The 72,089-nt window shown below is 32.2% G+C and overlaps 3 protein-coding genes, 3 non-coding genes and 1 pseudogene across 7 annotated transcripts in view; 1 reads left to right on the top strand and 6 right to left on the bottom strand.

The window, feature by feature from the left end:
* LOC115971923 overlaps positions 1-1,434 on the bottom strand; it is a 5,744-nt pseudogene extending 4,310 nt beyond the window's left edge. The window contains exons 1-2 of the transcript XR_004087367.1: positions 1,253-1,434; positions 1-818 (exon numbers count right to left, since the gene is read on the bottom strand). The exon at positions 1-818 is cut by the window's left edge and continues 882 nt beyond it. The product of XR_004087367.1 is annotated as an SNW/SKI-interacting protein-like (transcript). The remainder of the gene's footprint in view (positions 819-1,252) is intronic.
* A 1,617-nt stretch (positions 1,435-3,051) lies between these two features.
* Positions 3,052-8,252, bottom strand: LOC115969974. The gene is made up of 5 exons (XM_031089616.1): positions 7,921-8,252; positions 6,995-7,056; positions 4,669-4,759; positions 3,962-4,064; positions 3,052-3,880 (listed from the first exon to the last, which is right to left on the bottom strand). Exons 1-5 carry the CDS (start codon positions 8,082-8,084, stop codon positions 3,179-3,181), a joined length of 1,122 nt encoding a protein of 373 aa, XP_030945476.1. The 5' UTR covers positions 8,085-8,252; the 3' UTR covers positions 3,052-3,178.
* A 14,573-nt stretch (positions 8,253-22,825) lies between these two features.
* On the top strand, positions 22,826-40,054 carry LOC115970843 (lon protease homolog 2, peroxisomal). The gene is made up of 17 exons (XM_031090462.1): positions 22,826-23,113; positions 23,785-23,900; positions 24,040-24,148; positions 24,286-24,455; positions 24,926-25,017; positions 26,555-26,734; positions 26,842-26,925; positions 28,160-28,287; positions 29,616-29,817; positions 29,913-30,119; positions 31,738-31,868; positions 32,293-32,506; positions 32,708-33,016; positions 34,185-34,379; positions 35,307-35,552; positions 38,619-38,720; positions 39,384-40,054. Exons 1-17 carry the CDS (start codon positions 23,007-23,009, stop codon positions 39,465-39,467), a joined length of 2,676 nt encoding a protein of 891 aa, XP_030946322.1. The 5' UTR covers positions 22,826-23,006; the 3' UTR covers positions 39,468-40,054.
* A 3,381-nt stretch (positions 40,055-43,435) lies between these two features.
* Positions 43,436-48,417, bottom strand: LOC115972442 (ATP synthase subunit delta', mitochondrial-like). Its single transcript, XM_031092731.1, has 2 exons — positions 47,979-48,417; positions 43,436-44,122 (listed from the first exon to the last, which is right to left on the bottom strand). The coding sequence occupies exons 1-2, from the start codon at positions 48,249-48,251 to the stop codon at positions 43,778-43,780; spliced, it is 618 nt and encodes a 205-aa protein (XP_030948591.1). The 5' UTR covers positions 48,252-48,417; the 3' UTR covers positions 43,436-43,777.
* A 4,540-nt stretch (positions 48,418-52,957) lies between these two features.
* TRNAM-CAU lies at positions 52,958-53,029 on the bottom strand. The gene has a single exon. It is a non-coding gene; the product is annotated as a tRNA-Met (tRNA).
* A 4,895-nt stretch (positions 53,030-57,924) lies between these two features.
* On the bottom strand, positions 57,925-57,995 carry TRNAM-CAU. The gene has a single exon. It is a non-coding gene; the product is annotated as a tRNA-Met (tRNA).
* Positions 57,996-63,109: 5,114 nt separating this feature from the next.
* On the bottom strand, positions 63,110-63,181 carry TRNAM-CAU. Its single transcript has one exon. It is a non-coding gene; the product is annotated as a tRNA-Met (tRNA).
* Positions 63,182-72,089: the final 8,908 nt, after the last annotated feature.

Here is a 72,089-nt window from a genome sequence, read left to right as displayed (position 1 = left end):
TAACCTTTTGGGTTCTTCCAATTTGAAATGCAAGGTAGGACCTTCCAATCTTGTTGGTCCTTCACAGTCATGGGCCGAGGAGGAGAACGCATCACTGGTACAGGTGGGGACCCAGAAGCCTTTGGAACATGCTTATGCTTGAACTTAGGAGGCTCAAGCAGATCCACAGGCATCTCCATCATCCTGATTATCCTCTCTTTAGCCCCCGAGTTGAACGCAGCTGATTGTTGTGACGGTTTATACTTGATAAAGTTTGAGTCAGAAGACTGTTTTGGCACATTTTTTGGTTGTGCCGCACTCAACCTCACATTCACAATCTTTTCAAGTGCAGCTTTTGTTTCTAGTGTTGTCTTCTCAATCTCTTACTCTTCTCAATCTCTTTCTTCAGCTCTTCATCATCACATTTCTCTTCACAGTCATATTTCATAACCTTAGGTTCAAGATCTTTATGCTGTGAGTAAAGAATCTTGTTTGAATTCTCATTCTGCCTCACAATCGCATCATAGGCAATACTGCCATGGGTATCAATAATAACAGGAACAATCTTTGATCCAGGCTTCAACAATCTGTCCCTACCCATGTCAAGAGGGTATTGCTCAATGTGAATTTCAGGAAACGCACCCCCATCCCCAAAATCCTCTGCCTTTCGAGGAACAAAACCCACACACTTCAAATAAGGAAAAGGATCAAGATAGACAACAGCTGATTTTTCAGTCTCATTTGAATGATCATAATATGAAGCAGGGGTTGATTTCATTGGCGGAAGAACAAGCACCATGATAAAACAAAGTCCAGTTACTACTAACCCAAATTCAGACCTGCAAAAAAAAAAGCCCAAAAACAATGAAAAATCAATTAGTGCACTGATGCAATTACATTTTAAAACAACCACCAATAATCAATCAATCTTTATCAAACTCATTGTCTTATTTTGAGCAAAATATCGAACTATAATCTAGTTTTCCTACAAGATTAGAAACGCCTTATATAATTAAGGACACTCCACTCCATTGACGAGAACTCATTAATCATACACAAAAACATACATAAACATATCAAAACAATGAACAAAAACTCTTCATCTAAGTATTATATTGAAGTCATAGGTTTGAAAAAATCAGACAACCGGATCATAATATCTCAAGCAAAGCAAAGCAGAACTCTAGATCACTAATAACATGGGATAAACACATAGTACTAACAAAAAAAAAAAACCTAAGATTTTTCGATTATGCTTTAGAAGAAACCGTACCTGAGATTCGATTCTACAAGTGGTGGCTGAAGAGGTTTTTTGTTTTGTTTTGAAACGATAGGTACTTATATATAGGGTATTATTACTTGTTGAGCACGAAACCGTCACCGACTTGGAGAGGCGGGAGGTTTGTCTCTCCGACTCTCCTATGATTTCGTTGCATCCTAAATCCTAATAGTAACTGTCACCAGTTTGTTGAGAGATTCAGAATAATATGGGCCATAATTGGGCTCAAAAGTTCTTTTTTTTTTTATAGGAAATATTTGGGCTCAGAAGTGGTTGGTCATGTTAAGTCTAATTGGATGGATAAATTTTGATTAGAAGAATTGTCCTCTTATTTTTTGTGGAGATATGTACTCCAAATTCGATTATTTTAATCAAAATTTCTAACATTTTCTATTAAAAATTTAATTTAAAATACTATTCGAGCTAAAATTCAATTATTAAAAATTTCAAGAAATTTAACATTTATATTAATCTATTTAATCACCTATCATAATTTTGTATTTAAATATTGTAAAACTTACGCACTACACATGGTTCTTTTACCAAATGTCTCACGGTTTTGATAATATTTGTATTTCATTCATTTATTAACAGGATCTTATGTTGTAAATGGGGCATTTGTCCTAGTGTGTTATGCAAGGTCTTGATCTGCCTGTGATAGGTAGTTAGGTTATTTTGTTTTTTTGTGTAATTAGAGCATTTACACCAGTAAATGCAAAATAAATAAATAAAATGCTCAATTTTATACATCCAAGCCCCAAATTCATCCACGTTAATCAAGTTAAAACTATGTAAATTTGCAAAATTGCTACGAACTGAGCATTCACATCAGTCCGTGTATAGTAGAAAAATATGTAACATTTACACAGTTACTATAGTAACTTGTAAATTTACACTAACACTATTCATTTTGTATTTAATTGTTTATTCTTTCTTTATGTATCTCGAGGATGAAAAAAGAGAATGAATGGTGGTTGTTGTGTGCAAAAAAAGATAAAACAATTTAAAAAATAAAAAAATTCATATTTTAATGAAATGTAGTGTAAAATAAATAATCTGATATGGAGTGTTTTGAAAAGTAAGTATGTAAAATAAAAATAAAAAAGGCTCTTAAGCTAAAATAGACAGGAATTTTTGCACGAATTGATGCAAATGCTTACAGTGTAAATTTACACTCATTATTCATTTGCATATAATTTTTTATCATTTCTTTATGTATCCCAATGACGAAGGAAAAATAGTGGATGTGGTTGTATGTGAAAAAAAAAAATTAAATAAAATAATATTTTAATGAAATAAAATGTAAAATAGATAATTTAATGTTAGTGATTTTGAAAAGTAATTATGTAAAATAAAAAAAGGTAGACTTTTATTCTAAAATAAATATAAATTTTTGCGCGAGATGACGTGAATGCTGGATAGTATATTTCTGTAGCTTGTCGGTAGGCTGATGGATTACCTTTGTTGTATAGGCACTATTATGCTTGGATTCCATATTGCAGAGGAGTCCTCCATTACTATTGTGCCCTTTGGGCTGTGTAATCTGTTTGTTGTTTCAATAAAATTTTACCAATTCGTCAAAAAAAAAAAAAAAAAAAAAAAAAAAAAAAAAAAAAAAAAACATAGAATGTTATGAGTTAGTAGTTAATATATACATCTAGCCCCCCCCGAGACCTGTCTCATTTTGCTTCATGTGCCTCTCATCGCACCACATTGCATCAAGTATCCACCACAGATTTGGAACAAGAACGTGAATCAAAACTGAAATTTGAACATAATGAAATTTGCATCAAATGGGCAACGGAGGATTAAAATTAGGAAAAAGTCGCTATATTACATCATAGTACAGTATTTAATAATCAGCTCTCATAAGTAAAGCTAATCTTAAGTCTATTTCCAATTGGAAATTTCCTCCACAAATCATAAATCTTCTATCTGCTCAAGGGTAGAGAAATGCGCATCAATCTTATTAAGAGTTTCTTGATCAAGTTCTGTTGTGCTAATAATTTTTTTTGAAGAAAACGACGATTCTTTTCTGGGTTCCAGATCAGTTTTAGGATTCTGATCCTTTGGTGCTGCATCTTCAATTTCTGTTTGATTGGATGTTGTGTTCCGATTAAAGATCTGCAATTTCATATCAATGCAAGATTTCAAATCCTCCTCGGTCCGGGCTTTATTCAACTTATCAATGAGATCACTCACAGCCAAAGCCCTTTCTGGCTTCAAACTTTTTGCCCTTTTTGGTCCATGAGATTCATCTTGGCCACTTTGGTCATTATTGCCATCATCCAGGGCACGCTTCTGAAGCTTTTTTAATCCCCGATCAACAATTTGTTGTACCCTCCTTCTGAAGCTATCAGTTCTTATTGAGTTTGATCTTAGCTGCAACTTCAACCCTGATACCATCAATTCAGTGTTGTCCTCCGTAGAAGTAGGGTTAGGGTTTGATATAGTGGGCTCATCCCCATTGGACCTTTCAAGAATAGATTTCATGGAAAACACTTCTTCAAGTAAACTAATATTCTGCATGTATCGGTCAAAAGCTTCATTCTCCACCTCAAAGTTTTTGTCCTTGAATTCCTTTATCTTGGAAAATCTCCATTCATTTATCACTGCAGCATCCTGAAATAACTTCCCAAATCAGGACAAGTAATTCTTAAAACAACAATATCACAAATATGAATATTGATCTTTTCCATGCACCTTTCTAGTCAACGGCTTTCTTGAACGGCTTGGTATATGCACATTATTAAACTGTGAAAAAGTGTTGGAAAGTTGCCGAAATGATGCAACTCTATGCACAGACCTGAAATAAAGCCCAAAAAACAAAACAAAATGTTAAAAACTAAAACTTGAAAAGCTGGTGATACAATTGACATAATTCATAACAAGAATGTTAAAGTTGCTGAAAACAGATAATTATTAGAAACATATGGGAACCTCAGGAAACAAAGCATTAAGAGGGGAAAAAAAGAAAACTTCACAGATGGGGGAACGTGAATTTAGAAGACTATAAAACAGAGAAGTGAACCAACAGAATTCTTAACCCAATTGCATCCCAAAGGAAGACTTAAAAGTTGAAACATTGAAGAGGGCGAGTTTTGAAACCTCAGCTCAATTCTGGTTTGGCAAATGGGAAGACACTTTAAACGCAGGCAACAATGCAAATGGGAAGAGACACTTTAAAATCAGGCAACAATGCAAATGGGAAGAGACACTTTAAACTCAGGCAAAAATGCACACAACCATAGACATTCAGAAACTGACCATAAAGTCAAGAACGGAAGAGCACAAAGCACTTTAAAAATTAAAAAATTTGTAGGTTGTTGTCCTAAACACTAGAAACGTAGATAAAAATGATATGAGATGGAATTAGATGCAAATCTGGGTTATTGATGCTCATTACATACCCTGAGGGAGATGCCTCAGTCCCCTGATGGTCAAACATAGAAGTGCTTGAATTGGGTGCCTTGTCCGGAATAGTTGCATTTGCTTTCAAAACTGCATTCACAGAAAAGAAAATAGGAAATGAGGTCATGCTTATAATATGACAAACTGAAACCAAAAAAATATATGAAAAAATCACATAGATATCCTTATCAGCGTCACAACAAGAGTAGAATCAAGCTTTACTAGGCACAGTCCTCGGTCAAAAGTTCATATACTTCATTCAACCAATAAAATTGAAACTCAAACCCCCTATGAATCGTCTGATGTATAGCTTGGTCCTCTAGGTTTTAGTAAAAAAAAATTTGGATCCAGAAAGTCAATCACATCTATATTAGTAAATTTCAAGTGTTTATTATACTGCTTGATAATGTCTTCAGCTTATCGCAATTATTAGAAAAAAACTAATTTTCTCGCAGCAACAAACTTAGAGTCTCTAATTTGTCATGCATGTTTAAGGCATATAATTTAATATATTATAAGGTACCCTTCTCCTAAAGAAAAATTGTAGTGTTTATTCATTACACATTGTTGTTGGGCGGTTAAAAAGTATCATGTTTATAAAATGAATGTAATTGAAATAAGAATGTTAATATGGACAAGTGAAAATACAAGGAAAAATACAATTTAAAATGAGGAAATTCACTTCAAGATGGGGGTGGTCCCTAGTGATGAAAAAAAGAGTGGGAATTCAATTGAGATAGTTTGGTCATGTGTAGAGAGATCAATGCCCCAGCGAGAAAAGGTGAGTTAATTCAAATCTAGGGAACGAAGAGAGGTAGAGGAAGAGCTAAATTGACATGAGTAGAAGTTGTAAAAAATGACATGTCAATTAAGGAGGAAACAGTGAGTATGACCTCAAATAGAATAGAGTGGTGAAAAACAATACACTGACTAGATTCTTATAAAAATTAAAATTAAAAATAATAAACTGACTAGATTGTAGAGGACCCATAGCTGACACCCAAATTTTGGGACTAAGGCTTGGTTGTTGTTATTGTATTCATTAGACATTGATCATGACTTCCAACCTTCTCATTTCTTGTTTCAATTAGCATTTTCGTTACAATGACAAAATCAAGGTTAGAAAAGACAAGTTCCAAAACAGAAAAAACAAAATTCATGCATATATGGATATATCATAATCACAAACTGACCTCCTAAAGTCACTAATGTTCAACTATTATTATTTATTGTTTTGGATGACAACACCCAAGCTCTAAAATACTCCCTTCTGCAATCTCCTCGTACCAGAAAATTATTCAGGCATAAAAAGTGTATTGAGTCCTGAGTAGATTCCAAGTTCTGCTTGTGAACGTATGGCTCAAAATGAATGGTACAAACCACCATCTTCTTGCTCAGCTAACATAGCCTTTCTAACTTGTACAAAGGAAGAATTACTAGGATTATGAAAGTTTAAGGTATCTTCCTATTAATCCGTAATAGAATTTTCAATCTATGAAAGAATATTCCTAGGCGACGACCATTTCCTTTCCTAGTAATTTAACGAATAAATTAACTTGCACTATTCTATTAATGAACTGTGTGCATGAATTTGAGAGAACTCCCAAATGAATAAATAAAGTATAATGCATCCAACAAGACCTTTTATTGATGTAACACTAAGTGTTTCAGAATGCCAATAGCACAAGGCAACCCCAATGCATATGATAGAGGTTGGTTTGGACTTTCAAACTAAAGCCTGGGCTCCACAAATGCCTGGCGTTACAAGCTTAGATGGGTTGCACCTTTGACACCATGATTAACTAATCACTATGACACAAGTGCACTTGCTATATCATTAGAATCTACCTTCTTCACCTTATTTTTCATACCACTTGTATTCAAGTCTCATGTACATTAAAATTTTTAATAATCTGGTGACTCGACAAGTTAAGAATAGTTGAATACAAAACCTCAAATCCTACGCAAACAAATATGCAGGAACCACCAACCCAAACCATATATCCATCACGGTTTTTTGAGTCTGAAGCTTGTTCCACAAGTAAAAAATATTAACAAGCACAAGGTCAAAAAGTTTTCTCTTAGAGGAAACTTTAAGTCCATCCCTGACTAGCCAAAAAGAAAGCAGCATATAAAACTGCTTCTAACTGTCTTCATATTAGAATTGCAGGCAGCAAAGGAGCTTTCTCATGTTCAGAATAGGAATCTAAAATGACATCAATGTGAGCATGTTGGATATAACTTTCCTATTATATGCCACTAAAACTTCAAATATTCAACAACTCAGTCATCTAACAATGACCGACATACTTCAAGTTAGCATACCGTGAATAGGACAAGGATTTTGATCTCTTGAACAGCAACTCTTGCACGACTTGAATGGACACCTGCATGGTTAATTTTTATCAGAAAATATATATTTAGTATAAAATATAAAATAAAAATTATTCTATCCACCCCCCCCCCATGGTCCTAAAATGTCGTAGGAGCCACCACTTGACAACTCAAGTAAGTAGCACAATCTTCCAAATGTTTGCCGTAGACATACTGGTCCATATTATGGTCCATACTCCGTGTTATTTGTTCTTTAATATTTCAAGAGGCTCAAGGCAAAGCAATGCAATTTACCCAATTCTTCTTAATCTCGATACAATGTTGTATAGCTCAAGGCCCTATTCTTGTGCCTAAAGAAAGACCTTCCTTAGTATTTCAAAGTACACCACACCACCAGTCAATATCCTAAAACCCACACCGCAACTTCATGCTTCATGAATTTAACTTTAATTCAACAAGTCTTGCGACGCAACAATTTTCACAGACTTGCTGTGATTAGGTGCATAATAAAAGTGGATTCATGTGACAAAGAATCATGCTACAATTTTCACAACAATTGAGTTGGCAAATTCTAATTGGTTATCATCTACCATTGTCAACTTGCCATGCACTTGTGAAATATTACAAATTTGTGACTAATTAATCCGCTAAAACCATAGCAAGAAGTGAAAATAAAAATTGTATCTGCTCTAATTTTATTCCAAAAAAAAATAAAAGAAAGAAAAGAAAAGCTTGAAGCAAAGAAAAACCAGTTTCCAGAAACCAATTAAACATGCCAAACAACGAACAACAAAGGCAGAAGCGAATTAGAGTCCAGTCGAGCCTAAGCCCCAAGAAACAACAACGATAACACAAAATTCTAGGGTTTTGAAAGCAAAGCAAGGAGGGGAACGAATTGAGAGAAGAAGAGAATTGACCTGGAGCGAGCGACATTGCCGCAAATCTGACACTTGGGCTTGTTGAGTCCACGAAGGGTCTTGGGCGGCGTGTCCGTACGGTGCGCCATGTTGGTGGCCGTGGTGGTGGTGGTGTTGTTGTTGTTGTTGTTGTTGTTCGTTAGGGCTGGCGATGTGGCCGCCATTTTTTATGAGCTTGCCTCTTCTTCTTCTTGTTTCTTCTCCTTCGAAGCTTTCAGAGGGACACAATATTCAAATTAAAAGACTAAATAAACTTTTTGGATTTGTATTTGTTCGCTTTGGCGCTCCGACTCGTTATGGTTGAGGGCACTCGATAGAAAATAAGTACTCTCTTTTTTTTTCTTTTTTCTTTTTTTTTTCTTTTTTTATTTTTTAAAGGGACGACAGCATCGCGGTAGTAAAGGGTTCTTATTTTGTGGGCTAGGGTTAATTATGGGCCGGGTCGGTTTATGAGCCTCTTCCTCAAACTAGGGTATTAATTAATGAGATTAAATTATAAAACTTATGTTTTACCCCCTTCAATTTTAACATATCATATCATTTTATCACATATTTTAAGAATAAACACAATTACACTCAATTAATTCTAATACCCATATATAAATTCAACCAATTTGAAAATTTATTGAGATGTTATTAAGTGTGGTAGAATGTATTGAATTTTAAGTAAAATGCTGATGTGACAATCACTTATTAAATAATGTAAAACATGGATTTTATACCACATCCTTATAGAATTTAATCTTTTAATTAATATAGAAATTTGAACTTTCCTTCTTCTTTTTTCTCTATTAAATTATGTCTGGTCCTTTCTAAAAATAATTATAATTTGATTCTCAAAAATATATATATTTTACAAATTTTCTGATTTAAATTTTTATTTCTCAATAAAATATTGAATATAAGATATTTATATATATATATATATATGGTAAATTAGCTACTAGTTTAATTATAAGATTTTACTTACTTAATAATAAAAAATAAATAAAAAGAAAGACCAAAGGTAAAAGACTCTTTTTTTTTTCATAATTCAAGCTTTCACCTTTTTATTTGACAATCCTTTTGAATTATAAGTTACCAAAATTTAGAGATTTTTTTTTTTACCAAGTGTATTATATTGATTTAATTAAATCCATGAAATAAGAAGCCACAAGATATATATATATATATATATATTAAGATTAAATTGTAAATTACACTTTTAAATTTTTGGGTAATTTTAATTTTACATTCTAAAGTTTCAAAAATTTTATCAACTTCCAAAGGTAGGTATCATTTGGATTTTCTTCCTTCTATATATATTCATTAATGAGTTGGTTAGTAAAGTGCCACGTCATCACAAAATGATATAATTTTTAATAATTACGCAATTTTTTTTCACATCATAAAGAAGTTGAAAACTTTTTTTTTCCTTTTTCCATCCACATCATAAAAAAAAATTAAAAATATAAAATAAAGAAGCAAAACCAAAAGCTAAAATTCGGTCCTAAAAGTATTTTTTTTCTTTTTTGTTTGTTAAACAAAGTACGTAGATTCTAAAGTAAGAGAATCATCAATCCAAATAACATTATTTGGAATGTGCCTAGCATAGCATGCTAACAAGTGGACTACATAATTTGCCTCACGACATTGTATGAAGTATTGAAAACTAATTGAAACTTGTCCGGGATGGCCCAACAAACTTTGAGGCCTAAAACGATATATTTAAATGAAGCATTTCTATTATTAATTAAATAATATTTAACTAGTTTTGAATATCATAAATTTTTTATAACAAAAATTCATTCTTTTTATTTTGTAATATAGTTTTTTTTTTTTTTTACTACAAAAAACTTACAAACGATGTAATAATGAATGTGATTAATGACACTTCAAGAAGATATTAAACAAGTATTTGAATGAATGATGTTAGAAATATTATAAATTTTACAAAGTAAATCAAAAAAAGTAATTCAAAAATGCATTTAATAGGTTGTTGACGTCCATAAATCATATTAATTATCACATCAATTTGTAAAGGCTTTGAAGTAAAATTTATAATATTTATAGCATTTTCCTATTTGAATTATTTATTGTGAATAGTGACACATATTTGTAAACCCTATGTATTTAAAATTGTATTATTTCTAGCATTACTCAATTCTTTGAAACTTCTTAAAAGTAGAGGAAAAATGTATACTAATTTTTTTTCCTATATCTCAAAAAAAATATATCAATTTTTGCCCCAAATCTTGAAGCCTTTCTCTAGGAGGGGCCCTAGGCGATGGCCTAGGTGGCCTAGACCTAAGGCCAGCCCTGAAACTTGCAAGGAGAACCTGGATATCCAAAAGGACATGACCATGCCAAGAAAAAAGATTCCCATAAGCCATAATAGATCGCATGACATAATCATTGTCACCTTCGATAACAAGGTCTATAAACCCCGCTTCAATAGAAAATTCAATTACTCTTTAACAAGCAAAAAGCTCAACTTCATCACTATCAGTTGAAAGTAACCCTTTTGCTGATAACAAACTAGGGATGGTAATGGGACGGGGTGGGGTCAAAGGATGAGGTTTTCACCCCCGTCCCGCATGATTTTGTCTTACTCCATTCTCACCTCGTCTTTCACGACGAGAAAAAATTTATTGTCCTTTGGGGCCCCACAAAACCCCACTCCACCCCTTAAAACACTACTTCTTGTTAATTTGCCCCACAACTAATACAATTTTTTTAATAAAATATTTTTCATTAATAAAAAATATAATTGAAATTACAATTAACTTTATCTCATCAAATCAAACTAATTTTTAGCAAAAACTGAATAATACAAAAAATCTCATAGTATAACACATGGCAAAATAGAGGCTAAGAATTACTTTGGGTAAAATAAAAGAAGTTAATATTGATATGTTTGTTTCAATATTAGAGCTTTCGAGTATGAAAATTTTACAATTATAATTCTTATTAATGCAGGGTGAGGTGGGGACTGAGCAGGGTGGGTCTAAAATGTCTAAACTCATCTCCGTCTTGTTTCATGGTGCAGAACTAAAATCTTGCCTTACCACCTTTGTGAGATTGAGAAAACCCACGCGGGGTAAAGTGGGGAGGAGTGAAGAAAAATTGTCATCCCTATATAATAGATGTTTGTTTAGCTAAAAATATAGTTATTTTCTCTTTTTGTCTAAGCTTAAAAAAAAATAAAAATAAAAACTATTTTTTTTTTAATAAATAAACTAAATTTTAACTTTTTGTCACACATTTAACATATAAGCTAGCAAAAATACTATACAAATAAGCTATTGGAAACTAGAAGAGTTCCAAAGACACGCTTAATTCATAGATTTTGGCTTTGTTTGGTTAAGAACATAGAAAATATTTAATTTTTCATTATATGTGTTTGGTTAAAATGATGAAAAAATAAAGGGTTAGAAAACTCCTTTGTTTCCAACTCTTTGTTTGGTTAAAGAGATAAGTCAGATGGTAAAAAAGGTAATTTATATAAATTTCATCTTATTCCATTATTACATATGTATAATATGTAAGATGTCAATTGTGGTAGATATAGTTGCAAGGTACAGTGAGGATAGAAAAATAATTGAATCAGCTGAAAGTTTTTTCTCTCATGCTTTGCATTTTGGTGGTCCTGAGGGGGAAAATACAACCAGCTTTCTTCCCTCTTTAATTTCTCCTCTCATCGATCAACCAGACAAACAAAAACACAATTTTTTTCAAAACTTTTCTCTCTCCTGTTTTCCATCGCAGCCCCCAATAATCATCCCAATCAATCAAACGCAATAAAGGCTAGCAAGTTGGAACTCAGATTCCTAACTACTCCCTACTGCTGTGACTGATTTATGGACCGATTTTTCATTTGAAGTTTTGGCACCTTGCGCTGGTCATTGTTTACGAACAAATATTGCAGGCCTCACAAACTTCATGTGCGGTTGAGATTTGTGATTGGAGGTTGGAAATCAGCAATAAACGCTGGGAAAATAGACAAACACAAAGGCAAATTGATCCACGCTTCTTGTTGACTCTTGAGTCAATGCGATTTATTTTAATGTATAAACAAGGACCATCATATCATCCTTGTCTATTCAATGTCCTTTCATCGAATGGACCACTACTGGAAGCAACATGTGACTACCGTAACGAGTTTATCATAACCTGCTTTCTGCTTTAAACTGACCAACATCCAGTAAAAAAGACTCCTTCGGGTGTCCTAAAAAGTGACACAACAGTTGCCATAATTAGTTCATATGGTTGGTAGAAGGATGATGATATATCCATGTGAGGACATTTCTTCACCAACCACAATTTGTCTTATAGGTGAGTTGTGATATTTGTTATGCCACTTTATGCTGTAGAAGACTCATTCAATAAGAAATGCACAGCTTGCCCCACACGTTTTCATATTTTAAGTGATGCAATCGTTTACTGATGCGGTTGTCAATACTTTTATGATAGAAAAAAAAAAACGCTAGTGCCTCCCAAAAAAAAAAAATCTGCATGTTTGCACCATTTACGCGGCATTTACACGGCATGCAAATAGACGCAAATATTTCTCATATATATATATATATATATATATATATATTTAAGAGCATTGGAATTCAAATTAGATACTATCTCTTAATATTTTTCAAAATAAAATAGGTTTAAATCTCCCTCAACTATGTAACTATTGAATTATCAATTTTTTTTTTTTTTTGGAGACAAACAAAATATAGAACATTAATATCCCGATAAGCTTGATACAATCTCAAACAGAAGATAGAGAAAAATGTTGTCCATAACAAATTTTAGATAATTAGTTGTTATTGGATAGTTATTGGTGGGGAAAAAATAATTTTAATGATGAGCTCATATAATCATATTAAAACCAAAAATAGCTTGCCATATAGGATTTATTGTGATATTATTGTAAAAATATTATGGACGCGTAACATTACTTAAAGATAAAAGTGACCAAATGAGGGAGATTCGGAGGTGGTTATTTCAGCCTTAAGAAGGGACGAGGAGCCTCTCTTATCTTTTGGTCGTCTGATTTCTTCTATAAAGCACTATTTAGTTTCTTGTAATTGCGTTTCTTTCTCTCACACCCGTAGGTTAGGGAACTCAATTACTCATTTTTTAGCAAAACACGCGAAAACTATTGATGGTGTTTCTGTGTAGATGGAGGATGTTCCACCACAAGTTGCTGATGTACTTTTAATTAGCCGATTTTGGCTAATTTCAGTTTTATACAATTTGGAGCCGGATTCTAAAAAAAAAATAAAAAATAAAGATAAAAAGTGGTGTTTACACTACTTTAGAGTAAAAAAGTATGTGTGTAGACCTATTGAAAATAAATAAATAAATAAGTCTTGCTAGAAGAGAGAGAATAACGTTTCTGTTCACATGGCATGCATTCAATTAGACAGAAAAGAGAACATAAATTAATGGGGGATTGGGATTAGGAAATCAAATTTGTTATTGTCTTTTGATATCATACTAATTAATTGATCCCTTGAAATTTTTATTTGGCGAATTAAATACTACTTTTTTTTTTTTTTTGCTTGGTAAGTGCGGGGGATTGAACCCCCGAGCAACAGGTCACTAGTAGAACCAAAGTATCAACTCGCCTAGATGGGCGGTGGTAATTAAATACTACTTATGGAGCATCATCGATTGTTGTTATCCTAACTCCTAACCTTACTCGTTTGCAAACTAAGAAGAGGTTAATACTTAGGAATCAGGATAACAACATCCGATAAAAAACAAAAAAGAGGTTGACATGATGAAACTCTGATAGCAATACGAAAAGAATACTTTAGGAATTATTTGCCATCATCTAATTAATTAGGAAATCAAATTTGTTATTGTTTTTTGATATCATACTAATTATTAATTGACCGCTTGAATTTTTTATTTGGCTAAATACTACTTATGGAGCATCTTCGATTGTCGTATTCTAATTCCTAAGTCACGTTTTCAAACTAAAGAGTAAGAAGAGGCTGAATTGTGTACGACACTCTGATAGCAAAACGAAAACAATATATATATATTTTTTTGAAAATAAAACGAAAACAATATTTTAGACATTATTTATTATTGTTTTCCTTTTTACTTAGTTTTGATTCAAATCTATTATAGTATTTTTGTTTGGACTTTAAAGTATCTGCTATCATGGTAATGGGGTGCTACCATGCTATTTCAACAACCCCAAAATTGTTTTTTTATTGGTTCATAGGTTTGATTAACAAGTGTCTGTAGATAATAATTAAGGTTGAATTTTTTACCATACTCAATTAGTTTATCAAGCGTAACCGCACTTCAATCGGTCAAAGAAATATTTGTTTATTTGTTACCGTTACTTCACAATAAAGCAAAACTTAATAAATTCCTCCTTAACAAAATCCCAAGGACAGTTGTTAACAAAATCCTTAATATTATATATTAATTCTTCTCTAATTTAGTAGTTGGTGTAATGATTGGTGCAATGTTTCAACACCACAATGTATTTTTTCTTTGTCACTCACTCATATAATGGTAAACTCAAGTGCTAAAGTGACAATAGTGGAAACTAATTATAAACTAGAAATGAATCCTAACTCGTCGATTAACCCTTCTCACCAAACCAATGTATTAGAAAAAATTAAATAAAGCACATTTTGTTGTTAACAAAATCCTTAATATTATATATTAATTCTTCTCTAATTAATATTATATATAAATTCCTCCTTAACGAAATCCCAAGGACAGTTGTTAACAAAATCCTTAATATTATATATTAATTCTTCTCTAATTTAGTAGTTGGTGTAATGATTGGTGCAATATTTCAACACCACAATGTATTTTTTCTTCTGTCACTCACTCATATAATGGTAAACTCAAGTGCTAAAGTGACAATAGTGGAAACTAATTATAAACTAGAAATGAATCCTAACTCGTCGATTAACCCTTCTCACCAAACCAATGTATTAGAAAAAATTAAATAAAGCACATTTTGTTGTGGTGGACAATGTATTAGAAAAAATTAAATAAAGCATATTTTGTTGTGGTGGACAAAAAACCCATCAAAGATGTGAAATCTGGGAAGTTATCGAGTTTGTATGGTCATCAATCATCATATAAAGAATCTCAAAAAGTACACACCGAATGGATATCCATGGAATTGTCTTTCGTGGCCTCCATTCCTACATACTAATCTGTCACGTGTAGCATTAAGCTCAGAGGCCTCTTTCAGCCGACGGGATAAGTTCATAGAAAATTATTGTGTACTCGCAGAGTACTATAACTATATACTTTCTCTTCTTACATAATTGATGGTTTCACTAATTAAATTTATGGTGAAATCTATCATTAATGTGAAAGGAAAAAAATACACGAGTGAACCTAATAATTTTCCCGTGCCCACGTACTCAACCTGACGTATACGTTGTTGACGCAATTGTCCACTAATTGACGTTGACGCGTATTGCCCACCTTATCCGGAGGGTTTCGACTTCACAGTAATAAAACTGGAGAGAAAAGACACCGACAATTGGTATTACTGACAGTGACATGTAGTGTGCTACTGCTTTAATCGACCTACATGTGGTGCCATACTGCCATTATTTGATTGCTTGCTGCTGCTTCTTTACTTTTCAATTTTTTCCCTTATGATGTTATAAATTTTGCGGAGAACCCAATTCCTTTTGGGATATTACACTTCTGCCATGTAAACTAAAATACTAAAAATGAGATCATGAAGTTGTAATGCAAATGAGTATCGTGTTGACATGACACCTTGGAGAGAGATGGTGATGTCGCACTATTGTCTAATACAGCTATTAGCTCGGCTTGATGAGGTGGCACTTGGAGAGAGATGATGATGTGGCACTTTGGTCTAATGCAAATATCCGCTTGACTCGATGAGGTGAAAGTTCGACCATCCTCAGCAAGGAGTAAGGTTAGCCAAGTCCGACCTCACTCAGGTGAAAAAATGACATAACCCTAAGAATTATATACGTGGAACGACATTTAAATCCCAAACAATTACTAAAGTTCTTAGGTTCGAATCATTACATTTGTGGGTGGTTAGCCATTAAATTACAAAAAAATGTTTGTTAGAGTGAAAATTCATCTTCAATTGGGTAGTTAATCTAAAGATGCCGATGGAATATCTTTTCAAAGATATGGCGATGGAAGTTTTGACGACTGTGAAAAAAAATAGAGGTCTAACTGGAGGAGGTGTCGGTGTGGCACCGGCCTAAGGGTCTTTGATTTTAAATCAGGACCCTAAATAGCTAATATAGTAACTTAGAGAATTAAAATCAGTTTATGTGTCTCATGGAGCACGTTACTTTATCTATGAAGATGTGTGTTCTTGTATAGTCGTATTTTCTAATTATTGGCCGTTTGCCAATTAATGTTGTGCATTTATATGATCGGCATTATGTCTAGGCCATTTAAATGGCTATTCATTTGTTGGTTGGTGTTGAATGCCGGTTCTAGACGATATTTTTCACATTTATCAATTGTTGTATTTACTGAAATGTCTTCTAATTGAATGGGCATGTAGTTGTTGAATAACTGTTGTCCATTACGTTATTAAGGGTTCGTTTGGATACCGTTGAAAACTGAAAACTGAAAAAGATTGTAGTAAAATAATTTTTAAATGTGTGAATAGTACCGTGAGACCCATTTTTAATGAAAAAGTTGCTGAAAAATGAAATTTGTGGGTCCGTAAACAGTACATGATGTGCACTGATTGGCTGAAAAAAGTTTGAAAAGTCAAAATTTGCGGTTACTGTTCATTGAACAGTACATGAACAGTAACCGCAAATCTAAAAAACGCGTGAAAAAAAAAAAAAAAAAAAACTGAAAAACACAAATGCGCTGGTTTTCAGCGCAATCCAAACGCAGGCTAAATACCCTGATCACTTTCGATTTCATTCATTGTTGGACAGTTGGTGGTGGAAGATGGTCTTCTTGTATTGAAGACCTTCTAAGTAAGATCGTCATTCTACATGGAAGATGTTTATGGTCGTCTACTTGAATGTAAAACTTTCCTAATCTTTTCTGTAATAACAATGTCAATATTCTAATTTCCAAACACATAATGGAATTGAGGAATAAATTTCGTTTCACATAAGAATAAATGAAAAATAATCAACAATGGAATGTATGACAATAACTTAGCCTAACTTACAAAGTGAGTCTAAATCTTTTGTCCCACTTTTCCTGCTCCACTCTATACTCCACTAATAAAAGCTTGTCACATGTTAACATAATTAATTAAATAATATCATTAATTAATAATGGTAATATTAATAAGTCAATAATGATAGTATTTAATTAATTATGTTAACACATGGCAAGTTTTTATTGGTGGAGTATAGAGTGGAGTAGGAAAAGTAGGACAAAATATTTGGATTTTTACAAAGTATACTTAGTATTCTCATAAAACTTTTGAGAAATCTAATCGACTTTCAGCTCGTTTGGGAGGAGAAAAAAGGATGAAATGGAAATAAATGAAAAATAATAATTTTAGAATATTCACTCTATTTTCTTATTTGAGAGTTTAAATAAAAAAAAAAAAAAAAAAAAAAAAAAAAAAAAAACCCATTCACCTCTATTCCCTCAAAATCTTAAATTTTCATTCCCCTATAATTTTGGAGGAATTTGATGGAATGAAATTAGATATAATGAAGTTTTTACTAAAACTCTCAAATATATTATGTCATTTATTTTAAAACATGAGTCTAATAGTAATACTATCATAAAATAATTCCATTATTTTCCCTCTATGTTATTCCTAAATAAGATTATTTATCTTCCATTCATTTATTTTAAAATATCCAAACAATATTACTTAAATACATTCTATTCCTGTGGGTTCCAACTAGCTCAACTGGTAAAATCTTTGATGGTTGAATAAGAGATTTGAGGTTCAATCCCCGTTTACACCAAAAACTGATTGGTGTCTTAGTTTGATGATAAAGAGCTATCATCAAGAGCGGACGACATAGGTTGAAAATTTCTCTCTCCAAAAAAAAAAAAAAAAAAAAATTCTATTCCATTTTTTTTGTGAACTCCCAAATGAATTGTTAAGCATAGAAGGGTCCCTTACTGACTTTTCAGGTATTTTCCATTTTCTTGGCAGGTGTTCGCGGATCAAGATCACTCTTGTGATCAATTGCATCATTAAATTCTTTTATCAATATTTGTTTTTAAAATACTAGCCTTTCGGCACAAATCCAGTCTTATTTCCTTCATGTGTATAAAATTTAGATAAAGAATTTTGAGATAGAATTTGACTCAAAGTTGGAATTTATGAATTATCAATGTTTTTTTTTTTTTTTTTTTTTTTTTTGGCTTTAAAAAAATAACTTTGAATTTTCAAGCACCAAATCCAAAATTTAAATTCCATAAAATTAAACTTTAAAACTAAAAACTTTGCTATTATCAATTTATCATACCATTTGACATTACTACTTTTCAAATTATTATGCCACTATTACTGGAACATCATCTTCACCACATCGCCACTTGTCCTTGTCAGGGCCGGCTCAAGGCCTAGGCAAGTTAGGCCTAGGCCTAAGGCCCCACCCAAAAAAAAAAAATTCTTAGGAAAAAAAGGCTCCACTTTTCATAGTTAAAGGCCCAAATTTTTATACAATCATATCTATTTTCTAAAGGTTGTACATTTTTTTATTAGTAATATACAAATTTTACTATTGGTTTACAAATTGCCATGTTATTAATCACAAAAAGTGATATAAACATTCATTAGTTAAATTGATAAAGTTTATCAATGAGAGACAATATCACATTATATTTTGAACATTTTATAGTGTTTTTAATTAGCGCATTTTTCTTTTTCATTTCTATTAAGACTTTCAAAATACGAGACCAATAGAACCTTAACTCAATTGAAACCCTAAAATATTTCAAAAAGATGTTGTAAATGTGTTAAATCATCAATTATAGATTAATCTCCCCTAAGAGTTTGAGACTTTGATTTTTGTAAATTAATATCCTACAAAACCATACACCAAATAATATCTATCTCTCTCTCTCTCTTAAAATCAAAATTAAAAATTAAAAATTAGATTACAACTTTATTTAACTATGCATCGTCTTATATCCAAAATAAAGTATCTTTTTCAATAATAATATATTTTTATTTCTTTTTATTAATATTTATAATTCAACTATGATATTCAATTCTCTATATGAAATTAACATTAGTCTAGTTGGTATTATTTATGTATTTAATGTATCAAATTAACCTTAATTTGATTAGTATTAAATAATTTTGATTAGTATTAAAATAATTTTGTTTAATTAATATTTACATATTAAAGGCCCTGTATAAATTTTTCGCCTTAGGCCCCAAATTATGTTGGGCCGCCCTTGGTCCTTGTCATCACCATGACCATTACCATAATTGTCTTTGCCAACACCATTGTCACCACCATCACTCGATGTTGTCACCATTGCCACCTTCCTCAGTTGTTAGCACTGTCCATATTGCCACCACTATCGTTACTACCACTACTATTACCTGCATGCACACCTTACCACCTCCATCATTAAGTTATTGTAACTACCATTATAGTAATTACCTCATTCACACATTGTACACATGGTTAATTAAAGATTTTTATTTTTTATTTTTCATTTTAAAGATTTCATTGTATAATATTCTTTCTATTCAAAGTAGATGATTTTTTTTTTATTTTTTTTTATAAATATATTGTATAATATTTTTGGAAAATTATTAGGTGATGTAGTGCTCATTCCTCTTATATTCATGGTAACACGTAAGGCTTTGGCGCTACTATAACGCTTTACTAACTTGAGGCACCTTGCTATGAGAATCTAGCGAGGAGCTCAATTTCATCCTATTAATTGGAAAAATTTTGGAAAATTTTAAATCTTCATTCAATTACAAAGTTATAGATAAATAGAAAGAAAAGTTGGATGAGAAATGAGAAGATAGAAAACTGAAAAGGTAGAGAGAAGTGTGAAAATAATTAGTAAAAAAAGTGATAAAGCGTATGGTTAACAAAATGCTAATATGAATGCCTTAAAATGCTAATATCAATTTATAATGAAACTTTTTCTCAAAAAAATTTCCAATGAAACTATCTATTTAAATATTATCCTTAAATGAATGCTTTTGTTGGACAATGGTTAACATCATGATGTTTTGGGAATTTTTGTGTGTGTAAACAATGGTGATTGAAAACTATCTACTACTTTCATTGCATAAGTATCTATTTGAGAACAACTTATTTAGTTGAAACTGAAAACTTTTTACTGAAAGTACTGTAGATAAAGGCAAAAGTTAGCTGAATAGTATAGTGAGATAAGACTCATGAATAATAGCAAAAATAAGGTAAAATTGCAAATAAGTTGAAACTTTCAATTTGTCCAAAACTAAATATAACTTTCGAATAGACAACACATTATCATAGTCAAGAAACTATTTAATTGAATATTATCCTAAAATTAATGGTTTTGTTGGACAATGATTAACAAAAATGATTTTTTGGGAATTTTCCTTGTAAATAGTTGTGAACTGGTGATGACTCTCAAAAAAAAAAAAAAAGTGGTGAACTGGTGATTGAAAACTAACCACTGCCCTTTTGCTTACTTAAGCAGAGTGAATATAACTTTTAAATAGGTCACACATCATCAATCCATTATAGACAAGACATTGTCATCATTTATTTAGGAAAATAAAATTTGATATATATATTTGCTTAGTTAAGCAGTGTGAATATAACTTTTAAATTGGCAACACATCATCAATGCATTATAGTCAAGACATTGTCATCATTTATTTAGGAAAATAAATTTTGCTATATATATATATATATATATATACACACACTCTACTACCAGAACCCCTCCCAATCCTCCCTTCTCAAGTCTCAACCCCTAGGTACTAATACCCACGGTGGCAAAACCAATTGGGTTATTGGCAAAGTATTCATAATGTTAATCTTGAACAATATACTAATTCGAAGAAATTTTTTAATGACACCACAGATTAAAGGGAAAAAAAACTGAGTCACTTATTTTTGAGAAACAAAAACTCGAGACATTTGATTACTTTCTTTTTTAAAGAGAATTTTAACTTATGACGCCTGTTCTTAATGATAGTTTTTTATCATTAGTCCAAGACACCAATTGGTTTTTTAGTGTAAGTAGGGATTGAACCCAAATTTTTAATTCAATCATTAAAGACTTTATTAGTTAAGATAACTGAAACCCACGAGACATTTGACTACTTCAGTACTAATGTTTAGCTTTGCCAAGGTCACTAGCGGTGAGATATTCTACAACATATTCATCAGTGAAAAAAGTAAAGTAAAAGAGTAGAACGTTAATGAAAAACCAGTAATATCTCAATTTAAAATGGGAAGAATGCTTCCAAAAATAAATCATAAGCATTGCAATTGACTCTATATCCCTTTGCTTTTTGAAGCTTTGATGGTACCCCTAAAAAAAAGAGAGAGAGAGAGAGAGAGAGAGAGAGAGAGAGAGAGAGAGAGAGAGAGAGAGAAAAGAAGATCACAATAATTTTTCCTTTAGTCTATGTGCTTTCCTTTAATAATGGTGATGTCAGTTACTCTTAAAATTTAATAATCATTAGAGTAAATTCATGATATCTTTTATAGAACAGAATTTTACTCTCCGATAGTTGTTTGGGAACCATTTAATTCCCACGCGTTCATTTTCTATTATAATGTCATACATATTGCTAAGATTATCATGTAGAACGATGAACTTCACTCGAAAGCACTTTGAAATGTATACAGCTCTTGTCAAAGATGACATTCCTTGAGGAAAAATTCTAAAATTATATATATATATATATATATATATATATATACAGCTTATCATGTAGAATGATGAACTTCACTCGAAAGTACATTGAAAATGTGTGTACAGCTCTTGTCAAAGATGACATTTCTTGAGGAAAAATTCTAAAATGATATATATATATATATATATATATATATATATTATTTTTAAAAACGGATTTATTTTTTACGATTCAATTTTTGCAACAAATGAGATAGTGGTGATTCAAACCCTAATTTTCCTTACAAAAAAGACTAAATAATGCTACTGAACTACAAAATGTGAGTCCTACACAACTATGAAATCCACGTGGAATCTACTAACCCAACAAACCTTGTTTGACATACTCCCAACCTGATGCATTGAGTTGGTTTTACATTGGTTGATGTGTTAGATTGGGTTATGTTCTTATTATTTTTTTTCAAGCTTAGGTATGGTTTGGGATGACAAAATTTTCAACCCAAGTAACCCAACCCAATCCACACTATTAATAGTTTATAAAATATATGTATTTTAAATTTGTTATTTTGATATATTTCAGGTTTCAAGACTTAGTTTAAATTTGTTAGTTTGATTTATTTTAGTATTTTGAGAGTTAATTTTTATAAAATTTGAATATTAGGCCTAATTGTTTAACTTGTAATAATTTATTTTTTGAATAATAAGTTTAAATAGTTCAATGAAAAGATCGACAAAATGGCTTAAAACCAAATGACATAAAAAAAAAACCTCAAACCCAACCCAACCCTTGCATAGAAAATCTTAGCTGTTAAAAGAATTCAACACCCATTTTAAGTAAATGGAGAAGTTCCTATTCTTCCATGCACATCTCTACAGTCCACACATACTATGAAAGGCATGATTGCATGGATAAGATGTATTATTAGTCAATTATTATTTATCGGAGATAAAAATCCAAAATTAAGAAACTCCCGAGGATCGAGGGCTAATTCGAAATACCAAAAAACCACAAGGGGTTTAAAAAAAAAAAAAAATTACAAAGCATGGTTTAAATACGTGAAAGACGCAAAACCCGGATTGAGCTAATTTAACCGTGAGTCAGACTCTCAGACCAACCCACACGCAGACGCATACGCGGACATATAAAATAGTGTGTTCATTTTCATTTCATTCTCACCTTCATTTCTTGCTCAGTTGCCCACAAACCTAACCTCCACCTCACTACCTTCCCTCCTTTCTCTCTTCCCTTTAAAGAAAAACAAAAAAAAGAGAGCTCTCTCTACTGAGTTGTAAACATGGCTGAATCGGTTGAGCTACCGGGTCGACTCGGCATCCTTCCCTTCCGTAACAAGGTCCTTTTACCTGGCGCCATCATTCGTATTCGATGCACTTCACCTAGCAGGTACTCTCTCTCTCTTTCTCTCTCTTATTGTTCAAAATTCAATACATATTTTCCCGGAAGTTCAGAATTTCTCTCTGTTGAAAATTCAATATTTAGCGGTTATGGTTATAGTTTCGTTTGGTTGCTGAGAAAATTTCTTAGATGATAAACATTGCAGGTTTTCTTTTTAAGTGTTAATCGGGAACTAGAGGAACACAGGAGTAATTTTAATCATTATTTGTAAAAAAAGAAAAATTAGGAATTAGAGGAGCAGAGACCTCCAGCTGCACCGAGCTAACTGCTAATCGGCTTAACGTGTTTTTTTTTTTTTTTTTTTTTTTAAGTTTTCTAGTTCGTTCTCTTTTTCTTTGGTTTTCTTGGAAACCAATCGGAAATTGTACTCTTCCTTTTTAGTTTTGGTGGTCGATAATTCGATCTACTTTATTTAAAACGGTGTCGTTGAGTTCGAGGTAATTCTGCGTTTGGTTGCTCGGAAGTGGTAGGAATTGAAAAGAAAACCTGAAAATTTCACAAGATTCTTATAATTTCAACGTCTCAGTATATAATTTGCCAAGTTTTTCTTATATAGTATATACTCTCTCTTTTGCTCTGCAATTAAGGGGAGAATTTTTTTTTTTTTTTTTTTTAAATTTAAAAATGTAATTCAAAAAAATGGTTTGGTGTTAATGTAGTGTAAAATTGGTGGAGCAAGAGCTGTGGCAGCGGGAAGAGAAGGGATTGATTGGCATTCTTCCGGTTCGTGATGCTGCTGAGACAGCAGCAGCAGTTGTCCCCATGGTATCTCAAGGTGATCTTTTGACTTATTCACTCTTTTGGTTTCTATGAGTGACGAGTTTGTTTCCATTGCCTCTGTATGTGTGTGCGTGCGCCTGTGTTTTGATGGCATGGGAAATTATTATTATTTTTTGTGTTGTTGGAATTTATAGGCGTGGGAAGTGATTCCGGAGAGAGAAGCACAAGAGTTCAAGTTGGTACATCTGATTCTCAAAGGCTTGATGTCAAAAATCAACAGGAAAATATTCAATGGCATCCCAGGTATGCTTCATTGCTTCACTGCAGCATCTATAGTATTCTGCACTGGAAATTTTTGGCTAACATTTTTATTGTTGGATGCTTTAACAAGCTAGAATGTGAACTGTAAGCTTGTTATGACTTGGTATCTTATTTCGCAGAGGAGTCGCAGCTCGTGCTTTACATTTGTCAAGAGGAGTGGAGAAACCAAGTGGGAGGGTCACATACACGGTCATCCTTGAAGGTTTGTGCCGATTCAGTGTTCAGGAACTTAGCACCAGAGGAACGTATTATACAGCACGGATATCTCCTCTTGAAATGACAAAGACTGGTTAGTTGTTGTTTACATTCTTCCTTGCATATGTATGTTGGTGAAATATTTACAGGGAGATATATTATGGTTTATTGTTTGATTCACTTTCTCACTGTATGATACTATTCTGTTGTGACTCTAACCCAATAATGCCTGCCCCAAACCTGACTGACTGTTTCTGACTCTATAATCAGTGGTCCTAATATGAAATCTAGATATCAAAGGGGTTTCAAATGCTTAATATACATAAAGAGTATGGAGTGATGGGAAAATAACTAATAAACAAAGAAAGATATGATTCTTTACTCATGGTTTTATGCTTAAGCGCTAAACAGGAGTTATTGCTTTGGATGTGTGTGCATTAAATCCTTGCTGCTTTGTATGTTGTTTCTAGATTCTATCAACTTCTTTAAGCATATCATGAGATCACTACTGTTGCCTTGTCTGCTGACAAGATAATTACTTCTTAATTCTGAAATCTTGACCAGAGATGGAGCAAGTGGAGCAAGATCCAGATTTCATAACATTGTCTCGTCAATTTAAAGCAACTGCCATGGAATTGATATCTGTTCTTGAGCAGGTAAAACTTTTGGTTAGAATCTATTCCAATTCTTTGGAAACCTTTTTGGGAATGAGTATTTTTCTTTTGGTTGTGTTATATAATAGGAAAAGCATGCTCAAGGGCATCTGACTCTGGAAGCAGTTTTATACATAAATTGCAATTTTTCATTCTAAAGTTTCTTGTGCTCGTTTGAAAAGATTTAAGATATTTGTGTTATCATTAGTAACTTATTTTTGTGCTGAAAAATTTTTCTTGTAATTTTTTTTTAATTGCAATCTTAACTTATAATTGTTTAAGAACCACGCCTAATAACCGGAGGTCACTAGTTTGAATCTTCCCTTCTCCCTCTCCTTGGGCCAAAACTTATAAACAAAAAAGTTTTTGATTACCAATAAATTGCCATTACTCCCAACAGTAACAAATGAAAATTTTTAAAAACTTAAATAAGAGGTAGAGTGGAGACAAGTTTTGAATTTAGGACCACTTGCTCTGATACCATGATAAATTACCACTAGTCCTAATAGCTTAAGATGGTAAGAAATAGTGAATCTACTTATTTTAACATATCTTTTATGTGGCTCCCTTTCTTCTTGGTGAATCATGCTTATATATATATTTTATATATATATATATATATATATATTTGATAAGGAAAATGAAATGTGCTTATATTGTTATTAACACTTCATGGATGAGATGTAAATAATGTTTGATCTGGAATCTTTTCATCATTAGCTGATATTTTATTTTATAGATTAATTATCTTTGCTTTTCAAATAATTTTTTTGGTCACATTTGTTTAGTGTGAAAAGATGCTATATTAGCATGAGAACAAGCACACACTGGTGAGGACACCAAATTGGTTCTATTTAACGATGATTGATTTTTTTTTTTTTTTAATGATCAATCCTAATTTATTATTTTGGTCTTGTACTTGTGATTTGGAAATGTTCAACTATTATTTTAGGAGATTTGACTTAATTTGTGACTCATAGTATTATTTTTATTATTATTTATTTTTAGGAAGCCACATACAAGTGATGGGTAATATGTTTGACATTGTTTTTTGTAAACTTTAGGATAAATTGGGAAGAATAAATATTTCTTCCTAGGAATAAACCAAATTTGGGACTCTCACATTTTGGGAATCTTCAGATTCATAATCAAATCAAATGTGACACACCAAGAGCCTTGTAGCTCAACTAGTTGGGACCTCCTGATGTATCCAATGAAGATATATATATATATATATATATATATATTTGAAAATATTTTAAGAGTTGACAATACGACATTTATCTTAAAAAGTAGGTCTAGCATACCAAAACTCAAAAAAAAGGGGGCAAATAATTCATGGTGAAGGGGGATATATTTTTGTCTAGGGAATTGGTGGGAATTTTCCCTACTCCACCCCTTGCTCTCCCATTGCTGAGATATATCCCATAAGATTGATTTATTTATAGGTTGGGGAACTGTCATCTTTTTGTTTACTGCATGCATATTTATGTCGTTATCCTTCTATCAAAAACTCACACATTCTTAAATGTACTCATAGAAACAAAAAACAGGAGGAAGGACAAAAGTTCTTTTGGAGACAGTTCCTGTTCACAAATTGGCGGATATCTTTGTTGCTAGTTTCGAAATAAGTTTTGAAGAGCAATTGTCTATGTTGGATTCAGTTGATTTGAAAGTAAGGCTTTCAAAAGCTACTGAAATAGTTGACCGCCATTTACAGGTAACTTCTAGATGTTGTTTGTGGTTGACATCTGGTGCATTTGCATCCTGGTATTTTGAGGATTCTTTTGGCTTATATGGAGTCATGTTAATGGTTACTTGTGACAGTCAATACGTGTAGCAGAGAAGATTACACAGAAGGTTGAGGGACAGTTATCGAAATCACAGAAAGAATTTCTTTTGCGTCAGCAGGTTAGCTTTCTAACAATATATATACAGTTATTTTTTTTTTTTTTTTATATATATATATATAGATATATTGGAGTGAAAAGAGTTAGATATATTCACAAATTGTTCCCTTCACCCCTCCTTTCCTTGGTGCAAATGTTTCTTAATGGGGCCTTGGTCCCAATGGCCCTAGTGCCCATCATCGTAAAGGTGGATCGATGAATTTTTCATTTCAACTTCGTTGGTTACTTGTTACTAATGTCTTAAGACATGTGAAGGGCTTGTCCCTTCAAGAACTTTACAGGAAATTGGTCTTGTTTTAGAGTCTTCATATCTCTTGAGGTACAAACCTTGAATTATAAGATGCATCACCATGCTTATTGCGAAGGATTCACCTTATATATTAAAGGAAAAAAACGGTTTATTTATCAAAATAAACCTTTCAAGTCAATTTCTGTTCCAATTTTTCATAAGTTGCATGTGAACTAATATCTTACACCATAGATTCCTCTGTAAGGGGCCAGGAGATTAGGCCTAATTTCCTGAAGAGTAGGCATGATCTCATTGAGCACTTCCTCACTTCTTTAGAATCTCAGCTTCCCCTTTCCTTGGTCCAAACTTATCCAAAAAAGAAAAAGAACCTCACTTCTCTTTTCTGTTGATTGCCATTCTTTTTATCTGGATTCTACATACTAATCAGAAAATGGTGACTTAAATTATCCCTTACAATATGTTGCAGCTATGCTGTAGGGTGGTTTGCAGTGTTCCCTAAACTACAAAATTTTGCAGTTAACACCTTGATTTGTAATGTTAGCCACGCCATCTAAAATTAGTGTCAAATTTAAGAAATCGATGGGTTGGTTGGGTGGTGGGGTGTACTAATATGTCAAAATTAATAGGTGAGTTCCCATTAATTTGCATAGTCCACCCCCAATCAGCTTACTAATATGTTAATTTTCACATTGGGCTTGAATGGTGGGTTGGGCATTACAAATATTCTCAAATTAGGGCGTGATTGCAAAAAATTGTAATTTAGGTTGGACATTACAAATGACCCCATAGTACTTATCAATAAAAAATTACAAATGACCCCATAGTTTAGGGTGGATGGCTATAATTAACCCTTATTACTTTTATTTTTTCCACATTTGTTTGTCTTTAATTGTGCATTGACAAAATATTTATTCTGTTCTTTTACTATCTTTAGCTGCTCTATTTATTCCTCTTCCTTGGCTACAAAATCTGAAACATATTTCAGATGAGAGCTATAAAAGAGGAGCTTGGTGACAATGATGATGATGAGGATGACGTTGCTGCCTTGGAAAGAAAGATGCAAAGTGCAGGAATGCCTTCAAATATCTGGAAGCATGCACAGAGGGAGTTAAGGTATGATCTGTTGAGAAATGTAGATAAAGGTCGACAGTCTGCAGGCTTGCGGACAAATAATGTTCTGGTGTTTCATAAAAGTAGTTGATTCTTTTCATACTATGGATGTTGGTAAAACTTTGACGTGGCATGCATTTACATCTTGAAATAATATGAGTTATCCAATTTATCATCTATGGTATTCTGATCAGTAAATTCTGGGGAGACGTCTGTCCTTTAGGGAGTGATATTGTGTTGGTATTGCGATGGTCATCCAGAGCCAAGCTACTACTAATTTCTCTTCATCTTTCCTCATCTTTTCCTTGTTATTGTGTAGACCTCCTCTGCTTTTTTTTTTTTTGTTTGCTTTCTTGTCATAAAGTCTCAAATCACTTATAGAGATAAGAAAAATGAAATACTGATTCTTAATTCATTATGAAGTACCATTTACTGTTGAAGCATCATGCTGAACACTTTTTACTTGTATATTTTGGTTTTTGGGAACTGATAATAATTGCTGGCTGCCTAAAGAAAATGCTTTAAAAAAATTGTAGTTGATGGCCTTTTAAAAAATTTTCCATCAATACTAATTAATTTCTCACTTTAAAATGAACACTTGTATATTTTGGTTTTTGAGAAATGATAATAATTGCCACTTGCCTAAAGAAAATGCTTTAAAAAAATTGTAGTTGATGGCCATTTAAAAAATTTCCATTGATAATAACCAATTACTCACTTTAAAATGTTCTGGGAAGCTTGAATTGAGATTTTGAGTTTTTACTGCAATGAATCTCAGTTTTTTAACTGTGAAATGCCAGAGGATACCGTACCAAAAGGACTGGGTATAAGGAACTTTTGATGAATCTTGTTGTTTCTTGTTTGTCAAATTTTATCTCTAGTACCACTTGCTGTCTATGCTTTGATCAAGTGGCATGGTTCTCATTGTTAATTTACCAATTCTCCTAAAAGCATAAGTTATTGGGATATGGTAAGTTTAATCATTTAACCACATACTTCTAAGACTCCCCCTCATGTGTGGGCAAACTACCTTTTAATAGGTGAGGCCCAACATGTGGGATTTTAAATGGAAGATAAAGTGAAGGAGATAGGGATTGAATTTAGGACCTCTTGAACTGATACCATGTTAATTTACTGATTCTCCCAAAAGTTTAAGTTATTGGGATATGGTAAATTTAATCATTTAACCACATACCCAAAAGTTTAAGTTATTGGGATATGGTAAATTTAATCATTTAACCACATACTTTTAACACTCATATTTCAAATTACACAAATTGAGCAGTGGACTTGCATTTAATTTTTTCTGTATTTTTATTTTGAAATCTCAGGAGGCTTAAAAAGATGCAACCTCAGCAACCTGGATATAATAGTTCACGAGTTTACTTGGAGCTTCTTGCTGATCTGCCTTGGCAGAACACCAGTGAAGAACTTGAGTTGGATTTGAAAGCTGCAAAAGAACAACTTGATAGTGACCACTATGGTTTAGTCAAGGTTAAGCAGCGGATTATTGAATATCTGGCTGTTCGAAAGGTTAACCAATTTTATAGTTCTTGTTGCGAGTAGTATTTTAATGTTTTTTAAGTTTTGAATTTGATGTTTATTTGGAGTGAATTCTTTCATTGCAGCTTAAACCAGATGCAAGAGGTCCAGTCTTGTGCTTTGTTGGTCCACCAGGTGTTGGGAAAACATCTTTGGCATCATCTATTGCTGCTGCTTTGGGCAGAAAATTTGTACGCATATCACTTGGTGGAGTTAAGGATGAGGCTGATATTAGAGGGCATAGGAGAACATACATTGGAAGCATGCCTGGGCGTCTTATTGAAGGGTTAAAGGTATATATATATATATATATATATTTTCTTTTTTGGGTACAATATTGACCTGTCTTCTTGCTACTTCTTTTGATAGAAGGTATATCATATCATATGCTTGCAATTGTGTCTCTGTGTTTGATGGCTCGAGGAAATTGAATGTTTTGTTCTATTATATTTCAAATGGGGACTACTATATTGAAAAAACCAAATCTACCAATCAAAGGAAAAAGAGAAGTGTGGAATAAGTATTTATGAAGTAGAATTATTCATCCTCCCTGCCCTTACAAAGATGTAATGCAGATGCACCAGATTGAAGAAGGCCCAAATTTTATTTTTTCTCATCCAAGAACTTCTCATGCTTCATATTCAATGAAGAATCATGAACTTTATATAGTATAAACATTTTTTTTTTTGGTTACTGTAGAAAGTACTGATAAATGTGTAGTACATTCACCCTTCATTGAACTGTTCATGTAAAGGACCTATGTCCACAGTTATTGCTCTTCATACTTGGCCTGGTTTGTTCACTGTAGGCAGTGGTAGTTCTGATTAATATACCGATTCTTAAGCCCAGATTTTCATCCTCCTTTGGTTTAGAGGATGTTTCAGTGCATACTGGCAATATCATGTGTCCAATGATACTGGCAAATTATGCGTGAAATCATGTGGGCATCTTTACCACTCTTTTTCTTTCATGCTATCATGGAGCAAAGTTATTTCATCCTTATTTTTATGCCATGTACTGACTGGCCTTCACAGAGTGATTTACAACTCAGTGTTAGATGATTCTCTGCTGAAACTGTAAGAGTAATTTTTTACTTTGTTCAATTGACAGTTTAGTTGTACAATTTAAATGATTAAACTGATCATTTCCTAACAATTTAAACTTTTGGGACAAGTGGTAATTTATCATGGTTTCAAAGCAGGAGATCTTGAGTTTGAATCCTATCTCTATTCTACATGTCATTTAAAAACTTAAAAATTTCAATTGTTGGGCCTCACTTATTGAGGGGAGATTGGGCACACAAGTGAGGTGGAGTGATAGAATATCGGTTAAATGATTAAATCCATCATTTTCTAACAACTTGGTCTTTTGGGACAAGTGGTAATTTATCATACCATATAAAATTTAGTTTGCCAATAATTGGAAGAATTTTACAGTTCAGATAATTAAAGCCATTTGCTAGATGATAACCATCTGATTCAATTTGGCAATGCCCTTTTATGTGAGCAACTATCATATCATATACAGTTTAAGTTTTGCCAATAATTGAAGTTTTACAGTTTAGATAATTAAAGCCATGTGCTAGATGAAAACCGTCTGATTCAGTTTGGTAATTCCCTTCTATGTGAGAAACTATCATAACATATACAGTTCAGTTTGCCAATAATTGAAATCTTTAGATGATTAAAGCCACATGCTAGATGAAAACAATCTGATTCAGTTCGGCAATGCTCTTCTTTGTAAGCAATTCATTGGGTCCCGATACTTTGTGGCTAAGTAGCTATGTCTTTGGACCATACATATGTCTAGGCATTTATATGTGATGCTTCCATATTGTGCAGGGTGACGATTTATTGTTTGGTCTTATTTTCTTGTATTTTGTAATTTGGACCTATTTATTTTGTATCTTAGAGAGTAGCTGTTTGTAATCCGGTCATGCTGCTGGATGAGATTGACAAAACGGGTGTTGATGTGCGTGGGGATCCGGCTTCAGCTTTACTGGAGGTTCTTGACCCAGAACAAAACAGAACATTCAATGATCAGTATCCTATTCTCTTCAGGATGTGTTTAATTACTCTAGTTATGGATAGCTGGCATATCTTTCTTTCAACTGAATGTATTACACGTCATTGAAAGATGTTATCTTCCAAACCTTGAGTATGATTTACAAATGTCATATGCTTTGTTCTGTAGTTGCAATTTGGTATAAATCTATAAAAGCTACTTTTGTCTGAAACTGTCGCATGATTGCTAGCAGATGTATATTGGTCTTTTTCTTATTAACTTTAGTGGTTTTCAACCATGATTATGGTTCATGACACTTTTTTATTGCTTGGCTACGTATCTTAATGTAGGTTAGATATAATGTCTGACATAAAAGATGTACATATAATGAAAGAAATGTCACACTGCAAAATCTCATCAGTGCTTAGCATCCGTAATGATTCCTTAACTGAAGTCCTATAGCTATTTGAATGTTCCATTTGACCTTTCAAAGGTGGTTTTTGTGGCAACTGCAAATAGGGTGCAGCCTATTCCTCCTCCACTCTTAGATCGGATGGAAGTCATTGAGCTGCCTGGATACACACCTGAAGAAAAGCTTAAAATAGCCATGCGGCATTTGATTCCCAGAGTTCTGGATCAGCATGGGTTGAGTTCTGAGTTCCTTCAAATTCCAGAGGTACTGAACTCATTATACAGTGTTTTCATTAAGAGTTAATGTGGCTAAGAATTAACTTCCATGATTACCACATTTTACTTTTAATCTGTCAAAGGCACCTCACTTTCAGATTTTATCATCTGCAACAGTCTGTTGGTTCTGTTATAAGTTTCCATCACACTATACAGGATTAATATTATTAATACCTATCTATTGTTGTAGGATATGGTGAAACTTGTCATTCAGCGGTACACTAGAGAGGCTGGTGTTCGGAATCTGGAGAGGAACTTGGCTGCCTTGGCTCGTGCAGCGGCAGTGAGAGTTGCGGAGCAGGAACAAGCTGTCCCGCTAAGCAAAGATGTGCACCAGCTTGGTTCACCGCTGCTAGAAAACAGACTTGCTGATGCTGACGGGGGTGAAGTGGAAATGGAGGTCATTCCGATGTCTGTAAATAATCATGAGATATCAAATACGTTTAGGATTGCTTCACCCTTGGTTGTGGATGAGGCTATGCTAGAAAAAGTACTGGGGGTAATGATCTCTCTTTCTCATGCGCTCACTATATACATACATACTTTCATACCTATATATATCTTAACTGGGGGAGGGGGATTCGGAACCTGAACGTTTCTATTGGAAATAGCAAGATTTGCCAGTTGACCTTAAGGCAATTGGCTATGTACATGCATGCATACATAGTGTGTGAGAATGAACTTTTTTGTCTTATCAGGATATTCATAGGAATTAGAACTAGTTGGTCAGTTTGCATCACATGCAAACTGTAGCACATGCCATTTGACTGGTCTCAACCATGTGGATGGGTCTTTGTAGTCCATATTGCTTCAACTCCATTATAATGTAGTGCTTGGTAATGAGCATCTTGACAGGGCTCTATTTGAAGATCAATATACCTAGATGACTATTTGGGTGACCCTTTTTTTTTTGTGTGTGTGTGTGTGTGAAGAAGTTTTAATCTATATATCTACTTTTAAAAGTTCAAAATATTTACATGAAACAACAAAGCCTTAGTCTCAAACTATGGGTCAGCTATGGATCTGCTCAAACTAATCGGGTCGGAGACATATATTCTTCTCCGTCATTATATCCTATTCAAATCATATTCTTTGTTAATTCCTTAGTTTGCATGTCCTGTTTTTACTGCTTCTGCTAGTATTATTTAGACCTGTTGAAGTCTTTGCTAACTAGGACTTTGTTTGAGTGGTCTCGTATTTGGGATTTTACGGATTGTATTTCCGTGTCTGATTTCTTTCATTCTGTTAGCTTTTCCCATCGATTTGTTTGTATCCTTTTTTTTGCAGTGTGTTTACTATCGTAAACTCATTGTACTTTTCTTATCAATAAAGATTTTATTACCTATCAATAAAGAAAGAAAACATTTATTGAAGCACTAGAAGTGCATTTTTGTGATTCATCTAAGCCTTCCCTTAGAATGGATTTTGGTCTCAGAAAACTATTATATGCACACTATGGGATTGAAGGATCTGTATAGCTAAAAGTATATGTAAAATTATTATTCCCTGCAGTTTGGAGTTATACCCTGGCCTACCACATCCTCATGAGCTCATCATGTCTGATGTGGCCCAGAAACTAGAGAAGAATTTTTGTATAATAAAAAATATTTTATAGTTTTTCTCAGTTATGTAAGTAGCGTTTGATTTTTTATTATACTGTAATGCAGCCTCCAAGGTTCGATGATAGAGAAACTGCAGAACGGGTTGCAAGCCCTGGGGTATCTGTGGGGCTTGTTTGGACCACATTTGGTGGAGAGGTCCAATTTGTAGAAGCCACAGCTATGGTGGGAAATGGTGAATTACATCTCACAGGGCAACTTGGTGATGTTATCAAAGAATCTGCACAAATAGCACTAACATGGGTAATTGATTCTTCTGAGTTATATTGTATATTATTAGTTCCTTACCAGTCATTAACTAGCCAGTCTTGCTGGTGCCTCATTTGAGCATGCTCTTGAATTGTTTCGATTGATTATTTATCTGTGTTGCAATTTTCAAACCGATAATTATAGCACCCTTGGTATATGTACCATGTAGCCATATACTTGAAGAAAAAAAGTATTATGTAGCCATATAAGAGGTAATTTTTCTTAATAATTGGAGGAAGAGTCAATTGAATATCTTCAAGATAATTGCATCCAGTGTAACTTTCTCAAATAGCGTCTCTCAATAGTTTCATAGAAGTCATCCTTCCCTTTTTTTCATCAGGAGAATACCTATGTTTTCATATTATAAAAAATAATTATTTTCCCCCTTAGAGAGTTGATCTACAACTATTTTCCCTTTCATATTTTTTAATGTACCCACAGGACTGCTTATTTTCTGAAAGCTTCAGGGCTTTTGCACGAATGACTGGTTGAATATACATAGTGACAGTTACATATATTTTGGTATCCTTTCATTCTTCCTGTCAAAAAAATTATGTGCTTTTCGTATATGCATTTATTACCTAGAGATAACTAATGACACTATAAAAGCTGTAATTCCCTCCTGCTCCAAAAAAAAAAAAATCCCAGCCCACCCCCCTTTTCTCTAGTTGTGGATTAAATTAACAATATTCGGAAATAGAGAAAGGAAAAAAAAAAAAAAAATCCCAGCACATACTCTTTTCTCTAGTTGTGGATCAAATAGTGTTATATTTAGCACGTGTCAACATGTGTCATAATCTTGTTCTGGGATTGCAAATTGTACTCAAGAAATTTTTGTTCCACTCATTAGCAACCTGTTTTTGACCCATGCAAATGTTAGTTTGAAATTATTGATGTTAGAACCTTCCTTATTTTTATCAGGTAAGAGCCAGGGCAGCTGATCTTAATCTAGCAGCTTCTGAGGATATCAATATCTTGGAGGGCCGGGATATTCATATACATTTTCCTGCTGGGGCTGTACCTAAGGATGGGCCCTCTGCTGGTGTGACTCTGGTAACAGCACTGGTTTCACTGTTCAGTCAGAGAAGAGTGAGAGCAGACACAGCAATGACTGGAGAGATAACATTGAGGGGTCTAGTGCTACCTGTTGGTGGGGTCAAGGATAAGGTATGCAATACTCCATTTCTTATTATTGTCATTTGTAAAAGGGAAAATTCTACTAATTTACGACAGTAGTCTTTTTGGAGGTATAATAAAAATTATGGAGTGAGGGTTTCATTATCAAACTTTTTACCCCTTCTAATTTCCGTTAAGTACCTTGACTGGAATACATTTGGATATGTACATGATCCTTCTTGCTTCTTGTTGTCAGAGCTATCTTTTAAATAATCCAGTAGATATACTCACACGCAATGTACAAATAGTGTCTTTCAGTCAAATTGCTTGGGTTAGGTTTGTATATTTGACCATGGATGCACGCCTAGTCTTCTGGTCACAAGTGAGCAAGGTCTTACTAGAAAACAAGTTCAATTACAAATAACATCCTGACACCAAAAGCCCACAAAATTAGATTCTTTTCCACATGATCAATAATAGCATAACACTAACATTAAAAAGAATATAGTCTGAATACTCTTCTCACACAGCACGCTGATTAAAAGTCCTGTGAGCTAGCTATTCTTTAGAATTTGAAATGAAGAAAAGAAAAGAATGAGCTAGACACGGCTCAGTAACTAAAGGCCTTATAGCTAGAAACACAAAAATAATGGTTTACAGTAAACAAATTTCGTAGGCATGGAAACAATAATTAAGTTCATTTAAATTTTAGGACTACTCATTACATGTTTGAAAGCAAATAATAATTATATCAAATAATCATTGGACTTTGAAAATAAATATTGTAAAATATTATATATATTAAATAGTTGTGACTATGGTCATGCTTAGGGGTGGAGAAAAGGCTATTGAACATCCCTTCTTTAATTCTTAATTTATGTGTATGTGTATATATATATATTGACTTGTATATGTTTAGGCATGTAAAGTGACATTTATTATTTAAATTATTAAAAATCAATTAAATTGTTGTATATTCCATAAATTTTAAAATTATATTATACTCTAACCATGTAAAATGTTTAAAGAATAATAATTGTGATCAATTTTTAAAAGATGGTTCATAGTTATTTTTATTTTTATTTTATCTGTGAATAAAAAACTTTATTGAAAATATAAGAAAAAACAAGAAAAGAAGCAAATTCCTTGTAAAACAGGAAGTGTACAAGGAAAGCAAAAGTTTACCCAAAATTCCATAAATCTACAAAATCTAAAACATAAGTGTATGTCAAGACCGATCAAAGCATTCCTCCATTCAAACAAAGACAAAAGGAAAATGCGCTTCAACTTGATGATAGAACGCTCCTCCCCTTCGGAGATTTTTGTTGTTCCATTCTTGCCATATGTTCCACATAATAAACTGCAGAATAAAACCCCAAACAGATGCAGTCCTATATCACCCAACACCTCAAAGCCAACAAGCAAGCAACTCAACCATTTGTTTAGGCATAACCCAGGAAATAATAAACAAGCTAAATACAAAGGACCATAGCTCAGAGGAAAAAGGACCATAACTCATAGTAAGGACCATAGCTCATAGTTTATAAACTTGATGAAAAAATTGTTTTATGTATAGAATAAGTTGATGTAAATTTTTTTGCTATGTATGAAAAGAGAACATGTATCTAATCAAGTTACAAACATACTATACATACATAATAAAATATATATATATATATATATATATATGTATATATGACTAATAGATTATTTTCTGGATTTAAAATTTTTTGATAGATTTAACTTGGTCATGCTATATTTCATGATTAGGCCCAGAACCAGGGCTGTAGTAAGCCCTAGAAGAAATTTGTTTCTATGCCAATGTATACACCCATTGGTAGGGTCCAAAGCATAATCAAACAGTAATAGTTAAATTCCCAAAACTTAGTCATTCCATTTTCGTTAAATTTAAGTCATATTCAATAAAGCTCTTTAATAAACACAAAAAATCATTAACTATCCCCAAAAAAAAAAAAAACACAAAATCATTGTTTTATCTCATTCAAACATTAGTTCTTTTTACAAACATTTCACATGCTGGATCCAAGTTTTTGAAGAATGTGATGTTTGCAAAAATGAAATTAATTTAGTCAAAACTCTATTATTTCAATGAGGAAATTATGAATTTTCTCTCTCAACTAACTTAATTAAATAATTCAAACAATAAATTTCATAATGAGAATTGAGAAATAAATAACTGTTTCATTAAACAAAACATGTTTCAAGCAAAAAAAAAGTTAAAAATCACTATCTAACAGGAAAGGTTACTTACCTCCAATATCCTTATACCAAAATCTCAAAGTTAGGACACCTCAAGACAACCTAATACAATCATATGCACAAATTATTTCACCCACCCCAAACTTTGGCAATTAACCCAATTTATGCATTTTTTCATCTAATTGGAATTTATCCCCTCAAAACACATCAACAGGGGGAGTGTGAAATTTTTGTTATTTCTAGAACTACGGTAAGACTCCTAAAAATTTCCCCTAATAATTCCAAGAGTACCTATATAAAACTTCCATTTAAATTTTCAATGTATCTAGAACTACATCCAGGGTTAATTTTGTCCCAAAGTGGTGTCTACTAGTCTTTTTTGGGTGAATGAGTCATAGTGGACCTTTACTGGTCCTAATTGGGCCAGGGGTGGGCCACACTCTTTTCCAACAATGTGGCCTACAAGTGGGCTTTGTCAGGGACCCTTATTTTCCAGATTTGATTTTTTTAAATATTTTCTTATGCAACTCCTTTTCATGAATCAGATCAAGTTCCCACTTAATTTTTCAAGTAGAATCCAAATATACAGTTATTTATATGAAATTATAATTGTTAAGATCACATTTAAGGTTAGTTTGCTTACTATTTCCCTGCAAAAATCAAGTTATAAACATCCTAGAGTCAATAAATTTTACCTTAAGACCCAAAATTCATCAAAGTACACACTATTTGGCTTAAATCTTTTTGATCATGAAAAATCCCCAAATTCCAAAGCCTTAAGAGAAATGTTTGACAGCATAATATTTGGGTAATGGTGTGTAGTGAATGAGTTGATTCTTATACATTCATAATATTTACAAATATTTGTGTAATAACTTATTTTAATATAAACTGTAGATTTTGGCAGCACACCGCTATGGTATCAAGAGAGTTATCCTGCCTGAGAGAAATTTGAAAGACTTGGTTGAAGTACCAGCAGCTGTTCTTGCCAATCTGGAGGTAAATTTGTTTTCATTTTGGCCAAGGTGTTTTCAATTATTTAATGCATGTGTGAATGCACTTTCAGCTTAAATCTTGTACATGTGATGTTTGGTACAATATAAGTAATACAAAATTGAGCTTGAATGCACATAGAAAGGATATTTCCATTCATATCAAAATTTGGAAGGCAGTAATTAGGGATTGTCTGGGAAAGTGAGAAGCCTGTTAGGTCTTTTATAACTTTCGGCACTTCCTGAATCATCTTCAAAAGAATATGGATAGCAAAGACTGTATTTGGTTTATGTGCTAACTACCAACCTGCTTGGATGGATTCATTATGGGTTAATTATTGTTTCACACTTCAGACTTCAAATGTTTCACACAACGTCCCACTTTCACATCAAATGTCCATATTTTACGCTTGATATGAAAGAGTAGAGACCTGATGTGAAAGAGTGAACAATTTTGGAAGTGAAGCAATCAAAGCCCTTCACTATGATTTGCCAACTCCCCAGCTCCTTGGATATGATGATCACGTGATGGACCAATTTTTCCTTACATGCTCTGAGAAATGCTTGCATAAATTGTCATTATTTGTGGTTTTCATTTGGGCCTTTGTTTTCACTGTGTGAATTGCAAGAATAAATTGTGTTCATACTTTTTCACTAAAATGTTTAACAGGTACTACTTGCTAAGCGAATGGAAGACGTGTTGGAGCAGGCCTTTGAAGGTGGGTGCCCTTGGAGACAAGGCTCGAAGTTATGACAGGACTCTCAAGGCCTATTAAACAAACAAAATCTTTGGTGATTAATCTGCTGTGCCTTTTGCCACATCCATTTGGCATACAAGATTTCCCATTGTTCAACAACTGCCTTGAGTGATCGGAGACTGAAAAAATTGACTTGAACTAGTCATGCTCCGGTGAAATAGGGTTTTAACTTGATTTGGAGCGGCTCAATGATCCGAGCTCTTTTTTTGATGATTGGATGGAAGTGCTTCCAATGTATTGCTCTTTTTTTTTGGGTATAATTAATCTGTAATTATTGAGGGAGAGCAGCTGCTTCCCTTTAGTTTTTCCACATCCCCCTCCTTTTCTTTCGCTCTGTAATCATAAATTAATTTATTCCTCATTGTGTATAAATATCATTATTTGAGCAAGGGAATTCATGCCATCCAATTCATTTGTAACTATTAAAAAAATTTGATGTTTCTTCTCTTCATTCTGAAGGCATGTATAACTGGTAGACATTGTGGTTTAGCTTCTTTGTGTTTTACCTTTGGTGTAGGCAGGGTGGTTGTTTTAAAAGAATTTAAACAAAGAATAGTACTGTATCTATTTACTATTTACCGTACCCTCTAATTTGAAGCTACACTGAGGGATGTTAAAATTTAATCTGTTGATTGAGGTGGCACTGGCAGGTTTTATATGAAGTGAGGGTTTTAAAGATAAAACCCTAGAACCTAAGTTGGCTGGTCAGTTTCTGAGGGATGGAGAAGGCTAAATGCAAGGAACGCTAGTAATGCCCTAGCGAGCGAGTAAAATTGTTGTCTCGTTAAAGGAGGCTTGTCTTCTTGATGATCTATGAAACGTATAGACTAATGAGATTCACAAATTGTGAGAATGAGTGCATATATCTAATGTAAAGATTCTTTCCCTGTTATGCTGCAGTGGAAAAACACTGGCGACGCAGTAGCTTTCAGTTTTCTATGGTGTTTTAAAGTTGTATTTAATATTTTTCAGTTTCTTCAATTTTTGGGTGATATGTTCATGGCAAATAGGTCGGGTGTAGGAACCAAAAAATAAAACCCTTCAAAAATTTTACATACCAAATCTTTACCAAGCTCTTCAATTTTATAAATTCTATCTTAAATTCATCCCCTTTATATATGAAAAGCCGAAGCCCATCCTAAATCCGGTAATTTATCTAATCATGGATAGACTTGTATGGATCAAGTTAACTTAAAAATGGACATGTAAAATATTATTGATTTAAATTTAAACATTAGTAAGGACTTTGTCTTTTACTCTTAAATTAAACAACATTTTAAGTGAAAGGAAATACACTTATTTTGGTTATATAATCCTAATTTTTTTGTAAAAGTAAATGAAGGGTATTTTAGTCATTTAAATGAATAATTGTGTTGCATTTGGGTGCCTAATTGTAACTTTGTAAGTAACTTCCTGTAAGTCCCAAACAAACCCTTCCTAAAACCCTCATGGGTTTAAAATTTTGAAACAAACTCACCCAAATCCTTTCTGTCAAGGTCAGGTTGGGTCAGAAAACTGAAAACCCACTTAATTCAGCCCATTATCATCCCTAGTACTCTCTTTTTAATTTTTTTTAAAGAAGATATCATCCCTAGTACCTATAAGGGTTTAAAAGATTTTAATTTTCAAACCAGTACTGCACTGTTTGCACAACGATTATGGTTGCATCATGCATGCAATTTCATCATTGAAAAATAAATAAAATAGCGCAAGGCTTCAAAAGATTTAAGTATATGAGCTATCCCTCACCGTGTAGCCCAGTTTTCAAACTGTAGTGCAAGTTAAGTTAATTGACTTTTTTCATCTGCTATGCTTCTTATGAAGGGTGTGCAGTTGACCAACTCCCGCCAAAATCGACCCGACACAACCCAACTTGCCGGGTTGGGTTATGTTATGAATTTTTTTAAAAATAGTGGGTCGAGTTGGGTTCGGGTTATAAAACAAACCCACCTAACTAGACCCGACCCATCTACATATTTAAAAATATATTATATAATTAATAACTTTTTTATTTAAAATTTTTTTCCTATTCGACTCTTTCTATATAAAACCCAACTACCTCGCAAATTTTAACAATCTTATTTCTTTCTTTGCGCCTCACTCTCCCCCTCCACTCCTATTTGTTTATAACTAAGTTGGGATATTAGTTCATTTATATTTTGTTTATCAACTGAGTTAGATATATTTTGTTTATAACTGAATTGGAATACTAGTTCATGAATATTTTGTTTATCAACTTAGGTAACATAGGTGGGATATATTTTTTTCTACTCAATTTAATAATAATAGTAATAAAATAAAATAAAAACTGTCCAACCCATGGGTTCAACCCAATCCAAATTGATTCATTTGGGTTGGGTTGGGTTGATTTAGATTTTTTTTAATACACCATGGTGGGTTGGGGCAAAAAAACCCCTCAACCCGCCCCATGCACATTCCTAAATCTTATCTACAATAGTAGGTGTTAGCACATTAGTGAAATAAGTTTCTTGCTCTATTAGCCCAAAAAAATGGAAGGGGATACTTCATACTTCTAAAAGAACATAGGTGTATTTGCAAATTTCTCATTCTCAGTGAGAGAATTTAAATTCCAGTAAACTTTTCATTTTGGTCCTTAAATTTAACGTTATTTTCATTTTGGTCTTTCATGTTTTAAAATTTTCATACGATAGATCCTTGTATACTCATGAAGATGACTATGTTTATTGGTGGAAGTTATTAAATACTTCAAGAGCATTGCTCTCTCCTCTCACATGATGGTTGAGCCCTCAGAGTAATGCTCCCTCCTCTCACATGAGAAGCAAGCTCCCGGAGTATTTAATAAATTTTCGTTCGTTAGATGTACTGTTAGAAAGCATTACGATAGTGGAATCTCTAAACACAGGAAACTCATATCAAGAAGGGCCAAGCATAGAGTTTTATACCTTTTGAAGAATATGGACCTTATCTCAATTACAACAGTGATGACTATGGACAAAATCAAAGTGACGTAATTGGAGATACAGATAAAGACCAGTACCAAAGAAGAGATGGATGGGGCTAAACGCTAAAAGATGGATTATGCGGCATCAGGTATGTTTGCTTTAATAGAGAGTCTATAAAAACATCAGTGTCTACCTCTGTGGACATGGGCAGAATAACTTGAGTTACTATTTGTAAAATATATTGTAATATCAGTTGGAGTCTGTAGCCTTAAAAGGCTTGTTAACTAAAGAAGGGAGGCAGAACTCAACACACAGTTCAACCTTTCCTCAAGCTCCTGTATGCCTCCTCGTATAAAGTTTTTTGTTTAATATAAATCTAACCTTATCTGTCTTCTACTTGCTAATATCATTTTAGTCACATTTTATAACTGCTATTCCATGTCACTTTACTATTAGTTGATCTTCTCTCTTAAATCTCTCTCTCTATTTATAAATGAAAATTTTCAAACATAAAGGGCCAAACAAAAAAATTAAACATGAAGGGCCTAAATTAAAATTTTAAAACGTAAAGGGTCAAAATAAAACAATTCTTCACTTTAAGGGTCAAACTCCAAAGTGTTACTTTAGTAAAAATAAAAAATAAACAAATCAAGCAAACAAATCAACAATGCAATTTCTTCCAATTTCTTCGGATTGGTAATCAATCGAGGCATGCTGTACTTTACTGCTTTAGTTTCTACTTTCTAGTATATTTGTAATGCCTCTAGGCTATGTAACACAAAGAAACCATCTCATATTTACTAGACATAATTTAAGTCATTACTTTATCATCCTTGCCTTGAAAATACATGACTTGCTACTGGAAAGGAAAAAGATATTAAAATGTTGCACTTGGCACCTCCCCAACTATGTTCATCACCATCTATCGAACCAGTCAAATACTCAAATCCAAGAAATAGGTGCTAATCTGAGGACAGAATCAAAGAAAATCTACCCAACTTTTAAAAATTGTAAACAGCAGCAAAATGGCACCTGAAATATACGTGGACATAGAAGTATGATACTTATGACAACTGAAATCCAAACATCATTTCAAGACCGAGAAAAACAAAGTACAGTGATTTCCTTTATGTGTGATACCAAAACAAAACAAAGAAATAAAATTTCCAAATGGAAAAAAGTATAGTAATATTCCAATTTTCAGATGAAGCGGCATCTTGGCCATAGAAAGAATGGGGCTCTTTGGGAAAAATATTTATTTCACTCCTGGCAATCATAGTGACGATATCTTGACAGATCTAATAACTATTGAGGGAACATCAAACAGTTGCTGAAGCAGAACTGGGAAAGTGAAGAAAAACTTGACATGGTGTTGATAACCATTAGCCTGAGAGAGCAGCGTTGAGCGCACTGTGAATATCAACACCAATCTGGGCTTCAGCTTTGTCCAATTCAGTTGTGGCTGAACTTAGCTTCTGCGTGAAGTCTGTAAGGCCCTTCTGGACCAAGCTGGGGTCAATATGGTCAACTGGCACAGCCTCTACGGCAATTACATCAGCAACAGAGTTAGCATGGATAAAAGCAAACCCACTGCTCAGGAAATACTTTGTCACATCGTTTCCTTCATGCACTGATAGGATCCCAGGCTTCAGCTCTGCAATTGTAGGTACATGTCCGGGCAAAACACCCATTTGCCCAGTTGTTGCTGGTATTATGACCATGTCAACCTGAAACATTGTGTATGATAAATGGGACAGGCAAGGGGGAAAAAAAAAAAAAAAAAAAAAAAAACCTTCCAATGGAATCTTAAAAAAACAATGTAGCAGAAAATGTAAGTGCCAAATAGGACCAACATCAGCAATTCCAGCACTATGGCCTAAAACAAAAGTTGAGGATCAAATCATGTATATGAAAACAGTTGAGTAAATTTTGAATGGATACAAATGTAAAGACATGAAACATAGATGGGATTGAATTTAAGTCATATATATTTTAAATAAGCATCTTGTAGTCAGGAAGGTGAGAATTTGAGAGGCAAAAACTTAATTCACTCCACCTAAAAAAAGCCATTTGGCTAGTTGATGAGTAGAGAAAACGTGTCAATTAGGTTCATTGGGATTTGCTTAAAAAACTTCCAAAATAAGCCTTCGTTTGTTTTAGAGTGAATTATTTTCTAGAAAACATTTTCTTTACTTTTTATGTGTGGTAGCTGAAAATTGCTATTCAACATAAAACGTTTTCATAGTTTACAGGCAATTACACCAAAATAGCAGAAAATGCATTATGGTTCCCCCTCCCCACACCCCCCAAAAAGAAGAAGAAGAAAAACCTTCCTCATCCTCTCCACTCTTCTATATCAGTTCCAGCACCTCCTTCCCCTCCCTCTGCTTGGCTGCCGCCACCATCTCCCCCTCTCCTCCACTCTCTTGTGCCATCACCATTACCTCCCCCTTCTTCCTCTGTGTTGGTACCACCACCTTCCTTAGCACCCTAAAAAAACTCCTTGCCACCACCTCCCACTGCCTATTCCACACTTCCGCCTCCCCCACCACCTCCTTCCCCACACTCTGCTACCACTATCAACATGACTGTGTTCCCCCTTTTCCATCACCTTTACTGCCTACTAACTTTTTGTGATTTTTTTATTACAAACAAACAATAAAAGAATTATTTTTAAGATCTCAACCAAACAACAAAAATTAAATCAATTTTCAGAAAGTATTTTCTATCCAAGGAAAATGTCTTCTATAGAAACTAAGGGAGCCTAAAGGTAATATAGAAGATCAAGACCCATCATTTCCTATATTACATTCATAAGTGAGGTTTACCCAAAAAAAAAAAAAGATCATTGCAATGAGTTTTTTTTTTTTTGATAAGTTAATCATTGCAACAAGTTTTAAGTTTTTAATTTTTTTGTGCATTTTAGTTAGCTAACTGGTAAAGTTCCTTATAGTCAAATAATGGACCTAGGTTCAAATGCCACCTACACAAAAAAACCAATTGATATTTTAGCTTGATAATAAAGAACAATTATCATTGAGCAGACACTATAGGTTCAAATCTATCATATCTAAAAAAAATTATCCCAACATTCTAACAATTGGTAACCATTCACAATGTCTAGTAAACCTTGATGGCATGGGGAATTTTACATTAATTCTGACCCTTTTCATAATGCAAAGTGAGCTGATTTATAGAGAAACACTTAACAATTTAGTTACTAAATATACTGCAAGGTGTGACTATTCAAGCACAACACACAAGATTTTGGGTGGAAAACTCCCTCTTCTTAAGACATCTTTTCTAATATAATCAGCAACAATATCTCCTCTTATAAGCCGGTATACAGACTGAGTGAATTAAAAGGGTCTCCAGCTACTATTGAAAGTTCTGTTCTTTCTCTACCCCAGTGAACTGGGTAGGTTGTCAGTTTATGGGTTGAAATATATGGATTTATACAGAACACCATTCTATGAATACTCTTTATATCCACCACTTTCACACATACCATTCACCAAAAACTGAAAATTATAGCCTTTATGCGAACCTTTATTTGGTCCAAAAACCTCAGGATTGGCACAACAATAGCTTCTCAAACCAGTTGCAATCACATATCAACACTGCGCACTTTCAAAGACTATAAAATGTTACAAAATACAAATAATAGTCCCTTCCACAAATCAAATGACTGGAGCAAGAATTCTATTTAAGAACCATCTGCCTTGCAAATGACAATACTCCATATGAAATCTCTTTATTCACTTCATCATGTCAAATTATCAATTGAACACTCTTTTGTTAATTGACCTCGAGTAAAGTAGTAAATGTCAAGACAATTTAGTGCTGCACTTGTCATAATTTACAGTTGGAATTTTTATCTAATTCCAAAACAATTAGCCTCCCAAAGATATTTCCCATTTAGTAAGACAGTAACACTGAATGTTCCTAAAATAATAAACATTTAGGGGTGACAAACTCAGTGTTGTTAAAAGCGCGCTTAAGCTCAAAGCTCGAAGCCCCAAGGCTCCAACACTTTTTGCCTCAAAAGCTACGCTCATTCAAAGAAGCGCGGTTTAGGCACGCTTTTTTGTGCTTTTTCAAAAAGCTCAAAGCGCGCTTGCTTTTTTATATTTTTCAAAAAAAAAAAAAAAAACCAAAACTGAATTAAAGCTATAGGATCTTGGCTTTATTGATATAAACCATTGATTTTGTATATTTTTAGTGTAAATTACTTATCAAAAAAAAATATTTTGAGTATAACTTGTCCTAAAACCTAACCCACAACATCCCAGATCTTCTCTATTTTTATTTTTTCTCCTTGAAACAGTAACTCACCTAGCTCCTTGGTACCAATTACCATGTTGCAATGTCCTCATATTCTTAGCTCATTCATGAAAAAAAAATAAAAAATAAAAAATAAAAAAAATAAATGTATGATATAATATATGTGGTAATTGTTTAGTTACTTTAGTGGTTGATTTTGAACATAGCAGACTAATTCTTACAGAGTTATAGTCATTAAGTGATTAAATTATTAATTAATATTACTAATTAGTCATAGGGCATTATAGATATAGGAGATTTAAGAAAAGATATTACATGGAAGTATTGATATCTAGCTTATCCAAAAAAATAAAATGACTTGACTTGCAATTTTATTGTTAAAATTGCAAAAATAGGGCATATCTAAATGTTATATGAATTATATAAAAAAAATTTATTTCAATTTATATGATAATTTGATTGTTGCATTTCTCCTTAATAATAATTTTAAAATTTTTAAAATTATTTTTTAAAAATGTGCGCTTCACTTCAATCAGGCACGTGCTTGCGCTTGCGCTTTGCGCCTTGGCTCCAAGAGGCCTTTGCGCTTAAGTGTGCCCCCTCGCTTTTACCAACACTAGACAAACTACCTGCACTTTAATGTCACAGAGACTTGAAAAGGTAGGCTAGTGCAATTTCAGCTGATCTCCAGCGTGGCTAATACAATGTTGATAGAAATCAAGATACAAAAGAAATGTACATGTTGAGATAATTGATCTTCTCATTTCTTCAAATAAATTAAATGTCCTAAAATCAACATGCCTAATAACCCAAACATAAATGAAAATTTAAACAAATTGCCCTAAATCAATAACCTCGTTATCACATTCAACCAAAAAGCAAGTAAGAAGAAAAGCGTAGAGACCAAATAATCCAAGCTGAAATGGTCAATCAGTACAAAAAATTCCAAAATCAATCACCATCATTAAGAAATAAAACTAACCCAAAACCCACAACAATCAGTTGTCCAAGCTAATAAAAGCAAGCCAAAGATTGGGAAAAAAGAAAAACCCCACAGAAACCAAAGGAATCTGAGGTAAAATGGTCAGAATTTTGTTTTTGACCAGAATAATTAATGGTGAGTTAGATTTCCAAAACTCTTGGATTTCATCAAATTAAATAAAAATGTAAACAAAACCCAGATGAAAAAAAAAATCCACAACAAACAATAACTGCAAGTTAAAATGGACACACACACACACCATAACCAGAATGAATAAGCAAAACCCAGAAAATGTGAGAGAGAAGTAGGCACCGTACCTCCTTGGCGGAGAGCTCGGAGGCATAGGGGAGCACAAAGTTGACAGTGATTTTGGAAGGGATGGAAGAGGGTGTAGCGGGACGAGGGTTCATGAAATGTGAAGGAGTCTTGGGAGGGTCTATGTTTGGTATCACTTTCTTCCATGACTCCATGAAGCCTGAGTCCGCGTTGGTGGTGGTAGCAGCAGCAGGGACCTCCGTGGCCGTGGAGAAGGGTCTCCTACTCAACCTCACCGATCCAGCCAAGAGGCGTGAAGCTTGCCTCAACATCATGCTCAATTGCTAACTGCTACTTCTTTCTGAACTAAGGTTGTTTTTTTTTTTTTTTTTTTTGGGTATTTTGGCTTCAACTTTGGAAACGTAGAGTAGGGGATGTGTAACTTTTTTAACTTCCAACTTCTGAGGAGGGGAAGCCTTCCTACTGCTGCTGGTAGTAGTTGCTACTTGCTAGAATGCTACTCTAGTCCTTCTCATTTATTTATTTAAGATTTTACTGAGGGATAGTTTAGGGCATATATTAGTAAAATTATTTATGAAAAAAAAAAGTGACTAACTTTATTAATAATTTTTTTAATTTGTCATAAATTTTTTTTAAATGAATAATTAATGTATAACTTAAGGGTACACATTTATTTATTTAACCGCAAGTTTCACTTTTTTTTACCTTAAACTATTATCTTGATTACGCTTGATTCCTTGAATTATTATGGGCACGATTGATCCACAAAATTTATGACTCCATTTCAATGTCCCCAGATGTTTGTTTTGGTATTATGTTTGACAGGGCATTGAAAGACCAATTTACCTCTCTCTAAAACAGGTGAGGGGTGAATTGGTCTTTAATGCTAGATTTCGTTAAAGTTAAGACAAAAATAGATAATGGGGTTAAGTGTAACATATTTTTAAAAATGGGAGGTGTCAATTGTGCATTTTGATCATTTAGGGAACAAATATAATCAGGGTGATAGTTTAAATTTTGCTAAGACATTGTCAGCATATTGAAATTTTCACAAAGAATGATACCATATACTATAATTGAAAATCAAGGCGATAGTTTAAATTTTGCTAAGATATTGTCAGCATATTGAAATTTTTACAAAGAATGATACCATATGCTAAAATTGAAACTCTTCATCAAATAACTACAACCATTCACAATGAAGATTTTTATTTACACTTCCTTCAAAACTAACATTTCCTAGTCTTTCCAATAAAGACGTCAAGGCTTCAAATCTCCTTCCTCATTGTAACTATAAAATTTATCTAAAAAAGAAAAAAAAGATCTAAACTATGAAATCATCTCTAAAAGTGTGGGTTTAATTCAAAATCATTTCATTTCTAAACTATAAGGTTTAGACACGAAAAAAGAAAAATGCCAGTATGGTAGGTGACATGGTTATTTTTGTGCCAGTTGTATCATTGAGGTGATAACTATTTTTAGTTGTAGAGAAATTTTATATCCACAACATTTTCATAATACGTTCACAATAAATCCTAGTTGATATTGTTACTAGTTTTATTTTGAACTCAGCAATGAAATTACTTTTTTGCCTATTAGTAACAGTAAGTAACAATTTGTCACTTAGGACACATTTGATATACTAAATGAGGATTACGGCAGAAATGGTAAACTTTATTACTGGGAATAAAATGTGTTGTAATGAATTATTTATTTATTTATTTTTGGAGAAACTGTAATGAAATAATTAAACATATTCATAAGCTTGATTGTAAGTTGTAATATGAGGGAAAAAAAAAAACTTAAGATATATTTTATGATATATCTTAATCATACAATTATATTTCCTAAAACAAGATATTTCTTAAAAAATAATATTTTCCAAATTTAAGAGAGGGGTGAGTTATTTTTTAATGGTTTTTATTTTTATAATTGTCATGTGCATATGGAATGTTTGTTTATTTGAAAATATATTAATTTTAAAAATTATTACACCTACTAAGGAATATCTATTACAATCATTTTAGAGAGAAATAATTATTCCTCATTTTAAATAATAGTTATTCATAAAAAATAGTTACTCCCTATAATAAAAATATAACCAAACTACTGAATAGCTAAACCATAGGAATAACTATTGTAGGGATGACAAGCCTAGTAACACATACTGGGCCGTGAGCCCTGTCCAAGGACACCTAGTAGTCTGAAGACGGGTAAACGTCATCGCGGAAGTGCACATTAGTGAATGAGGAAAGGGGTTTGATCATGAGAGTTCAAGAAGGAGGTTCGAGGACAAATGACACCTCGGCTTGTTAGAGCATAGGCCAGAAAGGTGGACTTGCCATCAAGAGCAACATTCTGGGCAATTCTATTGATAAGGATAATCATCGGGATGGGATAAGGTAATGGAAAAGTAAGAAATATCTAAGAGAAAGCTGCTGCCACCGCATTATATGCTATGTAGCTAACTCTCTGGCCGCATTAATGTGGAGGTGATACCTGAACAGTGATATTCAGCCTTACAACTACCTCAAAAAATTTCAAGAAGATGCTAATGGGACAAGCATAAGGGCTAGCCATCTGATCAACACTTGGATGGCTGAGATGGAGCAAAGAAGGGCAATATAAAGAAGGAAAATCCTATTGTAGAGTGGCATCTGAGAACTTGTAAAGAAAACATTGTAGTATTGAGAACTAAAATTGTACTCAAGTCAAAGAATAATATATTCCAGAACTACTCTTCTTGGACATTGCCGAGGAGGAATTTCTCTGCAAAAAACTTGTTTTTCTTTGTCTTTCTCTTGCTTTCTTTCTATTTTTAGTCCATAGTGAGCGTTGTGCAATTCATTGAAGCTTAGTTATTAGCCCACTTTCTACAAATTCTTTGTATTGAGCTCTTTAGGTCTGAATCCTTTTACCTTTTGGGCTTAGGATCCAAAACTTGCCTTTATAGCTATTATGTTACAGTGCCTATTACAGTATACCAAACATGTCCTCAAAATTTATTATGACAATGTTGTGAACGAAAACATTTCTCTTCTTTTTATTTTAATAATGTGACATATAAGCACTATGTTAAACACGAAAGAATTTTCTTTTTTTTTTTTTTTTTTTTGAGATGCCATGGATAAAAAATAAAAAAAAAAATAAAAAAATCAATGTCAAAAACCCATGTATTAAATTGACATAATTGAATAGTTGAGCTCAAAAATAAAACCATCCCATATTTATAGGGACCAAAAATTAACTTCTTCTTTTCTATTATTTTTAAAGAAGAACAAGTTTTCTATGAATATATTCTTTCTTGGGTGGTTTTATATCTGGAAAAAATAATAACAAAAATATTATTCATTGAAAAAATTAAACAAAAATATTCGGGTAAAACAACAAATTAAAGCCAAAGAACAATGATTAATGCTAGGGAAAAAATTTTAAAAAAACTATTTTTCAAAACTTGTTAAGATTAGGCTTGTGCAACAACCCACTCAATCTGCCTGACTCGCTCTGCTCCACACCGCCCTGCATGGATATGATATTTATTTTCAAGCGGGTTGGGTGAGTTTAACTATTAAAGTGGCAATTCGAGTTGGGTGGTGGATTGAGTTTTCTTGTTAGTCTATATCTCATATTAACTTTAAATTTTTATTTATTTATTAATTCCATGATTTACACATGTTAATATAGAAAATGTGATACTTTTCCAACATATTCCTAAACATACATAGTGACATGGATATGCAAAAAAGCTTTTTTTTGTTTTTTGTTTTTTTTTTTGGAGAAAAACTTAAAAATATTCTCATACCATTGAGAAAAACTTAAAAAATACTCATACCATAAGAAATAATTTCCTTTAATGGTTTTATATTTTTGTTGTAATTCCTTTAATAGTTTATAGGATTAATTAGGGGAAATAATTTTTAAAATTATTTGGTAAAATAAAATTTGAAGTTTAGTATACAACACATAACTAAAATTAACAGCCAAATCTACCAAGTTGAAACAACCCAAATTTTCAACCGACTTGCCATTTTTGTAAGTTGGTGAGTCGGCGGTGGTTTGGAATTTTTCCTTCTTTTTTTTATCAACCTGCCCAATTCGGCCCGTGCTCACCCTTAATTAAGATGATAAACTGTAATTGGAGTAATATCACTTTGACTTGGATTTAGTACTTTAATCATGCACCAATCATAATAGACTATTAAAATTATTATTTTTTTAAAAAAGATTTGTGAAAAAATTATTGTCATTGGTCTTATTGAAGGACATATAACAAATGTTGTCCAAAGGGTCCATGGGTAGGGATATGGATTGTGGAATCAATGCATACCAACATTGTTGACATTATACTAGATTTTAGGATATGGAAGATTGTTTTGAATAGTACCTTCTTAGGCCATTAGAGTAGTTACTTGCATCAGACTCTCTGTACTTTCTTTCCTTGTCCCCGATTCAACATTGGTTGGTCATGGATCTTTGATGTATTTTTTTAATGCTTTTGTGTTTAATTGACATTGGAGTTATGGTAGTTTTGGTAAAAAAATTTTGTAGGAATTCCCATTGCATTGGATTGAAACTTGATTTGTATGGATTTTGCTAATTGGAGAGAGAGAGAGAGAGATTGGAGGGAATAAAAAATTGGAGAAAATTGATTTGAAATACTTAAATTAGAAAGTAAAAATTGTTCCCAACACTAAGCAAGTCTAATATAGTTAGCAATTTTGTTCAAGTGACTGTTCTTGTTTGTCTTCATTACATAGTTAGATGGTTTGCAAATACTCTTACTTTAGAATTATCGTGAGATATATTGGGTTATATTTAGCTTAATCAATAAAATCCTTTGTTCTTGAATGAGGGACTTAGGTTTAAATATTACCTACAACAAAAATCAATTGCTTCTTATTCTTGAATAAGGGACTTGGGTTCGAATATCACTTACAACAAAAATCAATCAATTACTCTCAAGGAGTGAAAAAAAAAAAGCATAATTATAAGAGATGAAAGGCCGAAAGCTTGTCTCATATATCAGAGCCAGGTTTCGATCCTGGTACCTGTGGGTTATGGGCCCACCACGCTTCCGCTGCGCCACTCTGATTTGTTATCAAGTCTTTTAGCTTAAGTTATATTATATGTATTATTATAGGCTAGGCCTGTCAAAAGGAATCTAACCCACCAATCAAATTACACGTTTTTTTTTTTTTTTTTTTTTGAAGCATTTCTTTTTTCTTTTTCTTTTTTTAAGAAATTTTTTAAGCATTTCTGCTTCATATAAAATCCAATACTTTTATCAAATGGCATGCGATTTTTTCTTTTCCAAAATAATAAATACAATTCTTTTGAAATGAGTTTAGAAGAATAACAATTATATATATATATATATTTATATATAAATATTTTGTTTTTTGTTTGTGCCTAAGTTAAATACACTTTTAAAACTTATTGTAATTTTTTTATAATTAAATTTACACTCAAAGTTAAAGATAAGTTTTTATAAGAGACTCTACTCATCCCCCTCCCCCCTCACAAAATAATAATAATAATAATAATAAAGCAACCTAAATCCTAGATGTGGAAAATAGGTTAGGTCGGGTTTGGGTCAGATCAACCTAAATCCTGGATATGGTTTTTTAGATGTTGAAAACAGGTTAGGTCGGGTTTAAGTCAGATCAATTGAGTTTGGGTTAGAAATAGGTTGAGTCAATTGGGTTACGGTTCAAGTCAACCCCTATTTTTTTTGTATAAAAAAAAATATTTTCCACTTAATAAGTCATGCATAAAATTATATGGTGTGACAATACAAATATTTAACAATAATTGATTCCACAATAGGTCAATATACAATCCTCAAAATTTTTATTTAAATACCACGATTGGTTCCATAACAAGTAGATACACAATCATTAATTAAAGATTACACAAAGTATAATTCAAAATAACAATATTATGGACTAAGTACAAATATAAGGGTGCACAACAATTTGTACCAAACATTGAGCCCATTAACAAATTATACATGTGCATTTAAACAAAAACTAATGGCATTGTCATTGTTTTAAAAAAACAAAGGCATTGATTGATCATTCATGTGACTGTATTTAGATGAAACACATACAAGTGACCATTGAAAGTAGTATTGTTAAAAGAACACTACTTCTGTTTAATTATTTTGACTTTTCAAAATGAATGTAAAGATTGGTTCATCTTATTTCTAATGAAAAAAGATATATTTATCATTGTAAAGTTTCTCTTCTGTTACATATGAAGCCAAAGATGTCAATACCGTACCGGAGGCCGTACCGGTTTGGTCACCGGTACGATATATTTCGGATACCGGTCAATACCGGTGTACCGTTTCGGGTTTATCGCTATTTTTTATATTTATAAATATAAATATATATATATATATATGTATGTATGTATGTGTTTGTGTATATATATATTATAATAAATATAAAAGTTTACTATAAAACATTTCCTCAATTTAGAACTAGTTATTCATGGTTTTAGACTTTAGTATCAATTAAAAGGGAAAAAAAATAAAAAAATAAAATAGAAAACTTAAAAGTTACCATTGCATACTAAGAAAACAAATAATACTAATAAGTTAATACAAATAAGTTACCATTTTGTTCTAACAAAAATTCAAAAATTACAAAACTTAAAAAAAAAAAAAAAAAAAAAAAAAAAAAAAAAAACTATTTTCTGTACCGGCCGGTACGCCCGGTACCGGCCGGTATTGCCCAAAATTGGCCGGTACAGCCGGTACGAGGCCGATACGGCCGGTATTTTTTCCGGTACGAAACAGGGGGGTCGAGTGTACCGGATTGCTGGCCGGTACGGTATATTCCGGCCGGTACGGCCGGTACGGTACGGTATTGACATCCATGATATGAACAAGAAAAATTCAACAATTTATTATTCTATTTAAGTGAATAGAAAAGCTTTATCTACTAGTAACAACAAGTAACGACTTGTCACTTAGGGCACATTTGATACACTGAATGAGGATTATGGTAGAAATGGTAATCTCTATTAATGGGAATAAAATGTGTTGTAATGGAATTTTTTTTTTTTTTTCCAAAAATTGTAATGGAATAATTAAACATATGGGCAAATTACAACTTACCCATTTAGGATTTGACTGAAATATAAGTTGCTTATTTGTGGTTTGAAATCTCATGATGCAAGTATTTCACTGGATTCTTTTTTTATCTTGTTTGATCTTGTATTTTTATTTTTATTTTTTGTGTTTTTGGAGGAGAGAGACATAAAAGTGAAGAAAAATTACATATTTAGCCATCTTTTTAGCAGAGATGGTTTACAAAACTCTAACTGAGCTAATCTCAAGTGGATAAAGTATTAAATTTCAAACCACAAATAGATAACTGAAATTTTGGTCAAACCACATGTGGATAAGTTGTAATTTGCCCTAAACATATTCATGAGTTTGGTTGTAAGTTGTAACATTAGAAAAAACAACTTAAAATCTATTTTAGGATATATTTTACTCATACAATTATATTTCTTAAAACAAGATAATTCTTAAAAAATAATATTTTCTAAATTTAAGAGGGGTGAATTAGTTTTTAATTATTTTTTATTTTCATAATTGTTCTGCGCATATGAAATGTTTTTTTTATTTGAAAATATATTAATTTTAGAAATTACTAGACCCACTAAGAAATGAATTCAGATCCTTCAGATTTCTTAGGGTACTCTACCAAATAAATTTTCTTAAATCTTAACCATTCTTTAATGATTTAATGGTCTGGATTTTGCTATGTCAACATTCCATTAATAATAATCTTAATTATTTTGTTTGCAACATTATTTTATTATTTTAAGAGTATTATTAGTGGAATGTTGACATGACAAAATTTAGACCCTTAATCATAAAAAAATGCTTAGGATTTAAAGAAATATATTTGTTAGAGTACCGTAAGAAATCTAGAAGATCTGAATTCCTAAGAAACATCTATTACAACCCTTTTAGAAAGGAATAGTTATTCCTTATTTTAAATAATATTTATTCATAAAAAATGGCTACCCCCTATGATAAAAATATAACCAAACTATTGAATAGTTAAATCATAGGAATAACTATTATGTTACAGTGCCTATTACAGTTTACCAAACATACACTTAAAATTTATTATGACAATGTTATGGACAAAACATTTTTTTTTTTTAATAATGTGACATGTAAGCATTATGTTGGACACGTGAGCAATTTTTTTTTTTTTTTTTTGGGTTAATGAGATGCCATGGATAAAAAAAAAAAACCAATTTCAAAAACCCATGTATTAACATAATTGAATAGTTGAGCTAAAAAATAAAATCATCCCATATTTACAAGGACCAAAATTAACCTCTTCTTTTCTTTTCTTTTTTTATAAGAAGAACAAGTCTTCTATGAATATATTCAAACTTGGGTGGTTTTATATTTGGAAAATATAATAATAATAAATTATTCATTGAAAAAATTAAACAAAAATATTCGGGCAAAACAACAAATTAAAGCCAAAGAACAATGATTAATGCTAGGGACAAAAATTTTTAAAAACCGTTTTCACAACTTATTAAGATTAGGCTTGTGCAACAACCCGCTCAATCTACTTGACTCGCTTTGCTCCACACCGCCCTACATGGATATGATATTTATTTTCAAGTGGGTTGGGTGAGTTTAACTATTAAAGTGGCAATTCGAGTTGGGTGGTGGATTGAGTTTTCTTGTTAGTCTATATCTCATATTAACTTTAAGTGTTTATTTATTATTTAATTTCATGATTTACACATGCTAATATAGAAAATGTGATACTTTTCCAACATATTCCTAAACATACATAGTGACATGGATATGCATAAAATTTTTTTTTTTTTTTGGAGAAAAATTTAAAAAATACTCATACCATAAGACATGATTTCCTTTAATGGTTTTATATTTTTGTTGTAATTCCTTTAATAGTTTATAGGATTAATTAGAGGAAATAATTTTTAAATTTATTTGGTAAAATAAAATTTGAAGTTTAGTATACAACACATAACTAAAATTAACATCCAAATCTACCAAGTTGAAATTGACCAAATTTTCAATCGACTTGTCATTTTGTAAGTTGGTGAGTCGGTGGTGCTTTGGAGTAATATCACTTTTACTTGGACCTATTTCTGACAGTACTTTAATCATGCACCAATCATAATAGACTATGAAAATTATTTTTATAAAGAAATTTGTGAAAAAATTATTGTCATTGGTCTTATTGAAGGACATATAACATATGTTGTCTAAGGGGCCAATGGGTGGGGATATGGATTGTGGAATCAATGCATACCAACATTGTTGAGATTATACTAGATTTTAGGAGATGGAAGATTGTTTTGAATAGTATCCTCTTAGGCCATTAGAGCAGTTACTTGCATTAAACTCTCTATACTTTCTTTATTGTATTTTTAACGCTCTTCTTGTCCCCGATTTGACATTGGTTGGTCATGGATCTTTGATGTATTTTTAATGCTCTTGTGTTTAATTGACTTTGGAGTTGTGGTAGTTTTGGTAAGTTTTTCTTTTAGGAATTCCCATTGCATTGGATTGAACCTTGATTTGTATGGATTTTGCTAATTATATATATATATATATAGAGAGAGAGAGAGAGAGAGAGAGAGAGAGAGAGAGAGAATGGATTTGAAGTACTTAAATTAGTAGGTAAAAATTGTTCCCAACACTAAACCAGTCTAATATAGTTAGCAATTTTGTTCAAGTGACTGTTCCCGTTTGTCTTCATTATATAGTTAGATGGTTTGCAAATACTCTTACTTTAGAATTTTTGTGAGATATATTGGGTTATAGTTAGCTTAATCAATAAAATCCCTTATTCTTGAATAAGGGACTTGGGTTTAAATATCACCTACAACAAAAGCCAATCAATTACTCTCAAAGAGTGAAAAAAAAGGAGCATAATTATAAGAGATGAAAGGCTGAAAGCTTGTCTCATATATCAGAGCCAGGTTCGATCCTGGGACCTGTGGGTTATGGGCCCACCACGCTTCCGTTGCGCCACTCTGATTTGTTGGCAAGTCTTTTAGCTTTTAAGTTGTATCATATATATTATTATAGGCTAGGCCTGTCAAAAGGAATCTAACCCACCAATTAAATTACACGTTTTTTTTTTTTTTTTTTGAAGCATTTCTTTTTTTAAGAAATTTTTTAAGCATTTCTGCTTCATATAAAATCCAATACTTTTATCAAATGGCATGCAATTTTTTCTTTTCCAATTTGAAGTGAGTTTAGAAGAATAACAATTTTATATATATATATATATATATATATGTATGTATAATATTTTGTTTTTGTTTTTTGTTTGTGTCTAACTTAAATACACTTTTAAACTTATTGTAATTTTTTATAATTAAATTTACACTCAAAGTTAATGATAAGTTTTATAAGAGATTCTACTCACCTCCCCTCTCCCCTCCCAAAAATAAAAATAAAAATTAAAGCAACCTAAATCCCGGCTATCTTAGATGTGGAAAACAAGTTAGGTTGGGTTTGGGTCAGATCAATCGAGTTCAGGTTAGAAACAGGTTGGGTCAATTGAGTTACAGTTTAGGTCGGCCCCTATTTTTTCGCATAAAAAATTTTAATTAAAAAAAATGTATTTTCCACTTGGTAAGTCATGCAACAAATTACATGGTGTGACAATACAAATATTTAACAATAATTGATCCCACAATAGGTCAATATACAATTCTCGAAAGTTTCATTTTAAGTACCGTGATTGGTTCCATGACAAGTGGATACATAGTCATTAAAGATTACACAAAGTATAATTTAGAATAACAATATCATGGACTAAGTACAAATATAAGCGTGCACAGAAATTTGTACAAAACATTGAGCCCATTAACAAATTATACATGTGCATTTAAACAAACTAATAGCATTATCATTGTTTAAGAAAACAAAGGCATAGATTGATCATTCATGTGACTGTGTTTAGATGAAACACATACAAGTGACCATTGAAAGTCATATTGTTAAAAGAACACTACTTCTGTTTAATTATTTTGACTTTTCAAAATGAATGTAAAAATTGGTTCATCTTATTTCTAATGAAAAAAAAAAGGTATATTTATCATTATAAAGTAACACTTCTGTTACATATGAACAAGAAAAATTCAACAATTTATTATTCTATTTAGATGAATAGAAAAGCCTTTTCCTTTTCTTTTTTTTAATATTTAAATTATTACGTGCACATCTCACTAAGTTAGATAAATGCATGCCCATATTTTGTTATAATCATATCATGTGTGATCTACAGCATGCCATTATTTTATTTGGGGCACATTTGATTCAATACAATTGTGATTGCATGACATGAGAATATGCATAATTATTACAAGGAATAAAGGAAGATGGGATGAAGTAACTATTGCTATTCATTTGTTTGGTGACAATATTGGAATTGAATTATGAAAATGGTGGAATGAAATTATTTTTAAATTAAAAATTCTAAAATACACTTATTTATAAAATTTTATAAATAAGTGTATTTATATATATATTTTTGATACTCTATATTAACAGATTTAGAATAACAAGCTAGCATATATATTGAACAATTTTATAATTAATATTATTATTTTCTCAAAATTATATATAAATGAAATAAAATACAATAAAGAGAAAGAAGGTTCTTAAAAAAAATATTTAGAAAGAATCGTCAAAGCTCTCTCTCTCTCTCTCTGTGTGATAGGAAGCTCATTTGTTATACTACCTTGGCAATTGGCATCTATATGTAATCTTATTATACTCACTTTTATTTTGGGTTAAAAATTCGAGGTCAGATTGGGTCCAATTTTGCCATATTTTCCCCACTTTTTTCATGTCTAGTGGTTCTGGTGGATATAATTTTTTTAATTTATTTTTTAAGAATCTGGTGGCTATAAAATTCAATGGTTACAAATTAGTACTGGATACTGGAAACCGGATAGACTTAAAAAGATATATTCACATTATTTTAAATTATCTAAACAAATTATGTTTGAAACGAGCAAGTTACACTTACCTCCTATAATGTTTTCATCATTACAATGTCAAAATTCCATATTCATCACATTTGTTCCTCGTGAGCATCTCGCATTTACTTATTTACTTACATGTTTGATTAAGAATATTGATGACGCTGTAATTTATGGATTTCCAACCATGATATTGTTGTGTAAATTTTGCTCTTCTCGTCTTTCTGCTGAATTAATAAGAATTTGTTACTACAACATAAAATTATACCATGCTCTGCAGTCTGCACAAGTAATATATGACCAACCTTGGAGTACAGCAATTTTCTTGTTCAATTTAATGCATACTTTGCATCTGCATAGACCTTACACGCTTTTCTTTTTTGCCAAAACAGCTGTTTCAATGATACCTACGTGCGCTGGAATAGGTCAAAATTTACATTTTGCAAAACAGCACCAAATTTAAAATTTGGTACTTGCAAATGGACCAATAAGTGCATTGGGATCCTTTTAGTAAAATTTTGGGAACATATAAGGGGTCTTAGGCGTAGGCCTCCGGTCTTGATTATCCATAGGTATAGGTATAAATTAAATTGAATAATGGTAAGAGCAATTATCATAAAACAGAGGTATAGTCGAGCAAAAATTGCACAACAGGAGAAGAGACATTCTTAGAATCCAAAGGGCAACCTATCTTATTTGTTTTGGTAAAGACAAAAAGTGTGATAAATCCTTAAGAAATGGTACATACTTTTTTTTTTTGCATGTACTAGACCTATCTCATCTTAACTGTAAACATAGATATTATCTTATTTAAGATATATTTTATAATAATAAATAAACGGTTAAGATTACGTAAATATTGTATATATAAAGAAGAGTGTGTGCCGTAAAATGACGCAAATGATATTACATGCTCAAGCAATTGAGGCATTAACATATGGCAAGTGGGTTGTTTTTAATGTGAATGTGGAGTGACCATATTATGATTCTAGACATAAATGGTTTTAATGTTGTTACCTTATATTTGTAGATTACAATTGAATTTCAGATATGCATGAAATGGTAAACATCCAAAGATACATCATTTGGCCCTCTATATATACAAATGCACCTATTTCAAAGGTTGCACAAAAAACTTTTGCTTTGATAGAATTGGAGATAAACACTGGTCGGTCAGTGATGTACCAAAAATCTAGTTAGAGAATAGTACAAATTTTCTTCTAGCTTTCTGGTAAATCATTGATCCGATTAGTGTTTAAAGTCCATTAAAATATGGATGTAACTTGTAAGAATTCAAGTTGTTTAGAATTGGACATGAATTCTGATCGGTTGACGATGTACCAAAAAATAATGGAGATTAACATATCTCATTTCCTTTAATTTTCTGGTAAATCTTTGATCCGATTAGAATTCAATTTCACATGAAGAATTTGGTATCTTATATCAATATATGAAGAAGCATGTTATACAGGTAAAATCCACATTCTGTCACCATTTTTTTTGGTCCATGTTGCGCTTTATTTCATTATAATATCTCCATTGTTTGTTTGTTTGTTTTTGTTTTTTTGAACGATGCTTTTGTTGCCATTTGAAGATTGTCTCAACTTGATTCTCAAAAAAAAAAAAAAAAAAAAAAAAGATGGTCTCTTTGCCGGTTGATTTCTGATCTAAATATCAGAGTGTACCTGATTTGTGAAGTATTTTCGTTTTAAGAATTAATGTTTTGGTTTGCGTGAAGTTGTCCATGCTCCACAGTCTATCAAAATCATGTTTCAAGAATAAGTGTGATTGGATTGGAAGCCGCAGGAAATGGCTTGTTGCTTGAGCAGTTGGCCTTGACTGCTTAGGGTGGAAGTGCATTAGTGGTCATAGTTTTTTTTTTTTTTTTTTTTAACCCATGACATTTACTTTTGATAATTGCTCTTTAGTCTTTATCATCAGAGCAAAACATCAATTGATTTTTAGTGTAAGCGGAGATCGATCTCCAAATCTTTTATTCAATGATAGGAAATTCTACCAGTTGAGCTAATTAAAACCCACAATGGTCATAATTGAATGGTTCTGAAGGAGAATGATATACAATGTGATGCACCCTCCTTGCTACAATAGCCAATGCCAATGTTATTTTATGGACTAGCCTCATGGACGTATGTACTCAGCGAGTGCTTAAAGACCTTTAAAAATTAATATTGTATTGTCTAATAGTAATTTTTCCCCCTCAAAATAAGTAACTGTCTTGATGTATTTTTTAATTTGACTATATTTTTGGAGTAAATTATTAAAAATTAATTTGACTATGTTACCCCTATCTTTTTACTCTATTCCTAATTGTATTTGTAAAAAAATAAATTTATCCTTAATTTTTGTTTTGGAAAAGTGACTTTGAACTAATCACAATGGATTGAACCCTAATTTGTATGGATTTTAAAGAGAGAGAGACAGAGAGACAAAGAGAGAGATGTTGGAAAAAAAAAATTGGACAAAATGGATTTGCATTACTCCAATTAGCATTTAAATTTAATCCCAACGCTAAGCAAGTTTGATATAGTTAGCAATTTGTTTTAGTGACCATTTTGGTTTTTCCATCAGTACAAAATATTTTGATATTCGTCTAATCTAGTATGCATGTGCGCGTGCAAGCAAGTTTGATCCAATTAGAATTTTGTTCCAAATACCGTTTTGATCTGTCCATTAAAACATTATATTTTGGTTTCAATCGATTTGGGTTGCGTATATCATATTTTAATATCTCATTACATAAAAAAGAGTTTATTGTTACAAACAAACAAAGAGCTTATTGGTTTAGAATTAGGATGAACCAATAATTTAACCATAGTCTTAGCACAAAATTTCAAATATCAACAAAGTTTTTATTTTCTTAAAAAAAATTATGATGAATCAAATCAATTACTCGTGACAATAATATTAAATCATGCAATCAAATTCAAATTTCATATTTCAACAAGGGAATGAATAAAGAACCAAGAAAGAAACTATAATAAGTGGGTCATGATTAAGATGGTTCATTTTTACATTTGAATAAAGCTTTCAATGAAGTTTCTCGGGTAGCAGGTCATGCCGTCATGGTACCAATTAGGCAATTACAAGTTACAACAACAAAATAAGCCAAAAATAAGTGTCGGAAGCTTTTCTCTTTTATCAGAGCCAGGTTTCGATCCTGGGACCTGTGGGTTATGGGCCCACCACGCTTCCGCTGCGCCACTCTGATTTGTTGTAATTTTTCGGAAGTTTAATTATATGAAGCATTATAAACGGTCTTCCATTTCTCAAATGGCATGCAATTTTCTTTTCCAACTCCCCATGCAAGCATCATTGTTAATTTTTTTTAGACGAGTTATAAAAAAAAAAAAAATTTGTAATTTTCTACATATAGATGGACACAATCAAGAATAACATAAATTATATATACACACACACATAATCATTGTTACTTAAATTTAATGTGATTTGTTTTTGTTTTTGTTTGTGCCTAAGTTTATTACACTTTTAAAAATTATTGTAAATTTTTTAATTGAAATTTATACTCAGTTAATGATAAGTTTTTGGGAAATGTTTACTTTCTACCAAAATCTTTCACACCATGAAATGCGAATAAAAAGTAATTATCATCCTACAACTTTTGATTTTTGATTTTTAACAGTTTTGGAGGTCCCCCCCCCCCCCCCCCCCCCGTGGCCTTGGGATTCTTTTATAAACTTTTAGGACCATAGGTCTAATAAAATTAATTAATGTCTAATGTTAATGGTAAGAGCAATTATCATAAAATGAAGGCATGATCAAGAAAAAAAATTGCAAAATGAGAGAGCAGAAAACTTAAACTTCAATGGCAATAAAAAGTGGTAATTTTAGAAAAAAAGATATAACCTTCTTACCTTTTTTTTTTTTTTTTTTTTTTGCTTGTACCAGACCTATCTCATCTAGATCATAAACATAAATATTACCTTATTTAAGATATATTTTATTATAATAGATGAATAGTTAAGATTAAATAAGATATTATCTTATTAAATGACTCAAATAATATTACATGCCGATTCTCAAAAAAAAAAAAAAATCATAACCAAGCAATTGAGGTAATAGCACGTGGTAAATGAGTTGTTTTAATTATGAACGTGGTGTGATGTAATACTATTTGGAGGCCTTTTCAAGCTTCGATTTCTTTAAATTTGATATCCTTGGAAAGTTCTAGATGTCTAATTTTTATAGGCTCTAGTCTTGTTCGATTTGGAGTTATGGTCACCAAGAAATCACATTTGGTAGAAAGGGGATGCAGTGCTAAAATTTTGCAACACATTTCTTGAGAAATTCATTTCTCTCAATTCATGACAGATATCGTCAAGCCCTTTTTGTGAAAGGTATTCGAGACAATATACTTCAATCTTGTTCAAATGAATTGCCCTAATTGTTACTTAGTTGGTACAATTTTTTTCCCCCATGAAAACAGCCAAAAAACAGCCATTTTTTTTTATTTGAAAATAGTAAAACATTTAATTAGGGTTTCAATATATTATTGATATCTCATCCGTTTTAATTCCGATTTTGGCCCGTAAACTGTCGTTTCGAAGGAAAAAAAAAAATGACCTACAAGATGGTCCAAAATTTATCCTGATTGAATGGCTTGATCAAAAAGTAAATTTTTTGACCATGCTCAGTTAGGGTTTTTGATCTAATTCTTGTCAGAAGTGAAAATAACACATAGGGTTGGTTGAATATAGTTTGAGCCTTTGAGGTCTAAAATGATAATTTTAAGTATAACTTTTTTAATATTTAAATATCAATTATATAATATTTATTTAACTTTCTATATTAAATTTTTAAAAGAATAAACCATTGTCCTTGCCCCAGACATTTAAAATTATTATTCAAGTTTTTGTATTTAGTTTTTATTAACATTTATTACAATTGATAATTACTAATCCATTTAATCAACACACTCATAGCAATCTTTTGGTGAAAGCGTGAAACAATTTAGAGATTATTGGCCCAATATTTTGGGGGCCTCCTTCAAGATGTGAGGAACAATACAAAATCCACTTACATAAAAAATTAATTATCCTCCTACAACTTTTGAGACTTTTGTATCATCCTTCTATAAAATTGACTAATGGTGGTATGGTCGAGCAAAAATTGCGAGAGAAGAGAAGAGACATTCAAATAGCAATAAAGTGGTTGTTACCCAAAAAAAGAAAAAAGAAAAAAAGAGAGAAGGAGATACCTTCTCATCTATCGTATTTGTTTTGGCAAAGATGAAAAGTACGATAAATTCTTAGTAAACAAAGTATTTTACTATACATACATTTTTTTTTTTGGCATATACTAGACACATCTCATCTTAACCATAAACATTGATATATTATCTTATTTAAGATATATTTTATAATAATAAATGAACTGTTAAGATTACGTAAATATTTTATATATATAAAAAAGAGAATGTGTGCCGTAAAATGACGCAAAATAATATTACATGCTCAAGCAATTGAGGCATTGACATATGGCAAGTGGGTTGTTTTTAATGTGAATGTGGAGTGAACATATTAGGATTCTAGACATAAATAGTTTTAATGTTGTTACCTTATATTTGTAGATTATAATTGAATTTAGATATACATGAAATGGTAAACATCCAAAGATATATCATTTGGCCCTCTATATATACAAATGCACCTATTTCAAATATTTCACAAAGAACTTTTGCTTTGACAGAATTGGAGATAAACACCAGTCGGTTAGTGATGTACCAAAAAACTAGTTAGAGAGATAGTACAATATTTCTTCCAGCTTTCTGGTAAATCACTGATCCGATTAGTGTTTAAAGTCCATTAAAAGATGGATATCACTTGTAAGAATCCAAGTTGTTTAGAATTGGACATGAACTCTGATCGTTCAACGATGTACCAAAAAATTATGGAGATTAACATATCTCATTTCCTTTAGTTTTCTGGTAAATCGTTGATCCGATTAGAATTCAATTTCACATGAAGATTTTGGTATCTTATGTTAGCCCAATGTAATAGGCCCAAGCCCATTCCTGCTTGTACTAGTAATCTAGGGTTTAGTATGTCTAATATATATCTCTAACATCTTATATCAATATATGAGGAAGCATATAGGTAAAATTCACATCCTATCACATATTTGTTTATTTTTTATGTAGCGCTATATTTCATTATAATATCTTTCTTGTTTGTTTGTTTTGTTTTTAATCTGCTTTTGTTGCCATTTGACTCAACTTGATTCTTTAAAAAAGAAAAAAGAAAAAGAAGATGGTCTCTTTTCCGTTGATTTCAGGTCTAATTATCAGAGTGTGGCTGATTTGTAATTTGCTTTGGTTTGCATGAAGTTGTCCGTACTCCACAGTCTATCAAAAACATGTTTCAAGAACAAGTGTGATTGGATTGGAAGACACAGGAATGACTTGTTGCTTAGCGTGGAAGTGAATGGTCATAGTTGAATGGTTCCTGTGGGAGAACGATATACAGGCTATGCACCATCCTTGCTGCAATTGCCAATGTATTATGGACTAGCCTCATGGACATGTTAAGCGAGTGTTTAAAGACTTTTTTTTTATTTTTATACTTAAATCCTGTTGTGTAATAATACTTAGCATTTTTTTTTTCTCAAAATAAGTAACTGTGTGAATATATTTTTAATTTGACTATTTTTTTCTTGGGAGTAAGGGATTAAAAATTAATTTGACTATGTTAACCCCCCCCCCCCCCCCCCCCCCCCTTTTTTAATTAATTCCAAATTGTATATGTAAAATAATTTTTTCTATTCTTAATTTGTGTTTTGGAAGTATGTATTCAGTATTTGTACAAATCAATAAAATTAATTTACAAAATTCGAAAAATGGAAAACAAAAATCTTATCCAATTATATATACTGGTGGCACTTTTCTCTTTTTTTATTTTTTGGGTAAACAAATTGCACTTTTTTTATTAAAAAAAAATACATTCAGTCATGTCCACTATACTTTCCCTATGTTTGTTTGTTTGTTTACTTTCATTCATTCAAACATAGGGGTTAGAAAGCAAGTTTCAACAATATTAATTCCACTAACTGGAAAAGATACACTACAAAAAACGCATTCTGAAGCTACGTTTTTGAAAAACGTGGCTACAGCTTTTCCTTTGAGCCGCGTTTTTGAAAAACGTGGCTCCACCCCTAGTCCTATAGCCGCGTTTAGTAAATGCGGCGATAGACCAGCATTGAAGCCTGAGGTAAAACAAAATTTCTCTAAAAACAGTACATATATACATACCATGCTATGATGGATAAACTATGAACCTCAGTAGTCAGTACAAGAGGAAAGAAAACTTTCTGCTGGTGAATATGTTATAAAATCTCATAATGCAATTGTATTATTGTAATATAAGTTAACTCAAGACGCATTTCAAAGGTGTATATGATATAGTGACTACTCTAGAGTATCGCATTCTTATTTGCCACCTGAAACATGAAGAACACGGTTTCTTGGCATATTCACATCTAGATCTCCATGACTAGACACATGCAAAATACGTAATGTAAAGGAACAACACAATAGCTCTCATTATCAATGTCAAACATGTATTGCTGAACTTGATTGAATAAGAAGTTTTGGCTAGATTGTTTTAACGAATAGTTGAACTATTGCTTAGTCTTCCTCTCATGTTACTCTTTTTATTGTTTTTTTTAATCCAATGAGCTCTCCCTCATAACATTATTCTGCCAAATTGCTCCATTGTGAGGCCTTTTGATACAAATGTGCATCTAAGCATTGCCGAATTACAATTTCGAATTCATGTTTAGAGTATTATGTATTGCAAGCAAAAATTTGGCAAATTTAACTTGACAAAGAATAATTTGTGCATTTTTACCATGAAGTGGACAAGAAAGCGTTTCCGTTCGGTTTGAGATTTTAGCCTTAGGATGGCTATCTTGCTTGCTAGGCAATTGACCGTTAATTTTAAAATTAACAAATTAATATAGTGCAAGTATGCCTTAGCTAAAGGCCTTCATGCAACTGGTGATCAAATCTGGGCATTGTAGTTTCAAATACTTCTGAAGGGGTTTATTCAAAGGGTTCTGTTAGAAGGCTATCTATTTTCGCGAAGAATTCAAATATTTCTGGGAAGGACATTGTTAGATTGATTAAAATCTCAGCATAAAATCTTTCTGAAAATAAACTTTTTTAAAAACAAACTTTAAATTAACTATATATATTTCAAATAATATGTGCTACTGGGTAGAACTTATAGTATCATCTACCTTTGGATTTGTAGTAATCTCATCATTGTCTGTTATTGGCTTATTAGTATTTATGTCCTTAAATATTGAGATTTCTTTCAGCAAATGTATATCCTTAGGGATTGGAGGTAGGATGAACTTAAAAAATACTTCCGTTTCCAAAATATTAGTACATATTCCATTGTCTATCGTAGAAAAAGGATAAAGTAAAGCCAAAAAAGGATTCCCTAAAATAACTTTAGAGGACAACTTGTCTGCTAAGAAGAAAGGTGTTTTGAAATTGATTTCATTATTATATATGTATGTCTTTGTCAATTTATTACTTATTTTAAGTCTATCATCAATAGCCTGAGTTAATCTGTCTGTTGTTGATTCATAATATTTGGAAGGTATTAATACTCCCTATATGCAATTCATGTCAGCACCGGAATCAACAAGTGCAACAACTGTTAACGAGATATAGACAATAATTGGTTCAATAGTAATATGGATTATGATGAAACAAATTCTAATTCTGAAAGTGATATAAATTATTATAACTATGATAATAGCACAAATAATTGGAGTACTTTAACAGGAGATAAAATCAACCGACAGACTGATAGTTACAATAATAGTTTATTAGACAGAATTAATAAAAAATTAGAATCTTTAGAAATTGTGGAAAGATCCATCATAAACACTAGAGTAGAAAAGAAAAGTGATAGTTTTTTGGACCTACTTGAAAGATTGAAATCTTTAAATTTAGAAAGAGAATTTGAACCTCATCATAGATCACCTTTAACAAAGACCATGACATATAATTGGCATAATGAAAGGAATAGTGTAATAGAAAACTGGCATATCAATAGTAGTAGAAAAGATGATGGAAAATTAAAAGCAACAAAGAGACCTATAGCCATAACATATAAAGACAATAAGAAAGACTATGAGAAAGATAACAAGAATCATGAGTTGAAAGACTTATTCATTGAAAAGAAATAAAACTCATACATCTACCATCCATGGCTTTGATACCATAACATACCCAGGAGAGAGCACAGCAGTAATATAGAAGCATAAACAATGATAAAATAGATTATAAAGAAGAAAATAGCAAAATAGATATATTCAAAATAAGTCAAAACGAAGTATGGAATATGAAAACAGAAACTAGTAAAATCTTACTTGAATAAAAATTTCTGTCTTTGATAAAACTTGAAAACAAACTTCTGTCTTTGATACAAGCTTTGAAAATAAAACTGTTTGGAGAGTTACAAAATTACAAAGTAAAATCTGTCTTTGAAACTGAAAGATTACAAGATTTTGTCTGAAGGGAAGGGTTACAGGATTACAAGAGAGGAAGGATTACAAGAGCCTTTCTAAGGGAGAGAGAGAGAGAGAGCTATCTTCTTTCTGGAGTTGGAAACTTTAAACTAGAGAATTGAACCTCTAAAACTGGACCTTAATTTTGGACCTGTCTTCTGTCTTTAGAGTTTGTCTATTTATAGATGAAGTGAACCATAGTAAGTCTTCAAAAGTAACCTGAGTTAGTTAACTCAAGTTAATCTGTCGGTGGAAGAATATTAATATTGATGAGCAGTAGTCTGTCTAGGAATCTATTAGGTTTCTTTTTACGCATGCTGGTGAGCAGTAGTGACTTATGAACATCTGTCTGTATTTGTCTAGACTATCTTGGATCTATCTGGAAGCTATTCACGCGTGCTGGTGAATAGTGATCTGTCATAATGATCTGTCGCAGGTGAATAGTGATCTGTCGTAATTTTCTGTCCAAGAGAGCATGTCTATCTGTCTATCAATCTGTATCTGCATTGTTATCATAATCTAGCAAATTAAATTTATCTTCATACTGCTCATGCTCATAGAACGCAGTATGATATAGGGAGATAGATAGGAGCACGATCCTTTGTAGTCATTAGTCTAGGATACTTAGCAATCTTTCTTTTCCCAATAAGCCTTCTTGCTAAAGGTCTTGGACCATATACGGCTATCTTGTTGGTGTAGCCATATAAGTGGAAGCCTCTGTCTAATTCCTTCTATACTTCATAAATCTTGTTTCTCATGAAATTAGACCATTCTTGAGCCAGAGCATCTGGATCATCAAGGGATAAATAAGTATCTCATGTATACCAATTGTATTCGGGGATACAACCCCAATCATGGATAAGGACTAAAATGTGTGCTGGTCGAGCTTCCATATAATAACTAATGTCCCAAGCTGAAAGAGTGCTCTAGATAGTGATCTTTATATAATTAAGTCCTCCAATCTATGCGGCTGCTTCTTGGATGACTTTGGGAAATAAACTAATCTGAATTCCAGAAGTTATGATTAATTTGCTAGTGAACCCTGATTCTAGCATTTCAGATAACCATAAAGGATCACAAATTACTAGATCTTCTATCTCTGTGTTGATAAGTAGTCCCGGATAGGGATTGTATCTATCAAAAGTTCCTTCATAAACTCTTTTTGTTTCTCCAAAGCTTTCATACCTATAGCTTTATGGGATAGCCATATGTCGTCTATCATGTCTTCTATTTTGATAAATGCTGTAGAGACTAAAACTTTAAAAAGATACATCCATCTGTCATAAGAGCTGGCTATGGCTTTATGAGTTAGTATATTATGTTGGATTTTAGGAGGTAAAGTTCTAATGGCAAGTCTCGTTTTTTTGCTAAATCTTAGGGTGGAGTTTTGAAAAGCTTGTTCCCATAAGATAGCTTTTTAGAGACTATGATTCTGTCTTTTTGGAGCTTGAATCTCCATCCTCCTTGCCAGGGAGTTGACAAACAAGTGCTTCAATAAATGCACTGGTGCTAACAAGATGTAATTCTAAAGCCTTAAGGGTCTTTTGGAATAAGGGTTTCTATCTAAGGGTAAAGGTTGCCTGTAAATTATCAAGAAGTAGTTTAATATGAAGAGGAAGGTCTATAAATTCTCCATTCTGAAAAATGAGATTAGTGCAGAGCACTTCTTGCAGAGTTTCACTTTTCCCACCACATGAATACATTGCCTCTACTAGCAACGTATCTTGAAGGGATATTGTCTCTATCGAGACACCTTTATGCTTATCCGAAATCTTCACTGAAGGCTTTTGGATTACTTTGGGTTGCACCACTAGTGCCTTGCCCTTTCCTTTCATGTCCGCCTGGGAGGGTCTTTTATTCGTAGTAGTCTGCAATTGGGTTTTGGGAAAAGGATTATGGCTTGAAATATTATTTTGAAAATAAATATTTTCTTGCAAAGCTTCTTTCAGATTCATTTTTAAAACTCTTTTTCCAATGTTTTTCTGTGAAATTTCTTTAAAATTTTTAATAAGAAAATCATTTTTAAATTTTAAAGTATATATAATAGAACAAACTTTTCTTTGTACACCTTTGTGCTCTTGCTGAGTAGTGGTATTAGAGTAGTCATGATGAAGTCTATCAAAGTGAGTGGGATTCAAAAAAATTTCAAAATCTGCCATGATTCTATCTATTTTGTATGTATTACTATATATCTCATTCTACGAGAATATGTGAAATAAAGCTTCTCCATAAAGTCTTTCATTAACGATTATAATAGGAAAATATGTTAGGGACTTATAATTTATTTTTTCTGTTAGGATATTAAATCTATCTTTGTTCAAGAAATTACCACAATTAATGTTTTCCTCAATGATTAGTAAAGGGGTATCTATCAAGACTTCTTTTATTAAAACTTCTTTTAATAAAACATCTGTTATATAAGTGTTTGAGGATACTATAAAGGGTGTAAGTATGTTATTTATTATAATTTTGTTTGGTACATCTATTAGACTGTCAATCCATTCATATCGACTAAAAGAAATTGTAAGCATAGTTCCATCTTTTGTCTCTTTTCCATTGAATTCTTTTTCACTAAGTGT

This window comes from Quercus lobata, chromosome 12, assembly GCF_001633185.2.
Source record: "Quercus lobata isolate SW786 chromosome 12, ValleyOak3.0 Primary Assembly, whole genome shotgun sequence".
Taxonomy (NCBI): Eukaryota; Viridiplantae; Streptophyta; class Magnoliopsida; order Fagales; family Fagaceae; genus Quercus; species Quercus lobata.
This window is presented reverse-complemented; position numbering and strand designations above follow the sequence as displayed.

What these genes read in the sequence shown, in the direction of transcription:
- LOC115969974 (XM_031089616.1), bottom strand. Translation starts at nt 8,084, where the DNA reads ATGGCGGCCACATCGCCAGCCCTAACGAACAACAACAACAACAACAAC. An exon ending in ACTGAGGCATCTCCCTCAGG is followed by an intron (nt 4,065 to 4,668) that starts GTATGTAATGAG and finishes GCTTTATTTCAG; the next exon opens with GTCTGTGCATAGAGTTGCAT. An exon ending in GAAAGCCGTTGACTAGAAAG is followed by an intron (nt 3,881 to 3,961) that starts GTGCATGGAAAA and finishes AAGTTATTTCAG; the next exon opens with GATGCTGCAGTGATAAATGA.
- LOC115970843 (XM_031090462.1), top strand. Translation starts at nt 23,007, where the DNA reads ATGGCTGAATCGGTTGAGCTACCGGGTCGACTCGGCATCCTTCCCTTC. An exon ending in TTGGTGGGGTCAAGGATAAG is followed by an intron (nt 35,553 to 38,618) that starts GTATGCAATACT and finishes TATAAACTGTAG; the next exon opens with ATTTTGGCAGCACACCGCTA. An exon ending in CTGTTCTTGCCAATCTGGAG is followed by an intron (nt 38,721 to 39,383) that starts GTAAATTTGTTT and finishes AATGTTTAACAG; the next exon opens with GTACTACTTGCTAAGCGAAT.
- LOC115972442 (XM_031092731.1), bottom strand. Translation starts at nt 48,251, where the DNA reads ATGATGTTGAGGCAAGCTTCACGCCTCTTGGCTGGATCGGTGAGGTTG. An exon ending in CCGAGCTCTCCGCCAAGGAG is followed by an intron (nt 44,123 to 47,978) that starts GTACGGTGCCTA and finishes ACAATGTTTCAG; the next exon opens with GTTGACATGGTCATAATACC.